This window comes from Glycine soja, chromosome 2 (genome assembly GCF_004193775.1).
Source record: "Glycine soja cultivar W05 chromosome 2, ASM419377v2, whole genome shotgun sequence".
Taxonomy (NCBI): Eukaryota; Viridiplantae; Streptophyta; class Magnoliopsida; order Fabales; family Fabaceae; genus Glycine; species Glycine soja.
The window spans coordinates 10,051,711-10,123,799 of NC_041003.1; the positions used below are offsets into that span (position 1 = coordinate 10,051,711).

Here is a 72,089-nt window from a genome sequence, read left to right on the forward strand (position 1 = left end):
AAAAGAATTTGACTTATATAAACCGTGTAAAAAAAATTTATTTATGATTGAATTTTTAACTTATGATATCTAAAATTTATAGAATAAATCATTTATACACTGCTTTTTAATTGCAACTATTATATATGTAAAATTTATTGATTTTAAGTACTACCTTAAAAATTATTATTCATTGATAATGTATTTTTTTTTAAAGATATACATCAATTAAACTCCATAATTATAGTATAATCCATCAAAATTGACTAGTCAAGACTCACAAATGAAGAGAGAGAGAGATTTTACGGCTGCCTTTACACGACAAACCAATTAAAACCCGCCACGTCAGAAATCCGCGTCGCATGCGATTCCTCCCCTCCTTTTCACGAGAAATTGACCAGCCGGTAAAATGGAATCAAAATCAAACGGGGCAGAGACGTACCCGAAACGTAGCGGGTTCCACCCCTCTCTATCCGTTCTACACGTGCCTTCACCGGCACAACCGGTAAGCGGTCACTTAACGGCGAAAACTTTGTGTCCACCATCCACCCCCTCGGACAATCACCCCAAAACACAAAAAAACAATTCTTTAAACATAAATAATAAAAAAACTCATAACAAACAAACAATAATAATAATAAATTAGTGGGCAATAATTATTATTTAATTGTGCATTAAGATATGATTTAAGGGAGATAAGGGGGTAGTAGAGAGAGTCGTTTGTTTCAGATTTTGCTCCAAAATCAGAACAACCACCAAAGCTTCCATCTGATTTGCAGAGAGTTTTTTCTCAAGGGACCAACCAAGGACACTATAGAGAGAGAAAGTGGTTCTGTTCTTTCTGTGAGTAACGTAACATGCAATAGATACTTTATGAATAGAGAGAGAAAAAAGAGTTGAAGAAAGATTGTTGTTCAATTTGAAAAATTTGCCCATCAAGTACCCTTTTTCTGTTTTCATTTTTTGGTTGGTTTTGCTTCCTATTTCCAACCCTGTAAGTCTCTAAGCACTGTTTCTCTCTGCTTGCTTTTATTTGTTCTCTTCTTCAAGTTTTATTCTTTGTGAATGAGGTCAACAGTTCTTTGCTTTGCTGGGTTTTCTTCTGTTGTGTAAAGATCTTGATTGAATTTTGATTTTTCTAGTTGAATCATAGGGGCGTAAGGAATGGTGGGTTGTGTTCAAAATTTGAAATTTTTGTTGCTTGCATTGGGATGTTGGATTCATTTCTGCATTGGTGTGTTCAATTGAAGTTCGTGTTGTTTATGGCGTTTTGCATCTTTGGGGGGGACCTATCTATCACACGAGAGGCATTTTTCATTTTTCTCTTTAATCAAAGGTTTCGCCTTTGTTATAACATGAGAAAAATGAAAGAAAAAAAAAGAAGTGATTTTGGGGATTTATCTGGGTGATTGGTTTGAATGGATTGCGATATGAAGAAAAAAATTGTGATAGTTGTTGATTGTATGGGCCTTGCTTGTTGTGGTGGGTGTTTAAATTGGTGCAAAGAAGAAAAAAAGGGGCAAAATTTGGGAACTTTTGAATTGAATTTCATCAATTTTGTTTGAACAGGCTCTTGATTTTGCACTGGTGGATTGAAGGTTGTGTCGTTCCTGGATCGTTCTTTCTCTGTTGCGGAGACATGTTGGACGGTCGTTCCTGCGTTGTTCCGAGGTTGTTTTCCGGCACTTGCCAGGCGGAGAACGAATGGTCTTACATGAAGTGCTTGCTGGAGTTGGACATCAAGAATGGCAAACGCCCTATGGGGATTGATGATGTTGAGGAGGATGAGCCCCACCAGCCAAGGAAGTGTACTAAGAAGTTGGATTCTTGCCATAGAGTTGAAATGGCTCGAATTTCATTTCAACGGCAATCTATTGAGGCCAAGGATTCTGTAGTTGTTCCCCCTTTGGATCAAGAGACCATTGAGCCATTGAGTGTTTGTCAAGGAGTTGTTGGAGAAGAAGGAGCTTTGACTGACCGGCTATTGTGTGAGAAAGAACATGAGGGTGATGGTGATTTGATGGATTTTGGTGACCATCAATCTGATAAACAGCAGCAGGCTCAGCCGGGGGATTTGTCAGATTTCGGTGTTCGGCTATTTGATGAAGATCAGTTGCAGCATGATGATAATTTATTGAATTTGAGTGAGCAGCAATCCGAGGGGCGGCAGCAGCAGCACCACCATGGTGGGGATTCTTCGGATTCCAGTTCTCTCTTGCCACGCATGAACCGGGACAGCTCAATCACCTGTCTCAGCCGCTGTTCGAGGTCAGATTATGGTTCTCTCGCCTCGCTGAATAGGAGCTTCCGGAACATAATCCGAAGTGGTGAGCTCTATCAATGGAGGAGACTGAATGGTATCATGGAGCACTGGATTTATTTTTCCTGCGCCCTCCTCGAATGGGAGGCCTATGATCCGATTCGCCAGCGGTGGATGCATCTGCCAAGGATGGCTTCTAATGAATGCTTCATGTGTTCAGATAAGGAATCTTTAGCTGCTGGCACTGAGCTGCTTGTGTTTGGGAGGGAGCTGAGATCCCATGTCACTTACAGATACAGTCTCTTGACAAACTCGTGGACCTCTGGAACAAGGATGAATGCTCCAAGATGCTTGTTTGGCTCAGCAAGCCTTGGTGAGATTGCAATATTAGCTGGTGGGTGTGATTCAGAGGGACACATCCTTGACTCTGCTGAGTTATATAATTCCGAGACTCAAACGTGGGAAACACTCCCAAGAATGAAAAAACCCAGGAAGATGTCCTCTGGGGTATTTATGGATGGAAAGTTTTATGTTATAGGGGGGATTGGGGGGAGTGACTCTAAGCTCCTCACATGTGGAGAGGAGTACAATTTACAGACTAGGACATGGACTGAGATTCCTAACATGTCCCCCGGACGTAGTAGTAGGGGTCCTGAGATGCCTGCAACAGCTGAGGCACCACCTCTGGTTGCTGTTGTAAATGATGAATTGTATGCTGCTGATTATGCTGACATGGAGGTTAAGAAGTATGACAAGGAGAGAAATGTGTGGTTTACCATTGGGAGACTGCCAGAACGAGCAGTGTCAATGAATGGCTGGGGTCTTGCATTCAGGGCATGTGGAGATAAGCTTATTGTCATTGGTGGACCTAGGACTCATGGTGAGGGTTTTATTGAACTCAATTCATGGGTGCCTAGTGAAGGGCCTCCACGGTGGGATCTACTTGCTAGAAAACGTTCTGGCAACTTTGTCTATAATTGTGCTGTGATGGGATGCTGAAGCATTGAATTGTCAAAGTTAACAACACATTTTGATGCTTCAAGTCCAAGGAGTTGCACAACATTGATTCATCCGTTGACACAGGATTCTTGCTAATTGGTACTTTGCCCCCCCTTATTTCTTTCTATAATATTTTTCTTTCAAAGGTTGGGGATGATGGGGACAAGATTCAGATATTACTCAAGATTAGCTGAGAAAAGTTTTATGTGGAGGTGCTCTTCAGTCCTCCCCCCCCCCATGTTTAAAATTTCAACCAGTATTTTGTTACATTTAAATTGGCATCTTCCCCCATTTACATTGACCTGAGATTTTCAAACTTTGGTATCATCTAGCAAAGGAATAGATTAAATAATTGAAGTTCCATATAAACTTAGGTTACTGGTGTTGTTTGTTTAAGTGCTTCTAAGAACACACGACTGGATACTTGATTCTCATGACATAAATTTCCTAGCTTGAAGGAAAGAAATAATTTTCTGAGTTTATTTTTTTCTTTTTTCCTTTTCTCAATTCTGTATCGATTCAATTTTCCATTTGAATTCATGGACTTTGTATCTTGAACTCTCTCTGGTCTGGAAACTGGTATATGACCCTTCCATTTATTTCTTACCGCAGATATAAAATGCTATCATAAATAGAATTGTTTATCTCCATTTTGTTTAATGGTGAGATGCATCATGATGCAAAACTCATGGATGCCAAAACTTAAATAGAGGAAAACTTTCCATTTTTACATTGTGCAACCTTCATGGAAAAATTAGTTTGCTTTTTCTGTCCAAATAATATTAATTGTTTTGTTGTTTTAAAAATCATTGTTGAACTTGTGATTAATAGAGTTGTTTAATGTGTGGTTAAGAACTAAATGCTTGAAAGTTGAAAATTTAGATCAATGATCTTTATTGTTAGCCATTGATGGAATGCTGCACCACATCATTGAGCCATTATTACTATGTTGATTGGAAGCCATCCAACAAACAACTTTTTTGTTGTCTTCGCAATTGCATGAACCTTATGTTGGCCTTTATTTTCAAGTGTCTTATACATGCAGTGCAGATGCTGTTGAAAACTTGAAATTGAGATATGCTTACATCTAATTTGTCTAAAGCCTATTGTAGCTATTCGATCTTTCTAATTTTGTTGGGTTGTTGCATAACCATTATTAGACATCAAAAGTCCTTCAACATCCTAAGTTTATGTTTGGTTAAATTTCTCAATAAGCACTCGCAAGAGAAAAAAAAAACAATAAGGTCAAATAAATTAAGCTTTTTCACAAGTTAAAATAAGTTTTTTAGAAGTTAAATAAGAGAGCATTTATGAAAGTTGAAGAGGGTGAGTTTGTTTTGACTTACAAAAGAAGCTTAAATGTTTATTTTTTATTTTCTTCTCTTATTAAGAAATTTATCCAAATAAAATTTTAGTCTACTACTCGACAATCCACAATTGTTATTAGTAGAAATCAAGAACAATAATTGACTAAAGTATGCCATATAGTGGAATCATGTGAAACAGAAGTGAATTCTGAGGTATGATGCACATATCAAAGAACATGAAGATTGCACCACGTTATTCATGTCAACAAGTATCTCAAGGGCATTTATTTAGATTTTTTTAGAAAAGGAAGCATTTTACTAATAATACAACATTTATTATATTAGGGACATAAAAAGCTTTACTTTTTGTTTAATATATATTTTTTGTATTTTTAACAAGTGTGATACAAGCATTTTGCCTTTTCCCATTTATTAAACCTATGGTGCATAAAAGTTCTACACAAATAGAAGAAAAAGTTGTGTAATTCAAATGAAAATGGAAGATTAACTTGGAACCAGTAAAACTTGATGTAACATGCCTTAGAGACCAATGAAACACTGTTAAATCTCTGGATCACTTTAAGGGGAAGCAGTAAGCTTGTATTAACAGAACTCAAGGTCTCGAATGCCACCCATGTAAATGAAAAAAATAAATAAAAAGAAAGCCATAGAAAAGTGTGAATGTTAAATGTGTTTGGTGATTCAAATCTTATTCTTAGGAAAGTATGAATGTTTAAATTACTGACATATATGGGTGTCGGTGACAAAAATTAAAAAGAATGTTTAAAGCAAGTGTAGAAGAATTTTTTTAGGAAGGAATTTTTATTTTCGAAGTCCAAACAACCATATGAAAAGACTTAACTTGATAAGATTATAGGATATGTAGAGCTGTAAAGAAAAAATGGAATAGCATTTTAAAAAGATTATGAGAAGTCACGGTTGTTACATAACTTCTTTGAAGATAGTACAAGATTGATACATCTTAGGTAAGTGAAGAATTGAGGTAAAAACCCAAAGTGGTATCACTTCCAGGTTTTAACCAAGTCAATAGTAATCACTTCCAGGTTGAAAAGAAGAAAGTAGAAGAGATGCATGTTCAACATTATTAAAAGATAGTTTTCTTTTGTTAGTGTAAATTGTAATTGTTGCATATTTACCTTTATTAGAGTTGTGTTCAATCACCAATGTTCAATGGTATTGCGCCAAGCAATGGTCCAAAACTACCTAGAATCGGAATTTGATTATGCAACAATTATCTGCTATAATATAAAAAGTTACATTTCATCGATCATTTAGTGGCAGAAGTAGCAACAATCATGACTCACTTAAGATAATATAAAGGGATCAACAAGGCACAAATCAAAGGGATCAACAAAGCAAAGTAACACATGAGGAAGATAATGATTAAGACAACCCATGAGGTTGGGTTCGCAAGCAGAGAAATATTTCTTTTATTATTAAACTTTGGAAGCATTAAAGGTCGATATTGCATAGAAGGGGAGGCATTATATTTATTTGCTTGGATTAACAATGAATGTGTACTCTCTTGTATTGGGAGGAACTAGTCAATCCATTATAACAAGAAAACTATGGTCCTTTTAGGTTTCAAAATCCAAATGAATTCATTTGCAGCATTGCACAAGTTGATAGTGTGCAAGAGTTTGCAAAGAGGTTTGAAAGAGTCCAAAATTTGCCTTGTTTTTGAGGGGTTCATTAGTGGGCTAAAAGAAGAATTAAAATTGGTTATTCCAAAAGTCGAAATTTGTAATTTTACATTCTGGAATATTCCGGAAGGAAAAAGAAAGGTGCATTAAACAACTTGGAGGTGCAGGAAACAACAACCATTAAAATATGATCACAGAATTCATAAACCAGAAGTGTGTATAGGGCTTGTATGAGACTAAGCCAGAACTGTGTATAGGGCTTGCATGAGACTAAGGCCTAATCAAACATTGGAATAAAAAATAGAGTAAAGCCTCCTTTTCTCTGACCAACAAAAGAGGAAAATCTATTTGAAACAAAGATTATAAAAAAACCCATTTGGAAACAAATGTTAAAAAAATGAAAAACTATTATATCTTAGGGATAACAATTGACGTGTGGGGATGGGATTGTAGTTGTCAATCATGTTATATATCTTGTGTAAGCCTGCATCTTTCATTTTTTTTTTTTGTGTCGTCAATACTGCATCTTTTGTTAAGTTAGGCTTGTATGAAATCTGAGCCCAAGAAAAAAACGAGCTAATTCAAGGGTTTTTTTTTTTCACTTCCAGAATTATTTCCTGCACTTTTCATGTTACTTGCAGAATGATCAACTCCCCATATTGTTTCCAGAATGACCATTACGAAAGAAATATGGGAAGTGCAAGAAGCAATTATTCTTATTAAATTATGTGTAGGCCTAAAGAAATTTCAAGGGCCGAACAACAGTACGATTGGCCCAGTGTAGTGGTGTCTCTTGAGGCAAAGAGCTTTTGTTATTTCCAAAATAACAATAATATTAATAATTAAAAATGATATTACCAGTATTTTTCTTACACAGTATTAGACTTTCAGAGTGCTGCACAATGTTACCTATCCATCCAGATCTCACGATCACAACTTTTAATTTTCACTATTTAATTTTTCTTTTTATTTTCCTACGTTGTCTTTCTTCAACTGTCCTCTTGCCAAATTGTAAGCGAAATTTTTTCTGATATTTTATGTTGTTTTTTTGAAGGATTTTTGTTTCTCGTTTCATTATATATATATATATATATATATATATATATATATATATATATATATATATATATATATATATATATATATATATATATATTCCTCTCTTTTTCTCTAAAATCTACCTCCTATATATACCTCTAGGGAAATAATTTATTATTAGAGTATAAGAACAACACCACTATTTTTACTCAAAAATATTCTTATGTGAATTTTGTGGGACTTAGTCTAATAAAATATCTCCACTTTGAAACTTAGATTACAAAATTGTGAAATTTTATGTTTTTTTTAAGGATTCCTGTTTCTCGTTTCAATATATATATATATATATATATACTCCTTTCTTTTTCTCTAGAATCTACCTCTCATATATACCTCTAGGGAAATAGTTTATTATTAGAGTATAAGAACAACATCATAATTTTTAAGTGAAAAATATTCTCATGTGAATTTTGTGGGACCTAGACTAACAAAATATCTCCACTTTAAAACTTAAATTGCAAAATTTGTCTCTCTTGTTCAAGATAATTACTCGAAGAATCTCACCTCTGCAAATGGTGTAGACAAGTTCCCTCCACTCATAAAGTTTTACCAACAATGATGGAAATATTACTTCTTCTTTTTTTTCTTCTCTCAAAGAAGATTTCTAGAGATGAGATTATTGAATTATTTGCAAGTTCTCTCTTTATAGAGCAAAGGAATATGACTATGTTCATAAATGTAACTCTTCATGAAAAATAGATATTATTTATCCATCATCCAAATACATTCATCCCATTCGACCCTCTTTTAGTGATAGGGATAGTTTTCAAAGAACTACACCTTCTAATATACAAAGTGGTTAATTGTCACTTATTTATTTATGATACTTCATTAATTAAGGAAGGAATCACAACATATTTTTATGTTAACTCAGAAAATATAGACAATATATACTTTCATTCAAATAATTTATTCCTTAAATCTAAAACTCTTATCATTTTAATTTATCATTGCACAATAAAATAAAGTGCTCATTATTAATAATAGAAAGTCGTACACAATACTTGTCAAATACCAAAAGAAGAAAAAGACCTAACACATGGGAGTATATTTCTATGGATAGAGTTTGCCAAACAACTGCAATATGATCCGCAGAACTTTCTTTTTCATGCCACTATGCTAAGCCATCAATCACTTGAATGAGTAGAGCATCTCTCACAAGGGACAGAAACCGACCTAAAAATCCCAACGCAACATAGAGGATCAATAATACGTGTTATCCACTACTATATATCCTCCCAAACAAAACCTGTGGAACTAAACCCTTTTCCCTTTTTTTGCCTTACCAGGTGTCAAACTAGACTTACCTTAATATCTCTCCAGAATCTTGGGCTGCCCAATTGATCATCACCTCTTTGGGTTCTCCACTTTTCTACCCAATCAAGACTCAAGAGACCCCTTATGCTTGAATTGACCACAACAACAATAAGATCATCATTATTCTGGTACAATCACTATTTTTTTTCTTCATAAAAAGTTTACATGAATTGAATATCAGATATTTTTCCAGATCAGAAAAAATCTTTAGACTCAAAATATTTATAAAAATATTTAAATATTCACAACTAAGTTTTCATATCGGCTTGCATAACTTAAATTCGTATGATTTTGGAAGAGTTTGATCTTTTTTTTGTCTACATCATATATATCATCTTTTATTTTAAATCAGATGAGATTATTATGAACCATAAAGTTGTATATTTTTATATTTAAAATTCAAATTTAAAACCTGTGATTAAGTTGGAACAATCTTAAGACAATTAACTCACACATTTGATATCATATGATTTTGGTCTTTACCATCTAAATCACTTTTGTTAGCTTTATGCTAACTATTTAGTGCACAGAGCCTGTGGCAATGAAGTAGCATAAAGTGCACTGACAGCTAAATCTCTTTAGTGATGGTGGGATATTGGGCTCGTATTCCTTTTGACGCCTTAGCCTTAGTAATGGCCAAGCTGTAAAATCCATCCACCACTACCACTAACTCACCATCGCTCCCACTTTTTGTCCCCATATAAACCATCACAAAAACATTGCACATATATGTACTCAAAGCTATGGTGTGACCCAGATTGCCCAACAACTTTATCCCAATCTTTCTCAAATGGTACAAGATTATCCACATATCACAGCAATGATCATCAATAGGAGCTTCATTTCACCTTGAATTTCAGCCTATACAATGGAAACTACACCTAATTATTTACAAACCAACCTACTCCCATGATTCATTAATTAAGTCTCTCTTATTTTTAAAAACTATTTTCAAGTTAAAAACAAAAAAAAGAATTACAAGAGTAGTTTTTATAATATATATTTTTATTATAAATCAGAGTATACACAACTTATAAAATAAATCTCTCATCTCTCCCACTTTTTATGAATTAGAAATTATGGATATAATCTCTTTTCTCTCTTTTATATATGCATTTCACACATTATTTTAGCAACAAGTCAAATGAACTTTTATTTCAAACCACCCTTCTTTTACTGTATACTCAATCTTGTTAATGGTCTATCTCTGATAATCTATTTTTGTTTATTTTAATATTTATCACTAAATTAAAATTTTAATAGTCTTGTTTAAAATAATTTTTTAATAGTTAAAAATAAATTTATATCATAATTTAAATTATTCTCATTATAAATCTAAAATATAATTATATTTTCAAATATATTTATGTTTATTAATTATATAAAACAAACATTTATCACGGGTAATGCCAAAATAAAATAGTTGTTTTTAAAATAAAATATTTTTTGTTTTTGAAATAAAAGCTATAATATCTCTAAATTGTTGGATTTATCTACTTTTAATTTTCTACTACTTATATTATTTCTTATATTATTTCTTGCATATCATATCGATATATATAATTTGATGAGTAGGACTAAATCATTCACTCTTATTTATATTATTTTTTCAGCGACTGAATGACTAATCTCTGCTTAATATTCATGACGATGATGATGTAAATATATTATATACTTGGAATGTTCAATCTTATATTCTTTCATATTAGGGATGTTTATATGTTAATTTGGATGTAACATAAAATGTGCATGTAACATAAAATGTGCACATAAGTCCATAACTTCTTCATTATCACAGAATATATATATATATATATATATATATATATATATATGTCAAATCCTTAACTTTCAAGTGGATTTCAAGTTCCAATTATATTTAATTGGTTTGGATTTGAATTTTGTTTTTCCAATAAGAACCAAATCAAATCCATTAAGATAAAATTGATTTAGTCCAACTCATCAAATTATGACAAAAATATTTTTTTTTATATTTTTAGTTTAATATGTAATTATTTTTTATTTATATAATTTCTTAGTTTTATATTAATGCAAGATAAAAATATTTCTTGTTCTTTAATGAGTAATGACTGATTATTTATATTATAAATATTTTTTTACAATTGTCACTTAATATATCTCATTAATTATTTTATCTAAAATATGATAAAAAAAAGTTGTTAGAAATATGACTAAATTAACACACTTAGAAATATTAGATAAAACTAGTATTTTAACTTGTATATTGCACAAAATAAATGTTTCTTTTATATGATTAAAATTTATAACAAATAAATAATTTTAAATATATAAACTATACTATAATTAAAATGTAATAAATAAATAATTTTGAATATATAAATTATATTTTGGATTTATGATAAATAATGTATATTATTATAGAACTTTATTTATAATTTCTTTTAAAATACTGAAAATTTGAAATTTAAATTATAAGTAAAGATATTAAAAATAATAGATTAAAAGATATATGAGATTAAGAAACATTCCTAAAAACACTACCGTAAAAAAATAGCTAAAAATTGTAAAATACACTCATTGAAAAAGTGACAGCTAAAAACTCTATGGTTGTAGATAACTATTCTAATTTATACATATAGAAAAATCACAAGAATATAAAAAGTAAATGAAAACAAAAGAAAGACAAAGAAAATATTTAGTATTAAAATTTAGATATATTAATATAACTTTTATATATAAAATTGTTGATGAATTCACTAATTAGAATTTGTTCTTTAGAGTTTCAAGACAATTGAACTCAACACCATACCTTAACTTACAATTACTTAATTTTATAGATTTGTTTATATGATATTTAACTTTTTCACTTGTACTCGATATGAGACTTCATCTCACATTTTTCTAAAAAAATATATTTACTAAATTAATATAAATTAAATTGAATGTTTATATTCATTCATATGATAAAGACCTTTATCTTGTATTAGTTGCTAATTTATTAATGTTTATTAGTAGAAAAATTTGAATTCACTAAATAACTTTTCTTTTTATTTTTTCTTTTTAATCATTAAGTTAATCTTATAACCTCATAAGTTTCGATAGTTGAATGTAAAAATTTTTACTATTTAACTAGTTACCGGAGTTAGTGTGTAAAATGCATTTATAAAGTTGTGTTAATAGCTAGTTTCAGAAGTTTTTACTCTTAGTAATATTCTGGAGTATATATGTAAGCAGAGACCAGAATTTGGTATTTTCTCTGGTTAGTAGGGATGCTAAAATTTGTGCTAATTTCTTAGCTAAGGTGGGTGTCACCCAATCCCAGAATTTGTTGATCTGGGATTCCCCCTCTCCTCAACTGGAAACTCTCATTTTGAGGGATTCTTTATGTAATTTTTCCCATGAAACCAAAAAAAATTGCATTTATAAAGAATAGAAATTATTGAGAAAGTGGGAGAGTAAAAGTCATATTCTAATTTATAACATAAAAATATATTATATTTTTTCTTTAAAGGTTATTTAAAGCAACTTCTCAAAATATTTTTTCCATGTTTTAAATTATTTTAAAAGCTTAAATAAATACACTAAAAATTTTAAAAGTGATTTATCGGAAAAGGCTTGATTAAGAAACAATTAAAATAATTAAATCAACTAATTTCTTATATAAATTTATTTTTGGGTAGAATTTACCTTCACGCAATTTAGAACCGGAATATATAGGTTTGAATACTTGAATTTACCTCAAATGGTGTTAATTTTTGTGATAGTTTCAGTTTTATTTAACAAATTAAATTTTCAAGTATGTGATGGGAAACAATCATTACATTTTTTTCATGAAATAATTATATGTTCTTTTCACTTCATGACATATATTTTTTTAAAACTAGTCAATCATTTAAAATATTTTTTTAATTTTTTTTCAGTCATGTTCAAATTTCTTTGATTAATGTAAAACATAAGATATTTACTAATTATTGATCAAAACAACATTTTATCAATTAAAATAAATTTTAAAATTAAAAACTTACATACTTATGTTTTTAATATATCAAAGTAATTATGTATTAATCAAAATAATTTTTATGCCAATAATTTATATTTGTATATATTTTAAAGTATCCTTACAATTCAATCATTTTTTCTATATAAGAATTTAATTTTTAATTGTGTATTAAAACTTTATTAAAATACTATACATATTTTAATAATTTTTTTAACTCAAGAGAAAATTTGTTGACTCCCAATTAAATATTCTTAATAAGAAAAGTATGCATACACTCTACTACATATTTTACTAATAAATGTATTGCTTCTATTGGTAGGTTTGGCCAGTGCATGAAGATATTGTATGAGATATTATCATGGTGAACGATACACGTGAACAAAATATTTTTTCTTTAAAGTAAACAAATATCAGTTTCATTGTGATAAGAAAATAATGGAATTGATTTGACATGAACGGTAGAGAAAATGCAGAAATGAATAATAACGTTGACATGTACTACACCTAAAAATAATTGGTGGATTGTGGGCATATGGATTTTGGATATGCTTTCTATTTTGTGTTTGTTTTCTCAATGACACTCACTTGGCTTACGTTATCATATTCTCTGACTAAACTTGATTAGAGATTTTTGGGGAACCAGAGTATTTTTTTTTATCGAAAATTAAAATTTAAATATTTGAGGTACTAGAATTTATTTAAAAATTTAATTTTTTTTAATAAATATGCTTTCGTATGCACATATTAGAAAGAACTATAATTATAATATTACGTACATAACAGACAAAATATGATTAGGGATTAATAATGAACCAAGACTTGATTCATTTAACTAATTAGTGCAATGAACAACGATTATGATTTAATTAAAGTTGTACTTTGAGTGGAGGAACCTAATTGATAAACGTGGAAATTTTATACCCATTGCTTTGTTTTGTTGCAACTTCCCCATTATCGCAAAGGAAATGTATATTCTATGATCGATGCGAAGTCAAACCGATCACTTTCAGCTTTTGAAATGGGTTTCAAGTTCCTTTGTATCCTCTGTTTATTTTTTTAGATTATAACTACCTTTTGTAAGAAATAATCTTATTTAAATTAGGAATATTTATAGTATGATTTTTAATCTTCTCAACAATTTTTTTCCTCTATAAAAATTGTCATGAACAGAAGAATATCAACCAGAACCAACTTCTCTTTTATACGTGTTTTGATTATTATATATTTTTTTTTCTCAAATTGTTTCATAGTCAAATCTAGATATTCTCATAAAAGAATAATTCAATTTAGACGTGAGTTAAATAATTTTATTTTTCTTAAAACTATCTTGTTCTATTTCAGAACAATATATGTGGCCAGAATAATGCCGCCTTGTAAATAAAACCTTTCCAAATTATAATTGATATTAATAATACTTTTAACGTAAGTGTTGAAGAATAAACTTACTTATCTTACTAACTAATCTAAATATTTTATTAGCATTATTTAAGTTTTTAATGAAGAATCAAACGAATTGTATAACTAAAGTTTATCCTCCCAGTACTGACCCGGCTCCCTAAAGTCACAATCAAACCTACCCCAGTCTTCATTATATTTGGGAAAGAAAAATGGATATCTAACATAACACCACTCTCATAAAGAGTTAACAAGAGACACTTATTTAAGAAAAAAAGTTTAAGAAATTTTATAAACAAATTTTTATTTTATATTTTTTATAGAATAAGTATTTAATTAAGGTAATTTTCAAATATACCAAACAAAAGATATTAAATAAATAATCTATCAAAAAAGAGGAGAAGTTGTTCCATGTTTAGTGTTATATTTAATGCTTTAAAATTAGACCGATTATTAAATGGATAAAAATATTGTCCTACAGACAGATTATAATTTAATCAAGATTAAACCTTTAATAACTAAATATTTCATATTATATTAAATAAAAATTAATACAAAATTATATGAAGAATAAATTAAACACAATTTTAAATTAATATAAAATGATAATACATGACACTAAGATAAAAAATATAAAGATAGATAATAGTAATAATGCGTATATAAATTCCACATATGTCTTTATTGATTCTAAAAATTATTTTAGAATGAAATATTACAAATCATTTTTTAAAAAAGCATATCAAACATATTTTTGAACACTGATTCTTACTCAATTTTGGTAAGTTCTTAATTAATTTTTACTCTATCAAAAAAAGGGTGAATGGTACGAAGAAAGATTATCTATTAATCAGAAAATGGCAACTCTTCAAATGAATTTCAATATCTCAAATAAAAATATTTTTTTTATTTGAGTCAAACGACGTTATCTTTTAGATAAAAATTATATGTGATACCATAAAAAAGAAAATAAAAAAGTTTCTATAGTAGCAATTATTCATGTGTTATTGAATTGATAAGATTTTTGTGTAAATCTCTTCTTTTTAACCATTGCATTAAGGGTCATTGACTCTTCGATGGACCCTGGGATATATATTTTTACTAGTTTTGATTTTTTAGTTTGATTATAAGATTAATCATTAGATTAGATCGATTGAGACTTGTCACATTTAAAAATTTCTCATTCTTTTATTATGTGAAAATCAAATTCAAATTTTATTTATAAACTTGGGTGTTATCAATTTAGCTGCACAATATTAGATAATATATGTAAATCTCATGTAATAATGTATTAATATATACTTATAATTGAATGATAAAAACTCCATAAGGTTGATGTTGTAACCGCCGAAAATGTTGCTGAATCAGACAACAGAGAATATATCTATCTAACTTTTGCAATCAACAGGTAGAGGTGGCTTATCAGCTCATGCCTCATGGTAGTTACGATTAGCTACTAGAGTTTGATTACAAAATGATATTGATAGCACAACAGTTTACATGTTTCTGATATGCAATTATAGACTCAGTTGCAGCGACCACTGCAAATCTGCAATCCAAATTTCTTTACTTATTTTGTTTGAGGAGAAAAGAAAATAAGGAAGAAGATAAAGGTTTGAAACTTGAATTAAAAATAATTGAAAATAACTAGGTGTATAAAGTGAAAAAATAAAGCTGCATCTACCATTGATTTAGTGTATCTTGCAATCTTAATTAACTTTAAATCAATGGCAGAAATATACTTACTTTTTCAAATTATACATTTGCTCACTTTGGAAAATATTTTTTAATTTGTATGTTATTCTCCTAAATACAGAAATAATATTATTGATTTATCTCTTCTTTCTGTTATCTCTTTTTATTAACTTATCTCTCGTTTGTTATATTAATATTCACTCTACCATTATTCTTTCTTCTTTTGGGGTGTGTGAAAATTTAAAATATGTAAAAATAATAATAATTAATGTTATTTTACATATTTAAAAACAATAGATAATAAGTTTTTTAAAAAATATTAAAAAAAGACAAGAGTACTGTTTTTCTTAACTTTTATTGGATTGTTAATATTCAATTGAAGATAGACATGATTTTCCAATCACCGAACTCAGATTAATTAGTGTTGATTTAATTTAATCAATAGTTTTGAATTTAGGTTCTGAAAAAAACAATTGGCAGAAGTTTTGGTTGGAGTGTGACTCGATGTTGATTGGACAGGCATTCAGAAATTTAGATTTAGTCCCTTTGAAGCTTAGAAACATATGAATTAATTGTATAGCTTTTATACTGTAAAGGAGGAAAATAACCTCTATAAATTATTGTAATAAATAACAAACTTTTAGTTAAAATAATTAAGTCTGGATTTATATAAAAATTCAAGATATATTAAAGTAAATACATATTTAAAAATCTTCTTACATATTCAATTAATCGCTTTTTGGGTTGATCATTTTTAATTTTTTTGAGAAGGCAACACTTATGCAGATTTACTTGTCTCTCATGCTCACCTCGTCAGTGAATTTTGTTGGTGGAATTTCATTCCTTCTTTTGTTTCTGCAGAGTTCAGTAGGAATAAATATGTGTCGTCTAACTATATATTCAAATAGTGTTTATATTATGGGTTTGGTTTGTGCCTCATGCTTTTTGTATTGCCTTCTTTCTGTTTTTGAGTTAATAATGATAGTCGCCCGGTAACTAGGTTGGTGCCAACATAGAGTTGGATGAACTAGGCTATCAGTGTTTAGAGTTTATAAAAATTTAAGTTTTAAATATAATTATATTAAATATTTTGAAGGAATTTTTTATTATTTATAATAATCTTATCTAATTTCATTAAGATTGCTTCCTATAAAAAAAATAATATGATCTCTGAAAAAAAAAGAGAAAAAAGAGATCCCCACACTTTAAGACGCATTAGGGCCACAAAAAATATAATCACTTCAATCTTACAATAACATGAGTATAACCAAGCCAAAAGAGTACAACATCGAGACCTACATTATTATGAAGTAAAGAAGGCTATTTCTTGGAGATTCTATATTTTTAAAGGATGGTTCTAGAATGGCATACAGTCTCCTTTCAATGGCAAAACAAAGCAACCCATTGCAAGAGTCTTCGGTCTCATCATGAAGCTAATTAAGCTGGATTATTTATTGAATAGGACAAGATTAAGATGGCTCTGTATTCATTATAAAAAAATATTATTTTAATAAAAATATATATTCTAGACCTTTAATATATATAGATAAATTATAATAAAATATGTGGTTTTAGTCCTGGAACTTTAACTTTGATTCCTGTGGTCCTTAAACTTCAGGAAAAAAAAATAGTGTTTTGTTTCTCATAGCAGACAATTTTCACTGTGAGGATGAACGAAAATTACTGTTTTTTTTTTTTTTTGTAAAATTCAGAGATTAAATTATCCAAAATTAAAATACAAAGACTAATAATAATATCAATTTTTACTGAAATTACAGGAATTAAGAACTATTTTCCCTAAAAAAATGTGTTACTATTACTCCTATGATAAATTGATGATTCAGTGGAAACCCTATGGGAAAATGGGTTTTCCTTTCAACTCGTGAAGCTAATAGATTTGTGGCTATGAATTGAAATAAAGCTTGCATGAGCATCAACCTTGAGGATATCACTATAAACAGCACTTGAACTGTATTTCATAGATGCAATTATAGCAGAAATTAATGCAGAATCTGGTCATGTTGCCCTCCACTTGTCCTGGCAGTGCAGCAAACTGACCTCACAATAAAAAGTTCCTATATATATGAAAGACAGGTTATAGAAGATTTTTGTAAGGCAATTGGAGAAGCCTTTCAGGTTATTTTCTGTTCAGCTTTAATTGGAGGACAAGGGAACAGCCAGTACAAATGTACAATCTTGGATTACCTTCTCTTTTTCAAAGGGCATTAATTTTTTAGGTGAATTCGGTTTGCTTTTAAGTTCAGAATCGTACATTAATCTCATCAGATATTTAGGTTCCATTCACTAGAGTGTGAAGAAAGTAAATTGAGATAAAATTTTGAATTAAAGGAAAATATAAAAGTGTGGATTTTATTTATAGAATGGAATAATTAAGATTTTAATTATTTCTAATTTTGAGTGTATAATATATATATATATATATATATATATATATATATATATATATATATAATACAGAACAATAATAAACTTAATATTATCTTCTAAGTAATTTAAATCTATTTATAACTTGAATTTAAATTGTAACAATTTGTAATTAACTAATATCAATAGTCTAATATGTTCATGCTAGATGATGGTGATAATACAAGTCAATCTTATTCATCATAAATTTGTAACACGAAAAAATATAAGATCTTTGAAAAAAAGATTCGAACGTTGATCAAAGTTAACTAATACAAACTTAACTTAATTGATAACATAAATGATGATACAATGTTTAACATCTTAAGAGAACCAACAAGTTTAACAACCATAAGACAAGAAAAAAAGGTTTAATCACATAAAAAGACATAAACAAAATAAGGACTTAACTATTTAAAAAAACAAAAAAAAATGACTTACCCACTTAAAAAAATAGAAACAATAAAGGCTTAACTACCTAAAGAGATTGAGGCAAAATGATTTATCCACCTAAAAAGACATAAACAAAGTTTTGACAAAAAGGATTGATCTAACTATTAAACTCCTAACTCTATGATACCATATCAAAAAAATGGAATAATTAAGATTTTATTTATTTCTAATTTTAAGTGTACAAAATATATATATATATATATATATATATATATATATATATATATAAATTATTTATAACTTAAATTTAAATTATAACAATTTGTAACTAATTAGTATGTCATATTAATAGTCTAACAGGTTTCATGTCAACTTATTGTTTGTTTCTTCTCATTTTTATTTTTTTGTCTTCAAACTAACGAGACCTTAATGTAGATTCTGAAGTAGTTACTTCTTCCCATAAATAATCTTTTATACGTAATGATCAAGAGATCAACTCCCGAATATATGATTAAGATGTATGATTATCTATTAATCAACTATATTAAATATTCAATGATAGAAACCTGCATACCAAAATATTTTAGCTATTTTATATTGTTAGTTTCAGCTTTTTAGCAATTTTAAAATATCTTAATATAATCGCTTAGGTGACTTTATACCTTGAGTATTCAAAGAGTTAAAAATTTGCAAATCATAAGATAAAATTGAGATATTTTAAATTATAGAACTAAAAGGAAATATTATTGTAACTATAGAGACTAAAAAGACAATTAAACTTATACATTAAATCATGACTACATCAAATATTTTGAGACCATATCGTATAAATTTTAATTATTTGTTAGATTAATTTTTTTAACCACCAAAAAAACTATCTATTAAGATAAAGTAATTCTTATATCTATTTATGTTTCAAGCTCTTATGTGATTAACTTGTTACCGGTCAACTAAAAAATGTTTAATTATTTTTATTAAAAAATATATATGATCTTAACCAATAAATATGTGATCAACTTGTATTTAACATACTTTAGTCAACATTTGATTTAGTCTGATCAAACAATTCACAATTCTTCATGCAACAGTTAAGAAGCATATATATTTTAATGTTATTATTTCTTTTTTTATTATCGTTGTTTGTTAATGTTAATGTTATATATTGTGATTTGGAAAGTAAAAGTCATAGATGTATTTTCTCTTCATCTCATTTTCACTTCATTTCATTTTTATCTTTCTCTTTTTATGTATCACATTACCAATTACTTTTTTTTTTTTATCACTTTCTCTCTCTCTCTCTATCTTTTTCTTTTCTTTGTATCTCTTCTATTTTAACTCTAATGTACCAAAAATGGAATGAATGAATACCACTGCTTTTATGATTTACCAATTATGGTTTGGCGAGCAAAATTTATGTCATAAATTTCCAATAAATTGATTTTGAATTCTTAAATATCATTAAGATATATGTGTAAATTAATTTAAATACTTCATTCGTCTAATTAAAATTTTCGATTTAGTTTATTTCACATAGATCCATAAAACCTAATAATATAAATAGATGTAAAAGAATAATGATATTGCATAATTAACTTTATCATCATTAACTTATTTTTTATTTTTGTTGCTCATATTATTAATATTATAAGAGATATAAGTTAAAAAATGTACAATTAATATTATATTGAAAAATTAATATGACAATTATTTTGAAATAATTTTTTTTCTTACACAACGATTATTATGAGATGAAGGAAGTAATATATTTGTATTTCAATGTGTGTTTTTTTTATTGTAAAATGTGATAATTGACTTTCTAATTTTAAATAATCTAACACTTAATTTGAGAAGAAGAATTCATTCTGACCGTAAAAATCAACCGTATTGTTTGGATTAGTTTTATAGTGAAAAAATAATCATTAATTTTTATGATAAAAGTAAAATAATAAATAATTATTTCTATTTTTTCATAGTATCACTATGCTTTTGTAAGGTAGAATTGATTATTGTGTTATTCAAACACACTGTAAGATAATGTGTGAGTGAAAAAATGATAAGGTTTTTTGTCACTAATATTAAAAAGAATTGTTTTGGAAATTTTCAAATAAAAAAATTACATTTTACAAAACAATCCAATTAATTAGGGGTGGTAATGGATTGCATCTGTGACTCTTTTTATTATCCAATCTGATTACTTTTAATCGGATGGATTTGGATAAGATTTTGCCTAATTTAAGTTTGCAATCCGATTTGGTGAGTCATCAAATTTATTATTTAAGAAAATAGAAAAGTGATTCTAATAGTATATTATTTAATATACTTAACTCAAAAAAATAATTTAGCTATTAATCTAATATGTAGCATGCATGTTTCATTTCAAATTAAAAATTAAACAATATATTATAGTAATAATTGATCAGTAGTCTTAAAATGATAAAAAAAAATACAATAAAACTGGAGTGGATTATAAAAGCTCAAACTCTAATGAAAACAAATAAAAAAAAAATAAAACATATGAAATAATTGGATGGATAGAGTTGGATTGGATTTTCAAAAGTGAATCCAAGATTCAATATAAATTCATGGGATTTATAACGTTTTAATCCAATCCAAGCCAATGATTTAAATCAATCCAAAATTTTTAATTTCGATCAATTCAGATTCAGTAAATTATTAGATTAATCTAAATCCATGTCTACCCCTCCATCCAATTCACCTATTTTGAATTTCACAGGAAGCACGAAGCAACGACTATCAACCAACATCGATGACAAAACTTCAGTTAAAAAAAAACCATTCATGTCAATTATTGTAGACATAATTCATTTCAGCCTTTTGCATTCCAGTTTTTTATTTATTTATGATTTTTGAGTATTTTTAACAACATACTTTAAAATAACTTCCTATAAAAAAAAAAAAAACTTTAAAATAACTTGCCCGCTACTCCATGATTGTGATTATGACAACTTAAAATAGAAGATTGCCCTTAGAAGTTCATATATCATAGTAACATGTTATTCTCATATCATATCGTAGGGGGGAAAGGAAAAAAGAAAAAAGATGTGGTTCTCTTATATTTGGTAGCACTTTTCAATATGGTTATGCCTACACAAAAAATCAAGTTATTGAAAGCAACTGGCATGATTGGTATTCGAGGCCCATACAATCAACTTGACCAGTGAAAAATGAATTGTGTTGTGCCTAATTGTTCAAGTACAATTATATCTGGGTAAAGAGTAAAGACTAAAGACAGTTATTTAGGTGAGAATATTTAATTTTATAAGAAATAAAAAAAGATAAGTACAAATTATTAAATTATATTCAAGTAATTAAAATTTAAATTTAAATGAACATAAATTTTTTAAATAGTCATATAATTGCTAAATAATTTATCATTTTAATTATTTAATTATGGAAGTTAATAACCTATACACACTTATTTTTTAAAATAAATATATTAACAAGTTTTAACTACAATTTTCTTAAAATATATTCAAGATGTAACTTGCTAATATACTTCTTATTAAAAAAATATGTGAATCTATATTAACAAAAATTATAGAATTTGCTTACGCATAACCACTTGTATTTTTAAAAAAGAACATTATTTTTTTACAGTAAAAAAAACATCTTAGCATATTGTAATTTATGATTTTTTTATAATATATTTAAGATGTACCTTGCTTAGGTATTTTTTTCTAAAAAACAAACTAAATGTATGTTAACGTAAATCCCTTTAATTACTATATAATTTAACTTTATAATTTCTGTATTTTCAAGATAAGAATAAATAAAATCAAATTTATATTTTTTATATTTTCAAGATAAGAAATATTCTCGTTATGTATGTCTCATGTACATATCATGCAGACAGGAGCAAATTCTCACCCACATGTCTTTTTTGGCCTCACTTTAAACTAAGCATTTATGTAGGACCTAATAATTTGTACAATTGTGCCAGCTTAAACACTTGATTAAATTATTGTGACCGTACCTATTGCAACTTGCAGTTGCAGGGCACCCCAAAGGCCCAAATACATTTGGACCCCAATCTTTTCAATACTATAATTTTCACAAATTACTTTTAAACTATTTTTATTTATGTTTATCAAAAAATTTGATATAAGAATTTTAATATCTCACCATTATAAATTTTTACTAAATGAAATGTCATGAATTGAAATAGCTTAACTTTTATAAAATCACTTCAAAACAATTAATCTATTAAATATCATAATAATACATGATTATTAATTAGGATATTATTATATTTTACTTTTTTATTAATAATTTAATTGTTTATATTTTTTGTCAGTAATTTTTTTTATATATGAATGTATTAGAAAATTATATATTTTTTGGGAATATTTTAAAAAATTTAAATTTGTATTTTGATCATATAATTCTTCTAAAAGAAATATGTGTAATTTGTATATTAATTAACCGCTAATATACTTTCGCTTATTTCCTTTGAAAAAATATGCTAACAAGTTATATATTATAAAATATTAAATCAAAAGCCATAATATGTTGATGCATTCCTGAATGAATGAAAATATATTTAGAAATCCCTTATTAATTTAAATAAATCCACATGTTTGACATATTATACTAATAGAACCCAAGTTGTATTTGTATCGGGTAAGGGATCTAAGAATTATGATTCATCTTATTCTCCTAATACATTTTTATTTTAAAATAATTTTAATATGCTCGAATTTTAAGAATAGGCCAATATATTTCAAGGATGGATTTAGATTATACTTTAAATCATCTTAACTCAATTTGGTGTTCTATATTATTAAAAAAAAATATAACCTGTTTAATGATTATATGGATAATATGTTTAATAACATGATATTATATTTATAATAATAGTTGTATCCACATCGAATAAGGGGTTGGAGAATCATGTTCATCTCGTTCCCACTAATTTGTTTCGATTTGAAATTAATTTTAATACGTTCGAATTTTAAGAATTAGACCTAATATATTTTAAGAATGAGTTTCGATTATACTTTAAATAATCTTAACTCAATTTAGTGTCCTATATTAGTTTTAAAATATATAACTAATTAATTTTTTGTCCCTCAAATTTTTTAGTTTCTACTTTTTAGTGTTTCATAATATTTTGACAACTTTTGATTCCTTTCTTAATTTTTCATTAACTTTTTAATTTCCAATAATTAAAATGGATCATTTAAGTATTAATGTAACAAATAGATATTCATCTCAACATGACACATGAAAGTCATGCGGCGCTCTTATGTGATCCCACATGACACCCCAAAAAAGTGACACATCTTTATGGGTGTGTCACATAATAATATTTTTACTATCATTTTTAGTTTTAACAAAATTTTAAATTTTAATTTTTAGTTCCTATAAAATTTTAGTCCCTATAAATTTCTTATTCCTTGATTTTAGTCCCTCAAAATTTAAATTATAATTTCTAGTCCTTAATTATTTTGTATCACCAATATTGTCACACAATATTGTTCAAATCATTATTAGCAAATAATGACAAAGGTGTAAGCGAAATCACTTGACGCAAATATTCGTCCAACTCCCTTGGACTCACCCAAAATACCCTGAACACACTTAACTTATAATTAGCAATACTCATTGATCAACTATGATTAAATTTGAGTCCAAAAATTCTAAAGCATGACAAACTGAATACATTTATTTTAAGCTTATTTTTACTAAGTTAGCTTTCAATTGGGTTGACAAGAATTTAAATTCTAAAGTGGGTGAAGAAGAGAAACTAAAAATGAATAAATTAAGACAACAAGGTAGTTAAGGACTAAAAAATAGAATTTAATTTTTTTTAAGAACTAAAATTTACAAATGAAAATTTTAGTGGAACTAAAAATCAAATTTCAAAAATTTGTAAGAACTAAAAATGACAGTTAAAATATTGTGTTACATGGTACCACATAAAAGTGACACATGACACTTTCTTGGGGTGCCACATGATGATATAATACTAAGAATTTTTTTATTGATTGATAATATAAAATTACTTTACACAATTTGTGTATGACGGTTAAATTCTACATCAATTATAATTTGTGTGACTTTAATTTTATATTCTTTTTTGTTTCTCATGAATATTCTCCTTTAGAAATAATTTTGTTTGAAATGACACTAATGTAAAAAACTCGGGGATGAATCTTACCATTTATGTTAATAAATCAGATTCATTTATGTTAATAAATCAGATTGATATCTGTATCTCATGTATTATTGAGTCATAATCAATTTTTTAAAAAATTATTATATCAAATTTAAAATTAATAAAAAAACTATTATTTAATAGTTTTATATACTTAGACACCACAACTAAAATGGTGTAATTCCGCCGCACCAAAGCAGAGGTGAAAATCTAACTTTAGTGAAGTGAAAAAAGTTTTAATATTGTAAAAAATCATGTTATTTTTATTAAATAAAGTAAGAATTTAATGATGATGTATTGATAGTGTAAAATAATTTTATGTAATCATTTAATCATAGATCACTATTGATATGACTGTTAAAATAATTATTATAAAAATTAATAAATTTATCATATAGAATGAATTGTTTTATATTATTATGTTATTGCATAATCTATTTTCTCATCAACTTGTGTGGTAAATGTTTAAATTTTTTGAAAAATTTCTATCAAAATTAAAAATCGTTGATTCTAATAAAAAATATAAATATTTCTAAGAATACATGATCAATTAAATATTTTAGCCATTATTAGGAATTGTGTGATTCCCATCAACAATCATGCTTTCTAACATATTGACCAACACACATTGCTTTCTTATTAATAAACTCCACTTATAATCTTGTATAGTTTTCAATAAATTTTGAGTAATAATAAAAAGTATATTTCAGTCAAAGGACACACACTTCGAGCATCATATATTATAGTAGGAAACTTGAGCGAATATAGACATAATGCATACAATGCGGCTTAAAATGCTTTCATCACGGACATAATAAAACAGTTTAGTTCCCTTAACACTACGAGATGACAAATTATTAATCCACATACATCAAGAAAAACTTGCACTCAGACAGAGTGGCAGCATCATGGCCTTTTATTATTTCTTATGCCTACTCACGTTCTAGATCCTAACCCTGGCAAACTTACAAATACAACTAGCGTAGCTGTTCTAGCTCATGTTTTATGTAACAGTACACGTGATTTAAAGATACTAAGCTGGAATTAATTACAAACAATTTGATCGTGTGCGATAAAATAGTACCTGCAATATTAGTCATACTTTTGAGTTTTTGGGTACATGAGCCACCATTTTTTTAATTAAGGTGCATGTGTCGTAATAATTATATAAGTATTCTGGTTTGGTTAGGATGCACTTCAAAACTTGCATGACACAAGAAATTGATTAAGCGCTTACCTTGGTTTTCCAAAGATGCACTTTACATCAAGTTTTGACCCTCCACAAGTTTTGGATATTAATTAAATTTTTAAAAATATTACGAATGAAAAACAATTTAATTCCTCATCAACATATTTTTAAACATTGATTCAATTTGTAAAATTAATTTTTATTTGATATTAAAAGGACCAAATTAATATTTACTTTTTAAAATATATTTGAAGAATTAATGAACTAGCATATGTGTTTATTAAAAAAAATAGTAAAGAATTCAGAGGTAATTAATCGGGAGCATCCTACATTTTGTAATCCTAGAGTATTGGGGGACATTTCTAGCTTGATGCGAGTTGTTCATCATGTGAAATTTTTAAAATGAAGGATAAAATACGTTTTTATCTTTTAAAAAATTTTGGAACTTAGTTTTAATTCTTATAAAAAATATATTTAATTTCTATACTTATAAAAGAAACATGTTTTCCTAAAATGCAAAGACTAAAAATATACTAAAATTTTATTAAAAAAATTGAATTAAATTTTGAAATATTTTGATCAATTAAAAATATATTTTGTCCTAAAATAAAATATTGCTAAAGGTACAATGTTTTCTAGAGTACATGAATTCGATGAAAGGGAAAACAATGTAATGAAAAAAGAGAGGTGAAAAAAAAAAGGACATAAATTTTCCTTTTAAAATAACCTAAAGAATTGGCCAGTCAATTGCCTTGAGAAATCATGTCTGGTTTGGGTAGAAGTACTGAAAACTGTTTTTTCCCCAACATGTTGTACGAATAAATAATGAAGACTAGTCCTATACTTACTTGTCTTTCAGTGAACTCATAATTAATTTGTCCCTCCCTCAACTAACTACTCCTGCCATTCGTAACATAACTAATAAAAGTTGCAAAAGTGAGCTTACTAAAGTTTATTTGAGTTAGATAAGATCATTCAGCGTTTTTCTTTCCTTTAAATACTACTTCAGGTTAGATCATTGACTAAGGTTGTGAACTTGTTTTAAAAGATGGAAATAATATATGGAAGAAAGCTTAGCTTTTGAATGGTTAATGTAATAGTATATTTAAAATTTGAATAAAAAACTTTTAAATTTAAAATCATTAATTAAATTAAAATAATTGTACATAAATTGATTTATGCACTTCATAATAAATTATTTTATCATGAATTATTTCATGAGTTAATTTAATCGTATTTATTTTTTGACGAGGTAAAAAAAACACAATTCAACTTAAATCATTAAGAATATGTAAGTTAGGTGGATTGATTCATAACTTTGACTTACTTAATTTTTAAAAAATATAAAAATATTTGGAAAATACAAATAAAAAGGTTAATAATATATTGGTATAGTATGTTTTTGGTTCTTCTAAAAAATTTCAAATTCAATTCCAATCATTCAACAAATTTTATTCTAATTTTGTCTCTCTAATTTAGAAATACCTCACTTCTAGTCCTCAAAAGTGATTATAATTAACAGAATAATGGTTATAAATGATCGCAAAATGCACTTTGAGGACTAAAAGTATAGGATTTTGAAATTAGAGTGAAAAAAGGATAATTTTTTCGATGACTAAAACTGAATTTGGAAACTTTTAGATGAACCAAAAATATATATTTTTATCTCCAATATATTAATTCAATAACTGACAAAATAAAAAAAATAGAAAAATTATCTAAAAATTTTATAAAAAAATATCTTAAAAAATTATAATTAAAAATAAAAAAACAAGTTGACACGTTGATTCACATTAATATATGAGTTAAGTGAGTCGGATCATATAAATTCATATCATATCATATATATATATATATATATATATATATATATATATATATATACTATATTTTATGTTCAAAAAAATAAGCCATTATATTTCTCTTCCAACTATGATGTTTATTTTCACAAAAACATCTATGGAAAAACTTTTCAATATTATAATATGGCTGTTTATAATCTGATACTTTTCTCATTTCTAAAAGTTTCATGTCTAGAGTTATAAAATTTCTTGAAGGCAACCAATACACTGACCTTTTGGTGAAGATGGGTATTCAAGTTTAGTTCAATCTCCATATTTCAATTCACCTCTAAAGAGTTTGGATCCAATATGCTATTAGTGGATGTATCTATAGTGTTTTACTTTTAGACTTTAATCCTTTTTTGTTGCAAAAATTTAGGAGGGGAACTGAGGTTCCAATCTAAAGTAGAAAAAGACTTTGGACTAAAAAAAAACCCACATTAACCTTTTGTTTATTTTTTTATTGTTTTTGTCCAACTACCAAAAAATATAAAATTAGTAAAAGAAATATCTTCATAACATGTGGTGTGTTTGGTATGAAGGAGAGATATAATATGCTAAAAATTATACTTTTATTTCATGGAATTTACATCTTTTACATTTTACTTTAATTTAAAAATTTATCTTTTATTTTTCTATTTAATATTTCTTTTCTCTAAACCAAACACACCCTAAAAATGTTCTTTAATTTGTTGTGATAATGCATTTAATAGTATTGATTCTATAATAAATTTTTACAATTTTTTTCAAATATTATTTTTAATTAAATTCAAATATAGCAAATTATTATAAAATTAAAACTTTCAAATATTATTTTTAAATAAATCAATATATTATTATGAAAACTTATAAATATTATTTTCTAAAGTCATATGAAAAATGCAAATTCAAATTTTCTCTGTATGACCTTTTATTTTCTTTTTTCGGTTAACTAAAATGAAAATATTTTTATTTGTATCTCATTTTCTATCTTTTCATTCCAATTTTGATATATCAATGCATTAATCATGTCAAATTCTCTCCTATCAAGCCATCATTTTTTTACCCATAGGAATTTAATATAATATTTAAAGATTTAAAACACTCACACACCCTGCTCATCAACTGAGCTAAATCCATTAATTATCAAACCATCACTTTAATGTTGTTGTTTTATCACCCATTCACAATCCACGTCGCTTCCTTTGTTACCATCCCAAAACCTCACCTCTAAAATTCTGCCAATGCTGTTATGCCTTGGGTAATTGTGACTACCGACCTTAAAAGACTTTAATATTTAACAATCTACCTTGATGTGAAATATGAATGGCCCGTCACCCTAGCTATGTCAATTCTAGATGCAATTCTTAAGATGAGATTGCTTAAGCCATTGTAATGGAAAAGGTTGTTATACATGTGAAGCTATGGAATATTTTGTTTCAATAGAGGTGCAGTTTTAGGAAGTGAAGAAAAGGATGACAATAACAAAGTAGCAATGCTAGTTGACAAAATATTATCACTTAGCATTTGTTTCACATTTCTAACCCTAGTATAAATGTACTCGTGCACTTTGATATTGTCACTTGTTCTAATGCTAGAAAGGTGAAACATATGGCACATTTTGGTAAAAAATTGAACAAATTTATCTTGTGACATTTTTAGATTGCATAATGTTTTTCTCTTTTAATTTTTGGGATTTTCCACAATTCAAAGATAATCTTGACCGACCTAACATTTATTCTTCTCATGTTATACATAAGGTTATATATCATTTTATTTTCCTTAATGCAATTGTATAAAAAGAGTTACTAATTTTATAGGTAATCATGACATATAACTAGATAGACACTAGACGGAAGAACCATACTTGGATGTCTTCTCACAATTAAGATGTGATACCTCAAACAACTACACCAAGTTGGGAAATTCAACTACAATTATATGCGCTTCCGGTCCCTTAGAGAAATTAGTCTCTGCTTCTGGCCACCACTATTTTATACCAATATCACAACCAACAAAAAAAATCTTATGTGTACACTTTCACCATTGTGGATCATCTTATGCTCAATCTTAACTTTTTTCTTTATTCTTTATCTATATGTCAATCTCATTTAATTGTCTAATTTGTTAATTAATTGTTGCTTAAAAAATAAGACACCACAACAAAGATGTTCTCAAAAATGCATATTTTAAATCATGACATTAATTTTTTTTATTGTTTCTAATATAACTTTTAGAAATATATTATTTAAACACAGTTTTTTAACAAACTTTTCTTATAAATTTTTTATTCTGAAATAAATTAATTCAAATACACTTTTTTTAATTTTTGTTTTATAAAAGAAACATTTAACAAGATTAGTTTTAAAACAACAAAAATGCTTTTTATTTAATAGAAACAGAAATAAAAAGATCGAATAGTGATCTGAATCTTACAATAATGCGATTAACTTTTTTTTAAAGTAGAGATAAAAATGCCTCCAAAGGAAAGATACATGTAGAAAACTATAAAATAGTGATGTAAATCAATCGCTTTTATCTTTTTGTTTTCTTTTTTTTTTTTTGTCTAAATGCTTACCCGTTTCCATTTTCCAACTCTCATAATTTTTCTTCTTTTTTTACTCATTACCCCGGACTTCATTTTCTTATGACAGTGCACTTTCCCTGCTTTCCACCTTCACCCGAAATTTGAAGTTAATTCACGAGTCCCCCACTAGCCACTAGCTAGTTTATAAATTGAAGTTAACCAACAACCACCCCCACCCCCCCAAATAACACTACAATAATGCGATTAACTAGAAATCGTTAATTATTTTTTATTTATTAAAAATTTGTTTACTAAAGATATTCGTACTCAAATCAGATAAAATTATTATAGATAATAAATATTTTTTTAAAATATTTAATGTAACTACATACTCATAATTCAAATAAGATCATTATGATTAATTCTTTATAAATGAATTTTCTGTATCATACATTTTTTGTTTTATTTTTTCAATGGCATGCATATCTTTTGATTTTCAAGTGTGTAGATGAAGAAGAGAAATAGAAAAAAAATGTTTTTTTTAAAAAAAGTAATGATATAATCATTATGTTTGGTTGATGGGATAAAGTGAAAAGAAAAAAAATAATATAATGTAAGATTATTTTTAATTATTTGATATAAGAAAAAATAAAAGGAAAGAGAAGTAAAAGTTTCTTTGTTCTTGTTTAATTGAATATATTGTGAGATTTAGTTTAATTAATTAATATGTATAAATTGTTATAAATCTTTTTATATTTATCTTTAACTCTTACCGATAAAAAAGTTGAATAAAAACTTAGAGGAGAGAAAAATATATATTTAAAAAATAACACACACCATTAAATAATATATATAAAAAAGTTGAATAAAAACTGAGAGGAGAGAAAAATATATATTTAAAAAACAACACACACCATTAAATAATATATATGCACATGTGATTCTATGAAGAATATTTTTGTCCTTTTAATTCAAAGTGTTTAGTCCCAAATTGGAGAGAGCCATTTTAATACCAGAGAACACCAGTTAAAACAGGTAATAAGTTTTTTTAAAATAAATTGTTTTCCAATAGTTTTTTTCCTAAAAAATGTTATCCCCAAATTTTCAAACAGTTTTTCCCTTTTATTTTTATAGATATTCTTTTTTTGTATTATTATATAAAAGCTTCTTTTTTGTTGTATCCAATTTTTACTTTTTTTACAAACTTACACAAACAAAAACTGGTTTTGATTAAAATTGTTCAAATAATCTAATTTTTGCGATAACGGAATTGTGCTTCTTTCCCTTCTTTTCTTTTTTTCTATCTCTCTTTTTTTTTTTCATTTCTACCAAACAAAGTGGAGTAGAAAGTAGATCCATGACGAACATTTCCCTTATTTTTTTAATTTGAACATCTGCAAATTAAGTACTTGTTCAATATTAAAAATGTTTTTCAATTTTATTATTAATTAGAAAATATTATCCTATTTTATATTATTTTTTCTTTTAAAAATAGTACATAAAATGATAAGAATAAAATACATTTTTTATTATTTTTATTTTTTAAAATAAGAGAATTGTGTTTTGTTGTGAATTAACAGGAACTATATGTGAATAGTCACAACAATTATTTTTTGTTGATTGGGGTGGGGCAATGCCTCAAAACCCATGGAAAAACTTAAGAATCACTACTAGAAGAATTACAAATCTCACGTCCCATGAAAGGGCCCAAACCAAAATCAGGAAATTTATCAGCATGCTTACACATTATATATAATTTTTGAATAATTTTATAAACTAAATATATATATATATATATATATATATATATATAACTTTTATTCATTTTTCATAGAATTAAGCTATATTACCATGTAATTTATATGTTTATAACCAATATTTATAAATAAAAAAAAAACTTTTTTTCTTTTTCATTACATCACCCATCTTATTTTGTACTTACTTCGCTTATTTATTTTTCTGACTTAATTAAGTTGCTAGAATTAATTGTCATAAATAATGGTTGAAAGTAGAATTATCTTAAAATTTTCGTTTTCTTAGGTGTATGTACAATGTATATACCTAAAGAAACATAATAAAGATTCTTATATTGTGATAAATAGGTTGTACATGAACTATATATAGTACTATGCTTTTTGTTGTAAAAAGATTATTTCTACCATTACAATGAAAAAAAAATACATTTTGTAAATTTCTAATGGAGTGATAGGAGAAGGAAATACATTCTCACTTCTTTTTTCTTTTTTTTCAAATGCCCGTTGTGTGAAAAACAGATACAACAATAATTTTGTGACCATTCAAGTTAAGACTCTTGAAAATATAATTATTAAAAATAATTTTAAATTGTAATAATATCTGAAAATTAATTTATAATAATATTTATAAAAATATTTTGATTAAAAGTCAACAATGTCGTGGTCGTTTTATGATTAAAATGAAATTGGACCACTAAAAGGAAATTGAAATAAATAAATGGACTCCCCACTCCCACCCAATTGACAACACAGCCGTTCTAGTATTTGTTCCTTTAAACTTTTTATTTTTTTTTAGCATTAGATTAGATAATGACTTCAAATCATTATGCCGTGAATTTTATTCTCCCTCGAACATAAGTTTTTTTAGTGAGAAAAAAATTAATTGAGTTGGATCTGAAAAATTTATTAGGATGTATCAAAACTTAATAAACACTTAATTATTCACCAATGAATACCCCACAAGTTACATCAGTAACGAAAATGAAACTCATGTTGAATGTAAGTTAGTGAAACTTGTATGTTTATCTTTTTTTTTTAAATATTTACAAATTTTGATAATCTTCACTTATTTAATAATTTATAAACTAGTTAATAAAAATTTGCATAATAAGACTATATAAAAATTATTATTAGATTTTTTTTAAAAATGATTAGATTTTAAAACTAGGTTACCCTTTATTTGATTGAGGAAGAATGGGTAAAATAAATAGGTAATAAACTAGAAAGAAAAATATATTTTGTAGTTCAGGAGAAAAAAACAAACTATGAAATTTACAACAAAAGTGTTCTCTCCTTGAAATTATATTTGTTTTGACAGAAATGGAATGAAAAATATTAAAAAACATAAAACAGACTAAACTTTTATTTTACTCCTTTTTCATACAACATAAGAATAATGAGATATTTTTGTGAGACTCGGATCTCTTATTATTTTGTAATTTCTATTTTCTCATCGTTCTTTTTTTTTTTTTACATTGTGGTAAAAATAATTTTACATTCATCATTTTTATTTATTTATTTCTACTTATTCTTTATTCACCCAAATAAATCAGAAAGATATTTCTTAGTTTGCTTTTTTTCCTCCCTATTCCTTTTCAGAAAAATAATTTTTCCTCTCTATTTATTCCTTTTACTATTCAATCAAAATTTGAAACGTAATGGAAAGAAAATAAGAATTAAAAAGAAGTCTTTTATTGAATTAAAAAGGATATTCATCCATCTACTATCTGTAGTTTTATTTAAAAAATCATAAAACTCATTTAATATACTCATACTTTTTTCCTATTGTTTTAAATTAAAGAAACGAAAAGAAACTCATTTTCTCTTACTTTTATTCATTTAAATGATAAAAGACCAACATATATATATATATTATTTTCTCTTAACTTGATTTTCTGATATTTTATTTCTTTATTTTTTCTCCACATAACATAAGTGATTCATTTTATTAAAGGAATTTTTTCTTAATTTTAAAAAATAAATATAAATAATTAAATTAATTTTAAAAAATAAGTCATATGATTAACTTAGTGTAAGACTTTGTTGTATTGATGAGGTGAGAGAACAATCTAAATAAAAATAAAATTTGCGTTTAATTTTTTTTCTCGTGTAAAATAATCATGTATCGTGAAGGATACCAATCTTTGATTTGGTGGATGAAAGAAAATTGTAGTCACTAGTCTAAGAACAAAATTAATTTAAAAGTTAAATCACCTCGAAGAAATATATTAACCACACACTTAATATCAAAAGAATATTATAATACTTGTAGCTTGTAATTTATTTTGTTCCCAATACAAGTTGTCACTATCTTTGGGCCTTTTGATACCTTCCATCTCTCAAGGCCACGCTTTCCCCATTTGCCATTCATTCATCACCGTCGGTGCCCGAGCTCGCACGAATCCCTATCCTCATCCAATCCAACGGCCACAACCCAAAGGCAACACTAACCCATAAAAGAGGCTACACGACACTCCAAATCCATGTCCAAGAATAGCCTTTATTATTTATTTCTCTCTCTCTCTCTCTCTTCCTTTCTTTAAATTAATTAATTTTCAAATCTTCTAGGCATCTTTCTTTCTCCTACTCTAGTCCAACAATAACAAACTGCCTTTACAATGTTCCCCAAATTAAAATATTCCTTGAATCCCCCCTTCTTTCTACTTTTCCCATATTTTGACCATCACTCTCTCTTTTCCCTTCCCCTATATAAATGTTTCCACCCCCCACATCTCTCTCCTCATCCTTAACCATTCCCACTTGCAATCACTTTATCATACCAATACCAATCTAGTTTCATATTTCATTTCATCTTCTTCTTTACTTATTTTTCCCTTCTTCTTTTCAATTAAATGGAGGAAAGTTTGGTGCCAAAGAGGCCTAGAGAAGAAGCCCAAGTGGAAGAAGAAAAAGGCTTGAACTTTGAAGAAGATTATTCCTCATCCTCAAAGAGGCACAAGCCATACAACCACATCCTCTCACTTCTTGATTCAGAGGAAGAGGACTCAACACAAGACCTCTCCCCTCTCATGACAACCCTCCAACAAGAAATCACTTGTGCCTCCAAAAATACCCTAGATGCCCTTTTGGTGTGCCCAACTCAAGAAAATGACCAAAACACCCTCACAATCACTAGTTTAGAGGACAATAATGCAACAACCTCACAAGTTTTGAAGGAAGATGAAGAGAGTGACAAGGAGAGGGTCATGAAACATCTCCTTCAAGCCTCTGATGATGAACTTGGGATTCCAAATAGTGGGGATGGGTTATGGGGTTTTGAAGATAATGAATTTACTAGTGGGGATGGATTTTCTTCTTTGTGTGACAAGTTGTGGGAGCTTGAAGATGAAAGAGCTAACTACTATGCTTTCTTGCAATCTGAACTCTTCCTAGGGGGGTATTAGGATAGTGGAAATTATTATTACCTGGGTGAAATTCTGGATGAGAAAAAAAAAAAGAAAGGTGATAACATAGTATGTAGGCTCAAAGATGGAGGAATATTTTTTAAAATTTTATTTAGTTTGATTTTTTAAGGCCTCTTTTGTAAAGATCACGGGAAGTCTATGTTGTCATTGCTTATTATCTACAGTTAGGCAGTGCCACTTTTGCAGGTCAATCTGTACTTCCGCACTGGAAAAATTAATTAGATACTCACATTAAAAAAAAGGGAATATTAGACTATTTTTTTTCCTTTCTAATTTTTAATTTCTTATCATCTCTTTTTTACCAAGATTCGATGGAGTTTGGAATCCAGGTTGGATTGTTTGCTCCGTGACCGAAACGGACTCTACAGTTTTTTTTTTTACCCAATCTATTACATTTGAAACTTGAAAGGGTTCGACCACAAATAAAGGATAAATAAATAAGTAAATCTAAAAATAATATATAATTAAATTTTTTAGTAATTATTTATTAATAAATTAAATTTTATACTATGATCAATTATTAACATGTAATTTGTTAGTTACGTAAATGAAATTTTTAACAATATTTGGACAAAGAGATTAAAATAGTTTTTTTTTAATTATAGAACTTAAAAAAACCAATTTTAAATTTGAAGATAAAAAATAAATTTATGTTAAATTTTAAGAATACAAATATATTTAAATCTTAAACATATGAAAATTGAATGATTTAATTTCTATTTAAAAAACAAATAGATCTGTGGTGACTCTTTTTCTCTAACTTGTTAGAGAGTATCTATTGAAAAAAAAAGTAATTCTTTAAATAGCTACTTTATTCCTCAAAAGTTTAGTCTTTAAATCTCAACGGAGAAATACTTTACCTTGACCAAGAATAAAATAAAAAAAGAGTAAATTATATTCATATTTTTTTATTTTTATTAAATTACATCTGATATTTATCCTTTTTTATATTATTTTTATCTTTTTTTAATGTTATTGATTAACGTAAATTGAAATATGTGAACATAATTTAATAACAAATTAACAACTAATCTTGTAAATGAATATTTTTTAAGATAATAACAATTTTTTCTTTAATATTTAACTTTATTTTATTATTGTTAACACTTGAATAAAATGCACCTTTTGATTGATACATTATATCAAACACATATTTATCAAAAATAAATATTTCAAAGAAATGAGTTAACAAAAAGCTGGAAATATGTCTAATAAAAATGCAGCAATCAAACCATTCAACACGCACCAAAAAAGTTGAACTGAAATAAAGAAGAAGAAATAATGTTAACAAAAAGCTGAGTTCCGTCTAATTAGAGAAAAAATAAAAAAAGGAAAAATGTTAAAATATTCTCATATTGAAAATAACGCCATATCTTTTATATAGTTAAGAGGAAAAAGATAAAGACATTTTAGACATAAATTTTCATTAAAAGTCATGTAATCAACATGCGCCTATTTTTTTAAAAAATTATTAAACAATGTTTAGGAGGGAGGAGGTTTAGGTGTAATGTGAGCTAAAAAATTAAGGAATTTTTTATAGGGTGCAAAAAAAGAGGAGGTGTTAAGTGCAATTTAGAAAAAATACAGGGGGTGCGAGTGTGAGGAAGAAGATGGAGGTATTTTAAACATAATTTTTCATTAAAAGTCATATAATCGGCATGTGTCTACTTTTTGTTAAATTATTAAATGATTTTTAGGAGGAAAAGTATCTTAATGTAATGTGAACTAAACAATTAAAAAAAATTGTAAGGTGTAAAAAATGAGGGGTGTCAGATGCAATTTAGAAAAAAATACAAGAAATGTGAGTATAATTTACTCTAAAAAAAAGCCTAGACAAGGAACAAATTAATACTTCTAAATTTTATGTATTTACACACTTAATATTTCTAGTGAAAAAAGTTTATGCATTGATATCGTAAAAAATGTATAGTTATCTATTCATAATAATTGTATATAATAAGTTTGTTAACTTTTAAAATAATTATCTAAAAATAATTCAAACAATAATTTATGATAAAATGATAGTATAGAACAATTTTATACTATTAATATTAATATATAGACATTAAATTCATAATTAATTTATGTAAATATATAATATCAAAATATTCAACTATTAGAGAGTAAGTTGGGTTTAGGTTAACTTCATCTAATTCGTTTAAACTTCTGATATCTTTCATTACCTCTATTATTGTTTCATTTATTTCCTTCCTATCATTTTAAGCAATACGCAATGTACATCCTAAGAAATGCGAAAAACAATATATTTTACAAGTTCGGTTGAATAACCATTTTTTCTCCAATGAAGTGAGATGGAAAGTAAAAAAACAGAAAAATACATTTATTTTATTTGGAGCTATATTATATAAATTTAGTATATTTTAAGTCAAGAACAAATACATCGTTATATTTTTATCTTACCTACTTTTTTGCTTTGAGGAAAACAATTTCAGACATGCGTATTTCTCATGTAGTTTCATGGTGGAGCACTACCACTTGGATCACACATTTCACAAAATTTATTTGTTTATATTTTGATATTTAATCTAATTAAATTGTCAACTGTAATAAAATAATATAGTACATGTAAGGTTGTCAAAATTAAATTAACAACGTTTTTTTTTGTAAAATATTTACCTATAAAATAAGGAGTTTTGTGGGTAGATATGGGAAGAAGTAGATAATGTCAATAAGATTGTACATTCCTCCGTTTGAGATTGACTCAAATATTTAAGAATTTGACTAGATATTATATATAAGAGTTTTTTTTTTTGTTTTTTTACAAAAGATATTATAAGAGTTTGTTGGAAAAGCAAGGACGGTTATAAAGTAGTTGTGATATAAAGGAAATTAAAATGACCGACAAATATTATTCTGTAATTTTATTTTGATAGCGAATTGTTTCTCTTTGGTACTAGTTTTTGTGTTCTTTTCCTTTTTATTTATGCATCTATTCTTCTTCTTGATTGTCCTTTTGTTGGGTAGGACGCAAAGAAAGTCATGTGACACATCTCAGCTATAATGAACTCCTTCTCTTATGACTATTATTATTCAATATCTTAAACAATTGATTTTACAAAATAAAGGATGGGCCCATAAAAAAATAAAGGATGGTTTTACAACGACTGAATAGTTGGCTGTTTAAAAAATGACTTAATAATTATTGTTGATCTACTTCTTTCACTGAATGAAGTTTATTTTTATGACTGTGTGGACTAAATGAATTTATATAAAGATGAATTGGAGGCAATTTTAATGAAAATATAATATAAATACTTTTTGAACATTTTTGGAACAAAATAATATTTTTAAAAAAGGTAGGAGAAAAATTATATTAATACCAAAATAGGAAGAAGAAGAAAACAACTCCCGAATTCTTTATTTCACATACAAAAAGTATGAAATATGAAATTCAAATACCAATGTTCTTAGATTAAAAAGAGAGAAGTTGATGGATAACGGATAAATTATGGATTGGTGGTCCTTGTTTAAAATTAAAAACTTGCCCAACGACGTGGAGATAAGTCTTCGGTAAAATTTCAATTCAAAATAGAAAAATTAACAAAACACCAAAGTCTTGTAATGTGACTTTCCTTAAAAACATTGAGAGTGTCATTAACAATTGTTGTGGTAGTTGCACTTGCTTTTGTTGGTGGGTGTTTTAAGTATGGTGAAGTGCTTCACCAAATTAGGAGTGCATCGCATTGATGAGGTAATGAAGAGTGGGGAAAGTACTCAATTTCCTGTCAATGTTTAGTTAAGGACGTGTTTGATTCAAAGGAGAAAAATAAAGTAGAGAAAAATATAAGAAAGATAATTTGAAAATAAAAATAAAAATAAAATGATATGTTAGGTTGTTTGATTTAAAAGAAATAGGTGAGAAATGATATTTTTGTGTTAAAAAAAATTGATTTTTAGTCTAGAAAATCAATTTTTTGTCTTACCTGCAAACGGAAAGAGAGAAATTTTAACCACCACTTTTAACTTTACTCTCTAATACCAAACTCCACCGCGGGCTTCATTTTCATCTTGGGTCTTTTATTTCTTTTTGCACATTCGAGAACACAGCCTTGGCTAATCTAGACACATGAATTTTGTTACCTAAGAAGAGATAATAGTACACTTTCTTACGCATTTTGTTATTAGTTAAAATTTATCATATATTATAAAATTATAAGTAAATCTCATTAAATAAGAAATCAAGCTCATAAAAATTAATATAACTTCTTAATAAGTATTAATCTATAATATTTCTATATACATATATGTGACCCAAATCTTGTATCATCACAGTTTTTTTTATAGACCAATATTAATTTATTAGTGGTTAATTTTTTGTAGTGAAGAAATTCAAACTCACCATTTATCTCTATTTTCTTCTCTCTTCATTATAAGTCAATTTTATAACTCTTCTTATATCGCCAAAATAAAATATACATGCTGAGAAGATGTTCTTTATATAATTAAGTTTATCTTTGATTTCATTCATTATAAAAATAATTATTTATTTTGTTAATTTTTTGAAGAAAAAAAAAAACTAATCATTATTTCTCAGAAATTGTAATCTTTGCTAAACATATAGTTCTAACTTTCATCTCAATTTTGTCAAACTTTGATATGCATGCTCAAAAGATGATGTTTTAGGTCATGATTAATTCCTCCCTTCTCCCATTCCCAAGAATCTGCCTAACCTATTGAGTGGTTCGAGAAGAGTTTTAAGCCCAGTTTGCGCAAGAATTGTCAAGGAAAAATTATCTCAAATTTAGTTATGAAAAGAATTGCCATTCTTTTTAGGATGTAACTATGTAAATTTTGTATTTTTTTTTTCCTTTCTAAATCTTAGATGGCAGGTATTTCTTATAAGAAGCTACTCTCTGTCTGAACATGTTTTTTGCTTTTATTTTTGTATAAAAATTACTTTGTACATGTTAGGAGGGTTTATAGGGTTGTTTGTTCCGAAATTACTTTGTATTAGTCTAGTCTAGACGGTTTTAAAATTCTGCCTTCAAAAAAACAATTTAATGGGAAAGGATATCATGTTGTGAGAATTTGTTAAAGATGTAAAAACGATATAAAAACAGTGATAAAGTATGTTTGATAAAATTAAGTAAAAGTAATTAAAAATTGGAAAGTTAGCTAATAATTGAAAATTAAAAGCTGATAGTTAAAAGTTAAAAAATTAATTTATTAAATTATAAATATTTAATAAAATTAGCTTTTGAAGTAATTAAAAAGTATAAAATGAAATAAAAAACATGATTTATTGAAAAAAGTAACAAGAAAAATAAATAAATATATAGGATAAAAATGAAGAAAAATATAAAAAATTAAAAACTAACATTTTAAAAAATATTACCTTAAATAGTGTTTCAAAAAATATTTTAAAAAATTATTTAAACAATCAAATAAAATTTTCAACCAATAAAAAAGACGTTAACTCTTTCAAATCATAATCTATTTTATAATATTGGTAAAAAAAAACTATTATAATAGAGGAGATTTTTAGTTGCTGCAACGTAGAGTATGAGATCGTATGTCATAAAGACAATTTACTTTAGTCTAATTGCCCTCTATAAGTCAACTATATAAGTAATTTCACCGGCCTACTCGTATTTTAAAATATGTCCACTTCATTTTCTTGAAAGATAGATATATATATTATATTTGTTTTTTTTAAAGACCAGCAACCCTGTTCGAATTTGCAAATAATAATAAATATATGATTTTATTTAAATTTGAATTAAAAATAATAATACTCATAATAAAAATAATTTAAATATGTACAAATTGTAAATACTTAAGAAACAAATTTTACTCCAACAAGTTGGTATAAGGATTATTGTGTAACTGATATTTTAGCAAGTGTATTTAATAGAACAAATATTTATTTTATATAATTAAAATTTATAATTAATAAATATTATCAAATATTAAATTATAAATGAAATTCTCTCATTGAATTTTTTTTTTGCTAAAACACTATCGTTGAAGAATTAATGTTAGCTAAAAACAATATCGTTCAACATAAGTATCATATTCATGTTAGGAGTGTAGTTAAATTTGGAAGGTAAAACATATATATCCAAAATTGGTTTTTGATGTTTGGTTGCAGCTTATTAAATTGTTCGGTTTATATTAAAAGCAAAAGAAAATATATCATATGCTTATCAGGAGTATACTTGAATTTTGAAGATAAAATACTACATGTTTAAAATTAGTTTTTAATATTTAATTAAAGTTTGTTAAACAATTCAGCTGATATTAAAAATAGGAGAGTGTATACCATATGATGTTAGGAGAATAAAATCTATCAATTGATGGGAGAAAAATATTCTAATGAAAGTCAATGTGAAAAAGAGTAAAGAGAGTGAAAGTCCAATTAAAATGAAAACATACAACTTTACATATATATATATATATATAGAAAGAGAAGAGGGATGTGAAGAGAAAAAATATAAAAAGCAATTAATTAATAAATAGATAAAAATTTAATTTTGACAACATGGGTTTTTTTTTTTTGTTTTTTCTTTAGGTATTAGAAAGTCAAAAACTAATTCTTAAAGTAATATGAGATTCATTTAAAAGAATGATATTTTTCAACAAATATTTTCATACAAGGGTCAAGAATAGGATTTTTAAAAAAAAGCATGATTATAATAGTTTTTTTTTACCAATATTATAAAATAGATTTTCAACAAATATTTTCATACAAGGGTCAACAAATATTTTTCAACAAATATTTTCAACAAATACTTTCAAGAACAATATTATTTATTAACCATGTCACATTATGTGTTGATACAAGGGAAGTATTTAAAGCTTGATTTCACCTTATAAAATATTAAAATCAATAATAGGATTTAAAATCAGTTCTTATTATAAATATTGTGCTGATCTAAGTAAAATTGGATTAAGATTTCTTAAGCAAGACTTAACTTTTGAATCTTGTGAATGAAAAAAAATGATTGAATAAAAATACGTTAGTTAATATAGTTAACCAAGATATTCAATAAACTCATTAGTTATTACCACATTTTATCTACTATGATCTAAAACAACAACAAAAAATACAATTTTTTAAAACAAAAGGATGTTGAAATGTAAATTTATGAATATACATCAAAATAAAATTTTATAATTTTCATAAATAGTGACAAAATTTTCTATAATAATTAAGTCACTAAACTATTTTATGTTAATTGAGTGTAAACACAGAATTTTTAGAAGAAGAGAAAAAGTATTCTTAGGAAAATAAATAATAAATACATTATATATAGATAGAGAAATTTTATTATTAAAAATATCAATTTTAAGAATTTTTTATTTTGAATTAAGAAAATTATGTTTACCAAAAGCCATTTTTATATATTATTTATTATTTTCAACATAAAAATTTAATTCAATGTTAAAAATTCAATATTTATTTAAGGAAAAAATATGTTATCTGTATATAAATTTGGTTTTAGCTCTGATACTTTTATTTTAACTCTATAAAAAACAGTGATTTTTGTTTTCTCTTACAATGAAAATCGTTTGTGATAAAAGAAAAAAATTATTATTTTTAAAAATTAAAAAATCAAATTGATTAAAGTTAAAGTATGAAAATACAATTTTTTTATTAAAAGTATAAAGAATAAAAATAAATTTTACACTTGATTGAATAACCATAAATTCGTTTTTTTTTTTATTTTCATCTTCTTTCTTCCCTTTTATTACTTTCTAAAACCAAACAGAAAGTTAAACAAGCATAACTTTAAGAAATAAAATAAAAGCAAATGGTGCATATAAAAATATTAAAACAGCATCGAGCCCGTTAACTTTTTAAGACTGATATGAATCTTTTAAAATTCCAAACAAAAAATTGATAAGTTTTAGATTAAGTTTCTTATTTTTATTATTATTAAAGATCTGAATAAATTAAATGATGATTGATGACACATATTTTTTGTTAAACATTTATTATAGAATTTCAAAATAAATACTTAGTCATTATTAGTATTTAATTAGAGATTAATAAATAACTTGGTTTAAGAATATAAATAATTTCATCTAAATCTTTTCTATAAAACATCTTTTGTTTGGTTGGAAAATAGTATAGGCCTAAATGCCAAAGTGATAGAAACGTTTGGATCCGCAGAATGAGGTGACATTGACCTGGCGACTAAGCTTTGCCTTGCCTTTGTCTGCCATGTTTATGGCTTTATGCTATGCTCAGTATGGTGAATGCTCTCACCTCCCAACATGCATCTTATTAATATCCCTAATATATTAATCATCACACTTTGTTTATTTTATTTTTTTATTTATAAATGCTAACACTTATTTTATACCCACGTGACATCACTTTAACAATTCTCATGTGTCATTCTCATAAAAGAAAATTTATGATATGTTTATTTTTTATGGATCAAATATTATAAGTGTTTTTTAACTTAAGTCAAAAACTAATATTACTAGTGATGTTTAATTTTTTTTTTTGTTTGAGAGAATTTTACAACAATGAAAGAATTAAATATAGATTTTTTATTGAATAGATAATTTCATACATATAAACGTATCACAATTTTATTTCATTGTGTCAATCTTATAATTATATTTATAGATAATTATCTTTATAGATGAATATATAAGAATAGAAAAAAAATTAAGAAAATATGCTTTTAACACATGAATAAGGAAGCAAATAAAAAATTGGTGAGATGCATGTCAAAGGAGAGAAAATAGGTGAATTGAAGTAAAAAAGATAAACTTACCCTTGAATTATAAAATATTGTTAATTTAGCTTTTTTTATTTTAAGTGATAATTTTTTAATTTTTTTAATATTTTGACTTATTTTTTATTATTATTGAGATTATATTTTATGTTTTATTTTTTTATTATATTTAATATGGTGTAAGGATGTTAATGTCATTTTTTAATATTTTTTCTCTCTTTCATTTTTAACTCAATAAAACGGGAGAATATAAGACTTATATTTTTCTTTCCTTATACCTTTGCTCCTACCTAACAACTAAAAAATTATCTCTTTTTCCTATCTTTTCTTTTTTTGACTGAATAATATTGTTCTCATTTCATTATGAATTAAATGTTTAACATAAGAAACCACATGATTAATAGAGTAGAGCTTAGGGAACAATGGAGTCACCCTTGCTAACTCATGAGCAACTCCATTAACTTGCCTCTTAACAAATCATAATACATATGATGGATGCGAAATTAAAATCTTTCTACACTCAACAACAATATTTCTCAGTTCTATCAAGTCTTCACATGCAATATTTATTTTGTCAATTACCATTTTACAACTTAATTCAAACATTACTTGATTAAAATTCATTACCGTTACAAAACGAAGAGCTATTAATAGACCTATGTTCCACCTTCTTAAACATTCATGCATGGTTATCTCCACAATGTCATTGTCGAAACCAATCTCCGTTGGTCGTTACGAACACATAAACCAGTTCTAATGGTATTATGAATCATATGAAAAGTAGAATTCATGTTGCATTTGAGTCATCCATGTTCTAGTTTTCATCAACATTCATTGAAGTGGTTTTGAGTGTCAATTCTACCAACCGATATTTTATCTTTGCACACTTCCAACTTTAGTGAAACTTCTCCCTTCTTCTAACCACAAACTCTCTTGGGACATCATTATTTTTCCAACCTTATCATTCCTCCTCCTCCATATGCTCCATAGCAAGATAAGTTTTTGATTTTTCCTTTCTTCCTATAGCTTTGAAAATAAGGCGAAGAAGAATTCCCTACATTTATCTTTCTTTATTTTCACCTTCTTTACTTCTACTTTGTAAACCACATAGTGTAAGGGATAATTTTTTTTTAGTTTTTTTGTAGATATTCGTAAGTAAAATTTACTAGGGTCAGTATAATAGTAGGGTATAATTCACACAATATTTAAAATTTAAACTTTGTTGTTATCACCAGAGTTCATTTTATTTAGGGTTTGGATCTCTTCATTTTATAATTTTTCAGTATAATCTTATCCCTCAATTCAAAATAAGAGTGAGAAACTTAAATAATAAAATGAAAGGGCAAGTAATTTTTTATGTAAAGATTTTCGATGGAGAAAATTCAAGTAAAAATCTTTTCAGAGTATTTAACATTGTTAAGGGTGTGTGAATGGTATAAATTTCTGATGCCATATTCAATTTATACGGTAAAAAATAAACATTGTTGCATGGTCAACTAAATGATGAGTGCAATCTAAAGCAAGTTTTAAGATAAAATTTTTTACTTTAAATGAGAGAGTTATATGTTAGACTTTTTTGTCAATATATATTACCTTTTTTTCATTATAAAAACTAAAAATAAATAGCAAATATTTTTTGCTGATAAACTTAAAACTAAAACTTTAGTTATTTTATCTTTAGAATAATCTTATATAATTACATATTTAAGACTCGAACTAAAATTAATATCTAATTTATAAGTCAATGCAAATGCAATTGTCCAATCACCTCATACAACACACAAATATCATTTTTCTTAATTCTGCACACATCAATCATTATGGGTACACCAATCATTGAGTCATCTTATAAGACTGAAGCTTTAGATATGTAAAGAATATTATTTGAGTCTATAGTATGATTGCATGTTTGAAATTTCTTATTAAGGTTATGTTTAACAAAATTAGTTGAAAAAAAAAGTTGGAAGCTGATAACTAGAAACTGAAAAACTAGTTTATTAAATTATGAGTACTAGATAAAACTAATGGCTGAAGTAACTAAAAAAAATATGACTAAAAAATAATAAATCATGATTTATTTAAAAATGATAAACATGAAATTTGATAAATATATCTACGATAAAAAGTGAATAAAATATAAAAAATTATAAATTATAAGTTAACATTTTTAAAAAATGTTAACTTTAAATAACTTTTCAAAAAATTATTGAGAAATTACTAAAAAAATTTATTTATTGAAAAAACAAATAAATTTTTTAACTAGTAAAAAAATTAAAAACTAATTAAAATATCTTGACAAACATTATCATAAACGGTCTTCATATAAATTTTAGTTTATTCTAATAAATTTTAAAGTTAAATTTATAAAAATAAACTCTCATACAATAACATTTTTTAAAGAATTTTTTTTCTATATCTAACTAAAGGTATTTAAATCTTCTTATGTAACACTCAACTAATTAATCTCCTGCCAAATCAATCAATTTTGAGAAAAAGTAATACGACTTGATGTCTAAACCAAAAATTAAACCCAGACCTTGATTACCCAAATCTCAAACCAATTGTTTCAAACCATTAAAGAAATACTTAATTCACTAAAATGCATCCTAGGTCCAATTCCATAAACATTTAGATTAGTTGCTTAATTTTTTGGCCAACCCATTGAGGCATGTGGCGACTGAAAATTGACGACAAACAAAAAGTCCATAAAAATGAAAGTCAAGAAACATAGTGACACGACCCTTGAAAATAAAAGGCCCGTGCCGTGCCCGCCATGTAGTTGTTTATTCGTTCCTTTTTATTAATCCTTCATCCATTAATTTCATCTTTGTTTGAATTGAAACTTTTATCAAGTTCAAATCATGCTTGCCTCTTCTTTTACTTTTTCTTCGTTATCTCTTTCAGATGCTGATTGAAACTTTTATATTAATGTCAACTAGCAATTGTTGATTGATGTATTTCATACTTTAATTATGTGTTTTATTTTTGGCGAAAGTCTAATTATGAGTTAAAACTAGGAAATGCAATATATATGAAATAGCAAGGTAAAGTATAACATGCTAACTTTTTTGAGAGAAAAGAAAACATGTTAATAATCTAACGCAATCCATCCATGAATGACATTAACCTAAATGTCACTATGAGAAAAGCTAATACCAATTCCAAATAAAAACTTAGACGCAATTAAGAACAACTAGTGGTTGGTTAGTTAAGGTAATATTTGATCCAATTTGCTTTGAGTTGCTGTTGCTGCATAAAGAAGAAGGTGAACCAACTATATTTTTAATTTTTTTTTTGAAAAAGTTGGTTTTACAAACTTTTAACTCCTATTTCTTTATTTATTTCTCTATTTATTTCAAATTTCTAAATTTGAAAATATACCACTTTCAAAATTTAACTTAAAAACTATAAAACCATATATTGAATTTTAAATAAATATATTTTCTTAGTCTAAACATTTATTTTTAAACCAGTTTTAAGTTCCACAAAAATAAATTATTTGCAGTTGGAATTCAATTCAAAAGCCTGTACTGAAATTCATAATGTATTATAAATAAAGTGTTTTCAAATATTTTTAAGATTGAGGGGGGCACAACTCCATTAAGCCTTCTAATATTTAGTTAAATTACTTAATATTTCTACAAACTCTATTGCTTTTTTTTTTTCAATTACATCACTTATCTTCTCATATATTGTTTTCTTATATCTTTCTAGTGTGTAAAAATTGTTCAATAAAAATTAAAAACAAATATAATTTCTCTTTCCCATCAAGTGTGCATTTGGATTGGAATATTTGTAGAGACTATACTAAGTTTCCATGTAATTTTTTTTATAACCATGCTCTCTCACATTTGATAATATTGCTGCAAATTAAATTACAGTTTTCGATTCTTTTTATCACTGATTTTTTTTTTAGAGATAACGATTAAAGCAAACATATTATTTTCTCTTTTTATTCCCAATATATTATTATTTTAAATACAAAACTAGTTATTACAACTAATTTCATAACTTTTTTTTTTAATTTTACTACAAGAGAACCAATTCTTTTAAGCAATTCAAATAAAATAGATTATCTAGAAATCATTTTTTTTTTGTACATCGGAAAAATGAAAAAGACAAGAAAAAGAACTAACGGGCAAACATTAAATCATTGCCTAAACAAGCAATGACTGAATTAGGGATGGGATGCCCACACTGCCAAAAGATCAGCAACTTTAAACTAACTTATTGATTAATTTTATTAAAGGCACCCATAAGACATTGTGTATAATTTTATTTACCGCTAATTAAGTTTTTAGTTTCTTAACTTTTTTATATTATAATATTTGATCTTTTTTTTTAACTTTTAGTCTTTTATTAATTTTTTATTAGCATTTTCAGTTCCGTTAAACTTTTTTTTCCTTTTTAGTTCCTCATTCATTTTTATTACAATAAAATTAGTCTTAAATATAAAATAAATAAGAGACTAAAAATTATTAAAATAATGATTAGTTTTGAACAATAAAAATAAACACAAGACTAAAAATAACTAAAAAAAAAGAAGGTATTATTTTGCCTCAAGAGAAAGGAAAAGAGGGGTATGGAAAGGAAGGGGCCAAGGGGGATTCCTTTATTTGGTTTGCAAGGTCAATGAAGGAAACATACATAAGGTATTATTTTGTCTATGTAATCATCACTGAGAATCATAATTAGAATGATAGTTTAGAGAAATTTAGTCAATTTAGTTAAAAAATCATAAATTACTTTTTCTATTCTCCAAATCTGCTAAATATTAGAAGGGAAACAAAAATAGGAGAGCATTACGTATAAAAAAAAATAGGAGGGCATAGATTTTAATTCCTCTATACCAAAAAAAATAATTTAATTCCTTATTTTCCTCTCCTTTCCTCCAAAATTTTTTAATTAAAGAAGATTTTTTTTTTTCAAAAAAGAAAACAGCTCTCTTCTTCTTTTACTTCCTTTACTTTCACCTTAACTATAGATAATATATAGCCTAACTTCAAATCATGTTAATACGGTATGAGAAAAAAGTAGGATGATTTATTGTACTGTGAAAAGAAGTAATTTAAAGGGTGCGAAAAACATGGGTCACATATAAGCAGTAATGGCCCATATTTGTCCGGTTGATAAGTTGTGAAATAAATCTCAATTTTTTTCAGAAATTGCTATTTGCAAGTCCCTTTTAACTTAATAGAGTCCTTTTCTTTTTTCAAATTACCCTTGTAACAACATTCTCCCTCATTCCCCCCCCCCCCCTCCCATATACCTCTATACCAGCTTCTCTTTCCGCCTCACAGTCGCACATGCCCTCCAACTTTGAATGGACTTGAGGTGATGGGTATGTGGAGGAAGAGAAAGAGATAATGCTAGGAACATATTCATTCTTATTAACTGAAATCTATTGAAAATAATAAAATTTTATGGATTTCGAATTTTATTTAATGACTCTTTCTCATAATTTTGTAGTTTTTAATGAATTTTAACTAATAGGAAGGAGTGTGTTAGTAAAAATGTGTTAGAGAGTGTGTTGTTAACACTCATAGGAAGAAAAATGCTAATGTGGTGAAGAGGACCATGAAAAGAAAGGGGCAACGAATAAAGTAATAATAGAAGGCAAACTTGAAGGTCATTTCTTAATGAAATTCTAGAATTTTAGGCATAGATTTTATTTTTGTGATTTGAATTTCACTATCACTAAGTTGTAAGTTGGGAATTACCTATGCGAGTAGTTAGACATGCATGCAATGAACCAAGTTGAGTTGGATTTTACGCCCCCATTAAAAAGTGGATTTATGTGACAAAGGTTTCTAAATCATGAATTGTATTTAACACACACATCCATGCCAGAACGAAATTGAGAGAATGGGGTGCTTTTATTCTTTTTTGGGAAGAAGGGATAAAGAGTAGAAAGAGACGAGAATAATTTAGGGGAAAAAAATTAAAAAGCTGATGTCTAACCGTATAAGAAAAAAATGGTGGTGCAAATAATGACTTTTTTTCTTCTTCTTTCAGTTATCCGGGTTAAAGTGGCCGTGTTTGAGTCGACGGTGATATTGGGTGGAGGTGGGGCTTGCTTTGGAGATGTAGGGGTATTTATGTCCGTTTATATCTTTTAGGGGATGCAGGAAGCAAAAAATGAGGGGCAGGAAGTAAGAGCCTCATTGGTGAAATAAAGTCAAAGCCCAAGGCCCGAAATCTACTCTGTTTTCGCTGAGAGAGAGAGAGAGAATGAGAAACCACCCTGCATTTCAATTTCTTCTCGGTAGCTCATCGAAAATGCAAGCGTTTCGACGAAGAATCTCAACAGCGACAATCTCCACGGCGAAGCAATTCAACGCTCTTCCATCCATTATTGCCGGTGAATTTCCGGCAACGAGACGGCGGTGGTCGAGCCGCAAGTCCCGGAGCGGCGAGGACGAGTGGAACGAGGCGTGGGAGACGGCGTGGCTTCCGGATGACCTGACGCCGAAGACGCAAGCGCCGTGGGAGAGCGACGTCAACTTCCCTTCCTCCTCCTCCTCCTCCTCCGCCGCCGCCGCCAATGACGGAGACGGCGACGAGGAGACGAAGGCGTTCGTGGCGGAGATGAACGAGAATTGGAACGAGCGGCGGAAAGGATCGAAGGAGAAGGAGAAGAAGGAAGAGAACGGCGCGCTTTACAGCGTGGAGAATATGAAGAAGGATTATCGGTTGAAGAAGCAGAGAATGCACGCTGGCTTGTGGATGAAGGAGATTGAGAAGCTTGAGGAAGCGAAATTGGGCGATTCTGATGTTGCTGGTGATGATGACATTCAGAGATTGCTTGATAGTTGCTCCGAGTATAATTCTCTTTCTTAAATTGGACTTTGAGTTTTTGATTATTAATTTATAATTACTGATTTAAGTTCCATATATCATGATGCATTGAGATTATGCTAGTAACTTTTAAGGCACCTTTTATAATCTAAAACCCTAAAACATAACTCATAAACCTTAAACATGTTTTTCTTTTATAATTTAAAACCAGAGTTTCTCGTGTTGAGTGTACAATTTGAGACTATTTTTAGACCTTGAAATGAAATTTCTTGTGTGATGTGCGAAGAACCGGATAGGTCCGGTGTTGTGTTTGTTCTTTAGGTGAAGACTGGTGAATTTGTGATTTGATTAATCATTAATGAAGAGTGTTAACTGCATACCCTAAAAAACACTAACATTGGTTAAAATTTATTTTAAAATATTACAAAATTATTATAAGTAGGGTTCGTTAAATAGTGAGATCTACACAATTTTGTGATTTCCAACAAATTTCAGCCAGTAGTAAAGTGTGGTAGAGAATGTTTTGCTAGTTGTGGTCTTGGGCAATGCATAGACACAGTCAAGCTCCCCTGTGTTGAAATTCAACTTATAAGAAATGGAGTAGCGGGGATTGAACTTCTGACCAGTTGGTTGTAGAAATATCTAACATATGCCATGTCAATGACTCAATTACCAACTCTCTTTGTAGCTTAAGCTTCTTGGTGAAAGATCAGGATTGGTTTTATACCTCTAATATGTTCCTTTTTTTTTTCACCAACAATATTGCATTGCTTTTGAGAGATGAGGAAAAAAGGCAGCGAAAGATAATCTATGAAGAAACTAAGAAAGTACTGTTGTTTATTTGGGGGGAATAATAGATATGTTTTCTTTCTCTTCCGAATTCTCTTATGTAGATAGGTCTAGGTATTAGTTGGTGACTATTTATTTTATTTTTCTTTACAAATTTTGATGATATGCTCTTATTTTATTTTACACACACAAGATGTAGGGCCATGCTTTGTTGTATACACTATGGATTTTTCAGGTCTCTTATTTGTGTTATATGTGCTCATTAATGTCTCACAGCATCATAGTTGTAGCACACATTCATCTTTATTTTTATCAAATTTCACACATTGGATCAATTTATGAATTTTGTACTTAAATCCCCTAACGACTGCAGCATTTTTGACCCTGGCAATAATGATCTCAACAATGTGCAAGTTCAAACTTCTGAGTTCAAAAACATGCCTGATGGATGGGAAACAATATCAAAAAATCAAGAAGGAAATGTGTGGGAGATGTCACAGAGAGAAGAAGATATACTTCTCCAGGAATTTGAACGACGTATTGCCTATAGCAAATTTCAGGTGTGTATAAAATAATAGTTTGACATGTTGCTTTTCTAATCCCAATATTAAAGCAATGCTGTTGTTTTTTTGGAATCATGGTATGTTGTCATCAGATATCTTGGTGTTTCTTCCTAAATTTTGTTTCTTTTATCATTCATAACTTTCTAAAACTTGTATGCAGATTGCTAGTTTTATCAAGACTCATATATTTAGCCGGAGGAGGCCAATTGATGGGTGGAAATATATGATTGAGTTGGTGGGACCAAATGCTAAGAGAGGGAAGGGTAGTGTTTCTAGAGTACCAAGTCTATCTGATCCCTCTACCCAACCATTCAAGGAGGAGAAAAATTCAGTTGATAAGACATATGTTCCCCGTGAGAGAAGGTAGCTTGGTCATGTGGTGTTGTGTAATCACTTTAATTGTGCTGAGTTGCTGCTACTTAGCCTTTACTGACAACAGATGCTCTCCATGGAATCTCGGTTAAGGTTCAAAACCCTGCATGAAGGATAAAAGCAAGTGACAATGTGACCCAGGATGAATGTGATACTAATTATTGGTCTAAAAGCAAAAGGAATTTTCTTATTTGCGATATTAAGAGTTACTCCTAAATCTGGAGTAATTGAACGAAGATATTAAACAGGGGATCCCAAATTTTAACAGGTGTTTAATGTCTGTAGCTATATTTTTGTTTACTTGTCCTAATCACATGAAGGATGCAAGAGAGGTTTCATCAAGGATATCAAAATATGAAAATGGCTGATGGCTATATTATATTTCATTGAACTTGTAGAACTAGATAATAATTGACGCCCTCTGCATGCTAAAACATTGTAAACAGTTAATCCCATCGGACTGATCTGTCTACACATAGTATCATATACTTAGTGCCATGCGATAGCTTGCTTTTTGTGTGCATGACTCTGAGTGCATTTCAATGAGAGGGGAAATAGATGAGTAGAAACCTGCATTTTAACAGAAAGCTTCTGACTGAGAATCGAAATTGGAAACAATATTTATCGTTGTGGTTCAGACCAAAGCTTATTTTATTGCGTGGTTTTATCTTCATGTGTTAACGTGTGCCCTACTTCTACTTTTCTGTCAAAGAAAAAAAGCTTGTTTATGTCATCATGCTTTGGCAATCTATCCATGAGCTAAGCTTCCTTTTTTGACACAGAAGATTGCAGGCTATATGATATTTCAATTGAAAATTTGAAAAGACAATACGCAATGTTTGACAATATTTTTAAGCATAATGGCCGTTTGAACATATAATTTCATGTTAATTTATCTGAATTTCTCACAAGTAGTTCAATTTTAGTGGCAAATTTTTAGACAAATTTTAAAAGAAATGCCCATGGTATGCTTTGCTACTTTTAATTTTTATTATTAAGTAAAATTTTATGATAGTCTTGGCAATAAAAGGACGAAGCCATCGTTAAGTCAAATTCTTCTTTATCCTCTGGGTTGCTAGATAACTCAAGACAATTTACATGAGCCATTTCGAGTTAGTTTATCCTGTCAGATTTTAACAGAAATTATGTTACTTCCACTTATACACAGCTGTAAACTTCAACTAAATTTTAGAATAAATAATTAGTTTATTCTACCTCTTTTCATCAATCAAAACGTAGGCTTAATTCAGTACACTCATATGGTAAGCCTGGTGAATGAAATATCTGATTCAACTTTGTATCTTCGAGCAAAACCTTTCTTGTAAATCCCTATGAAATTACATCTTTGCATGTGGCAAGATTTACTCCTTTATACCAGCTAGCCCTAATAGCAAGAAAACAACGTAATCTTAGATTATATGTTTATTGGAATGAAATGTTGTCTTCATTCCTTGGACTATGAAAAATTCGTGTTCATTTTGAAGAAAAATGTTGGATGCATACCATGTTTTCTGTTGAGCTGGTGATTGATTGGTTAACCTATATATAAACTAAACACAAAATTTGTTTATACTCTTGTAGAAATTCCACAAATGAAAAAGCTGATAAGTGCTAGCTAGAAATAGAACCAGATCATTGAACCTGTATAATATAGTTGCTTTACTGAATGTAGCAGGAGCATCACACTCTAGACAGTAAAATAACATTTTGTTTAATTGATTTTAGAGTTGAGTTGGATAACTATAACACTAATTCCAATCACCAATTCCAATGTCGCCACACTTCATCTAATTCAGCTACGATCTCCTATGTATGAGTTTAGCATTTTTTATTTATCTTGTGTGCGTGTATGAGAATCAAGACCTTGCATTCATGCGATGTGACATTGCACAACTTTTGTAAATTGATCCATATAGCCTACCTCACCTAGTAAGATATATATAATATAATGCTTTGTTGTTGTTGTAAGCTCAGTGAAAAAAAAATCAATGTGGCTATATCTATTTACTTGAAGTAGGAATGAAAAATTCAGATTTTCTTTGGCTAGAAGATAGTGATTGCTTCTGACTTTGGTCGTCACTAAGATGAAAACAAGCTAAAATTGGCATGATTTCTCTCATTCCCCATCACTTTCTCCCTCTTTTATCTTTCCTGCTTATGTCTTTATAGTTGGGCTAACTGGATGAAATGTCTGAACCTGAACTAAACTTATCTAAAGTCACCAAGTTCATAAGTCATACACTTAAATAACTATTTAAGGAATTGTCATAGTGATAGTAGCTAGTATACTACAGAGAAAAGTTTAAGGGTTAACTCAGTTAATCTATATAATCATCATCAAAGATCATGTAATTTCCATTCCTCCTTGCTCTAGCTTCTCTGTCAGCCTGCATATAATAAATCTATAAGTACTTTTCATGATTAAAATAAGCACAGTAGCCTATATTTTCATGTTTAAATTGCATTAAAAAAGGGTTACTTCCTATAAATTCTTCAATGAAATTCTTGGTTTTGTATTTCATGTATATAAATGGATTGGACTGAGTTTTCTCTCAAGCAATTCACAACCAAATTAGTTATAAATGGCATTTTAGAGTAGTTTTCAAATTCGGGCACTTCTGCGAGTTAAAATAAGAAAAAAGGAATAGTGAGATAAATCCCCCAATTTTCCATAATATAAGGCTCAGAACAGTGATATCAATCATGTCTACGGTCTTCCTCTTAGGAACTATAATATGCCAATAAGCTTAGTACTATCTCTAATTCATAATTAAATGTATTTTAAATCATCCAAGGTTATGGAAAAGTCAAATTCAGTGAGATTAAGCATGAAACTATATCTACATTGCCACCAGAAAATTTGGAAAATGTGTACCTTGGTTATGAGTCTTTCAAATACTTCTGTTCCATGCTCTTCCATGTATCTTTCAGCAGCAGTTAGGACATCATCCTGCTTACTAAATATGTTCTTTCTTGGAACATACCACATTTGAGAAGCTCTTGGGATTTGAGGCATTTGAGGCATTTGTGGATTCATGTAGAATGGTCTAACATAATGCCTATAAACATGTGCTGCCCCATTAAAGTTTGGAAGAACCAGCCAGCAACTTAGTATCAACTTGGCATAGGGCCATATGGCAAGCCTGAAATTAGTGACACAAATTACATTGGAAAGTTGCAGTGGAACTAGAAACTTATTAAAAATTTTATTGTCAAGAAGAGAAGTTGTGAGAACTTTTTGAAGGACAAAAGCAGATCAATTGTGCATGTTTGAAAACTCATTGTATATGAAGGAATCACATTTGTGACGTGGAAGTTATAACTATTAGTTTCTAAAAATCAAATCCGAAACATGAAAAATTTCATCCTAAATGTGAAACCAAACACATTAAAAATAGTGGTTAAAAATGAAAGTTTCTCCAATATGGTAAATAAAAGTCTGAATGACCTTCACTATTTGCAAGTTATTTGAATTCGGCTAATTAACTTTGATTATTTAAATGAGTCAAATTTAAGTTTGTTGTTAATTGTTTATGCATATTTGCATTACTAAAAAAGATAATTTTATTTATACATATACTTGTAAGTTTATTTATAATTATCTTATGTCTACAATTTAGTTAACTATAATGATTAAGAGTTGCATATTTAATTAAAAGGCCTTTCAATCTTCCTTAAAAAATTTTAAGTTGGTTTTATTAATAAAAAGTAATGATATATAAATCACTTTTATTTTAAATATTTTATCAATATCTCTCATTTCTCTCTATCTCTCTTTTTATCACATCATAAATCCTATCATATTTACATTTTTTTTTCTTTTTTACTCTCTCTAGTTGCTAGATAACACATTGGGTATCTATAACATTTTCCATTAATAAAATAGTGAGGTTAACATGTTCACCAAATACCCTAATTTTGGTCATACTCAAAGATTTATAAATTTATAAATAATTATAATAGGTTACAAGCTAACAAAAAAGACTTCTACAACAAACTCAACATTAAAACTTAACGTTTATTTTTCTCAGATTCCAAAATTAAAATTTAAGGGCATATTTGATTCCTTTTTCATTTTTAAAAAAGTTATTTTTGAAATAATTTCGCACTATCGGCAATCAATTTCTCATTCAAAAAATCTATCAAGTTATGAAAAATTGAAAATTGTTTCTATAACAAGTATTTTAAAAGCTAAAAAAAGAGAAACAATTGAAAGATGCATGTTTTCTCATGTTTTTCGTTTATTGTCATCTTGTTTAACCTCTCCCTTAGTTTCACACTCTACTCTCTATCAGTTATTTGAGCAACTAAAAAGTAAAAACAGAAAATACAAATAAAACATACCCTTAATCTTAGATGTTTGATTTTACTCTACCCTTTCATACTCTTATTAGCATTCAAACAAACAATGTACCAAAAAGAAATTGCATACTAAATAAAGCCTTGTATATAACTAGCATTACTTGACCACCAATATATAACATTACTTGACCACCAATATATAGCATCCAAAAATGTCCATATTCACTTGTTAACTTAACACTTCTTTACCAAAAAAACAAAACTTGTTAACTTACACTTCAAGAACTTTGGCAAATGTGAGCTCAAAGAGTGTGATCAAAGAGTAGAGAACCCAATAAGTGAGCCATTGCTGATCATCAGTCCTAGACCTAGTCTCTATGGCCTTGATTGAAGCATATCTGTCACTCACATACCAAAACCTCAGATACACATTGCTACACTTTTTAGCACAAAAGTAGTAAACATTTTACATTCAAAAAACTAAAGGCAATACTTACAAAGGGTAAACAAGGGTGACCAAAGGCCTGAATAAAAAGTAGAAACACAACTCAGATCATAATGATTCAATGTAATGTAACATACACAAAAAGTTAACAAAAAATAAAAATCTGAATCTACTTCATATAATGGTATTCAAACTTAAAGAGATATAACAGAAAAGAAGCATACAGAGCAAGAACATCGAAGTTCTTGGCGACCACTTGGAGAAAATTGTTGCCAGAAGCACCCATGTGTTGCAATGCTGTTCTGTTTTCTTCTCCTTTTTTCTGAAGTGGAACTCAGAAAAAAGAGGGTTATTAAAGAGAAAACAGAGAGAGGCTTCAAAAGTGGGACACTACAAACTAGAAAGTAACAAAGACAATGAAAGTATGTTAAAAAAAGGAGTCCTAAACAAAAAGCTTATATTATTTTATGAATAAATAATAATATATGATTTTTTGGAAGAGAAATAAATAATATATGTAATAACAACATTTTTATAAATAATTTTATATTATAATTCGATTTAAGTTTATTTTGAAAATTGTGTTAGTGATGATTTTTGATTGATTGTGTTATTTTTTACTGAAAAATATTTAATAATTGATTTTATTGGAAAGTCGTATTGATTATGATACTTTTATCAATCATATTTTTTTTTCTTTTTATTTAAACATGAGAAATTATCTAAAAAATCCAAGTCCAGTTTTATTCTGATCAAACACAGGTTAATGATTGGTTGTTCAAGATACCAAATTTTTATCAATTAAACTCATATTTTGTTACACACTTTCTTTCTTTCTTCCATCTTTTTTATTGGGAAATTTTATAAAAAAATATAAATATAATTTCTGTGAAAAAAAGAAAAGATTTTACTAGAAAATTAAAATGTATTTAGCACGACAGCAGAGGCACCTTATGTTATGGAGAGGGTTATGACTGGCAGCTGCTGTCAATAAACTTCCCTTGAATTACGCCCCACATACGGATTACGAGATTTATGATATGGATAACAGTTCTACAATGATTTTACGAAATGCTAATTTTATATATATAGAAAACTCTGGGTAAGGTAAATAACAGGAGCTTATCAGGATGAGAATAAAGCTTAAAATTTAAAAAACGTTTATAAAGATATTTATATTCTTCTGAGATATGAGTGAATTTATTTTTTATTAATTAGATAAATTTTTAGTAAATATTAGTAATATATATATAATATGAATATTAAGTGATAATTTTTATATCTAAGAAATTGATCCGGTTATTTTAAAGAGTTTAATGATTATGTATTGACGGTGCAAAATAATTTTATATTATCATTGATATGATAATTACTATAAAATTTAATGATTTTATCAAAGATGGTGGATTGTGATTAGAGATGACAGCAAAAAACTTATTACACCATCATTGTATAATTTTTTTTTTCTCTTTTAAATTAAAAAATTTAATTTATGATAGTAGTAAAAGACACATCTTATTAACATTTGAAGATTACATGTAGGCATTGTTTGGTTAGGAAGATAGAAGATGAAAGTTGTGAAGAGAAAAAAAGATAAATTTTCTATATAGTTCGATTAGAAAGAGAAAAAAAAGTTTTTCTTTTAGAGAAGGGCGGAAATTATTAGGACTCAAAAAATAATATACACGTCATTATTTACGAACCTCCCTCTTAATTTCATGAATTAAAATATATTTTAGTTAATCATAAAAAATACTTTTACTGCAATAACAAAAAATATATTAAAAAAATAGGCTGCTAAAATTCATGACACATGATCCTTAAAAGCCATAATGCAATATTTGGTAGCCCAAAAAAGACAAATCAAGGTCGTGTAATCTTGGGCTACCCATTGTGTTTTGGGCTTATTAAACTATTTTAGTTAGATATTGGTCTTGGGCCTGTTGGTGCCTGTGTTGAATAAAGGTCATACCAGTGAAGGAATTATAGTCTTTGGAAGAGTAGAGAGTGGAGTATTTTGGAATTTTGCAATTCCACCCATTCAGATTAGTTGGTGAAATCAAAGTGATGCAATTAATCTAGAATTTATTAAAGTTGTATAACACATAACCATGCCCAGAAAGAGGACAATAGTCAATATAGTGCAATACACTTTTATGGTAGAATAAGAGCAAAAATCAACAATCTTTCGTTGGATCGCACCTGTGACTTACCATATTAATATTAATATACTAACCTTGAAATTTTTTCCTCAAGGGAATGGCCCTGCATAAAGCAAAGCTACTAAGGATGCTTCTTTAATACAATATTGTTTTCATTTTTCAAGATAAACCACTTAATTTAATAATTTTACGTTCCTTCTAGTTATGCATGACAACCAAATCAATTTCCCACTAGCTACCATGGGTTAAATACACAGCCAGCTTTGTTTGCCTATATATAAAAAAAAAAGTACACGGCCAGCTTTTATGTTCATGTGTTTTTTTATCAACTTTTATGTTCATGTGTTTTTTTTTATCAATAAATATTAGTTATTAGAATATGAGTTTTATTAATAGAAATTATCGAACCTGCAATTATAGAGATTAATATATAATTTTCTTGTAAAAAAACTAAAATCTAAAATAAAGATAATTACAAAATCAAGTAAATAGTTTAATTATTAATTCTTTTTAACGGGAGGAGCATTTAAAGGATCCTACTTTTTTTTAAAATCTTTGACCATAGCATAATAATGTCCCTTAAATCAAAGTGATGCTTAAGTAATGTTTTTCCCAAAATGGCGATTCCGAAATTCAAAAGAGCGAAATAAAATTATCCTAAACCAGAGTCGGCTGCCAATGCTACCAACCATTCTTAGGTTAGAAGATCATTGTTGGACCAAACATGATAATTGTAGATATGACCAAACATCAATTTATATACATGTTTTTTTTATGGTAGCATTGTGCATATATCAGTAAAACAGTAAAAAAAATGTGCTAATTTATGTAAATGGAGACTCAATTATGGGTGGTTGGTGATATATCAGATACGTACAACCATGATGAATGTTGAAATTATGCTTTAGGCCCCACGTTCTGATGAATCTAACCGTTTATTTGGGTGATCCTTAATGACTTTCTGTTTGTATATAAGTTTGTTTTTCGATTCACACAGTAAGTGCATTGAAAAAAAGGATGGGTGTCTACTGCTGAATAAAGAAAAAACTGCAGTAGTTTCTGTTGGACCTATATATATATACGAAATCAGAATTCAAATGTACACACTTTGTTCCTTACGCGCGACAAAAAAATGCCCTTGATCCCTAATGATTCAATGGTAAAAGTTTTGAAACAAAGCTTCAACTTTGTTAGGAGAAAAATAGGGTACGATTCATAAGAAAAATAAAAATAGGATACGCCAGCTTATAAAGCCACAGTATGGGATTATAATTGGAGTTCATTAGAGTGTCCGTTCATAGACTATGAGTCATGCACAACAAACTTAATTAACAATGGATTGAATTGGAGTTCATTAGCTTAAAATTAATTGTACTTTTTTTTATCAATAAAATTAATCGTACTTTCAAAAAAACTTTACTTGAATTTCTTACATAATGAAGTTTGATACTTGAAGTGCCAATTCTCAAAAAATTAATTTGCCCACTACTACAAGTAAACCATTAAATATTTACATTTTGGTAGATTTTATAGATAGAAGACGACTCTTTATGACTATTATATATTTGTTTCTTGACTTGTTAATATACTCGACAGTTAATACAGGTCAGTGACAGTAATACATGACCCAATAGGTTCATGTGAAACGGTGACAAATTAAATCTAACAAGGTTTTTTTTTAGAGGAACAAGTTATATGGTTGAAGTATAGGATAAAATATAAAGTAACCGCATCAAGTACTAAATATAAGTGATTTGAATATAGACTAATAAGGATTGTGTCTAATGAATGTAAATACTTTTCTTAAAATAAAAGGAATACAATAAGTGCATGTTTTGTTAATGATTGACATTTTGGAAAGAGTAATATCAATATATTATGAGTGTTTAATGTTGTATATGCAAAAAGATAGATGCAAATACTCTCACCAGTACTCAGAGTTAAAGGAAGCCACGAACGAAAGACGTAATTAAGGGAAGATTTCACAAACGAAAGAGGGAAAAGAAGGTAATTAACAATCCGTAATAGAAAAATTAATTAATACTAAACAGGGATGTTATGCACATTTAGTAAGTAATTCTAATTCTAATGTGATAATGGAAGGGTGTCTGTTTAGGAGTTGATAACTTGCGCTTAGTGAACTTTGGGTCAAGGCTGAACTGCTAAAGCCTTTTTTTTTTTCTTCTTCGATAACTGATTTGCGGAATTCTTGAACAGACAACTTGAAATTATTGACATCAATTGCAATGAGAAATAGAATATTTGACAAGTCTAGTGGTAATTAAGCATTTTGAAAAGTAAAAATAAAAATAAAATTAAATAGTTACTTAATTAGCAAGACTTGTGCAAAGAATACAATACCTTTTACTGCTTACATCGAGATGCATCTCTAAGTAATTAAAAATAAAAAATAAAAAAAATAATAAGAGTCAAATCTCATTTTGATATCTAAAATACATTTTCCCCCGCTTATCTACCAATTTAATCTCATGTAAATAAATGATATTAAATCCGTAAATCTTAATTATGTTTCAATTTTGTCCTCTCTTGATTCATTTAAAATATCCTTACTTAGAGATGCATCTTATGAACTATAGAATTTTTTTTATCATTTGAAATAGAATTTTTTACTATGTTACATTATTTTGTTTGAAATAAAAATAAATTTTAATATTATGTGTAAAACTAATAAATAATTTTTAGAAGTCGTCATTGTTTATTAAATAATTATATTTTAGAAGTTATATATTTAAATAATTGTAGAAAAGGAAAAAAAATTTCCAGTCCTATATAATAGATTTCTGAATTCGTCTGTGATAGTAAAAAACGTGTTAATGGATTGATACTAATTAAAATCATAAAGCAAAGCCTTTGAATCAATCGATCGGTTTCCTTTGACATAAACCCAAATTTTTGGTGCGGCTCATGAGATGAAAGTGATCGACAACTGGTAAAAATGAAACAAGTAGAACGTTAATGGAGAATGTGGGGGAAAAAAGTGGAAGCTTCAGTTTACAATGATGTTATTTTTTTATTTATCCCGATTAAAAATGTGGTGGATTTTTTTAAAATGAGATGTTACATTATGATTGGGGGACAGGGTTTGGGACATGAAGTGGGTACAAATGTTTTTTTCTTCCTTCTAAATCATATGTATCATTCAATTAAACCATAGCTATCTTACCTTTAAATATTTAATACAACCGTATTCAGATTTAAATTCAAAATTTTAGTTAAGTTAGAGTAATTTTACCTTAATTGATCGACATATTTGGTGATAGTAATACAAGTGTTTTATATATAATTGACATTATTTGATATTTTAGTCATTTTAGGTTTAATTTTCTGTAAAAAAGAAGCTATATTTTGGGTTTTACCTTTTTGTGTTATGAAATTTTCTCATATTCGAAATAACATTTTCCGAATGAACATTATGAAAAACCTTTAATCTATCGTTTTATCATCTAATGTCTATTAGTTCTTCGAAATTTCATCTCGTTCTCTAGCTTACTAATATTCCAAAGTTGGAACCTGAGGTATATAATTAATAACGTCCGATGCTATTTGATAAATAAATAAATGAACAAGGTAAGAACTACAACACTTCTAATAGTTAAATTAATGGTTTGGGTACTGTTATGCGCATGAATCTTTTACCTTTTTATTTTTTTTCGCAACTTTTTCTTTTTGTGGTCTCATCGTTTTCTTAACAAGGAACCCACTCTGTCCTACCTAGTTTTTTTTACCTACCCTAAGTATTGCGCCATGCACGACTTCCTAATGCATAGACGACGTTCATATAAACCATAACTAGAATACGAACCATGCGCACAGGACTAGTTTAATTATCAGAATATAATTTTATATTATTAAGATGATACTTTTGAAATCTAATTTTTTTTTGTGTTTTGTCGTGTGTAATTTTGTTAAGAGGGATGAATAAGACTAAGCAGCATTACACTTTATACATCTTCACAATTAATTATCATTAGCTTGTAAATATTTAAAAGTAACATCATTCAAATGAGTAAGTGAGTTGTATAATTTTTCTATTTTTTTTACGTTAGTGACTTATATAGTTGAATAATTACAATGGTCCAATAATATATGTAATAATTTTAAAAAAGATTGGAGTTATAATGCAGTTTGTTTAAAAAATACGCAACAAATTAAAAAAAAAAAAGAAGAAATCAATTAGAAGTGTTTTATTCCATTTTTAATTTATGCATAGAGTTTGGGAAAAGGAGAGGTTATCCTATTTCACCATCTGGATAGGACATAAATTTCAACAAGGATTAATTACAATACTAATAGCTAACTTAGCCATAATTTTTTTCAAGAATCAATTCAGCGCATGCAAGACTTTTGCATTGACACTATATTGGATCCAACTGATTGAGATAAATAATTGGCTGGAAAAAAGTATATAGCTAGAGTTTGTTAGACATTTTCAGTAGACACAAATATCTAAACAACAGTGAGCAATTATGAATGTATCAATAACATTTTATCATTTTCTACGACCTTTAACTAGTATCACTAACGTCTCTAAAAAAATAGTATCACCAACGATTACTTTTTAGCATTTATTATTTAGAAGATAGAATGAAATTTTAAATAGATGTTCAAAACTAGTATCATTTAATAATATGAAAAAAGCTAGTATCAATTATGTTGAGATCGAAGCAAAAAAAAAAAAAAAACTTTAAAAACAACTCATTTATATTAAAATGGACTAAATGAAACTTTTGAAAAGAAGAGTGTGTACATTTTAAAATAAGCAAGAATGAGAATGTAATTTAAGCATCTCTCAAAGGAAATGAATGCAATCTACTCAAGTATTTAATGAGATTCAACGATTCTACTTTTAATTTTCTACCTCTTATTTGATTAAGCATAAGCATTTCATTTCATTAATGAATTTAAATATATTTTTCTTTTCTTTATCTCTCTAATTAAATGCTGACAAAGATAAAACAAACAAGTTATAAAGAAGAAGTAATTACTCTCAATTAATCAAGTTTTTCTTTTCAATTATCAACATTTAATCAAAGGGAAGCAAAAGAACATTTGAACCTTTTTCATTAACATTAAGTACATATTGATGGCACAAATGTCACCCCAACAAGTGTACTATTGTGGTTTTAATTAAGGCAATTAAATTAGGCTATCCAATGATAGAAGTATCTGAGTGGTCCATGAATCAAACACGTACGAACATTTTGTGCCAAAGATGCCAGAAAGAAAAGAAAAACTATATTTAGACACAAAAATTCCTATATGATTTCTACACTTTACTTGATGGGGAAAATAAAAATGTAGAGAGATGTGTTTTGGAATGAGAATTTTTCACATTTTATTATCTAAAAAGGAAGTGAAGTAAAGAAGAAGAAAAAAAGGAAGTGAAGTAAATTATATATATATGAAGGCTTAAAGTTTTATATTACTTCTCGTATATAACAAAATAGCTAGTAACGTGGGGCTGAAAATGAAAGTCACAAAACAAATTTATTATATGTAATTTAAATTCAGATTTCATTATTACTTTTGGGAAACTTAATTATTTCTTTTAAAAAAATCTCTCAAAAATAAAAAAAAAAAAGATTACTCTACAAAAATTAGTCAAATTATATACCCACTTTCAGAAACCTAATTTTGGTACGGGTAGTTTTTAAATTTTTTGAAAACAACAGTACTGAATAATAGAGAGGCAAAGGGCGAAAATGGGGTAATATGTGATGAGTTCATAGCCCCTAGAAGATTATTACTGTTAATTCGTGCAACGTACTATACATACAATAAACTCAGGCTATGATAGTGTATATATATATATATAATGGAAAGAGAAAGAACGAAGGTCTTGTGGAGGCAGTGATTGTATGTGAATTTTAGGCAATGGCCAACCCTTTGGGTCTCACTGGTCACCACCTGAGTTTAAGAGCTTAGCTACTTCAAAGTGGGCTCTTTCTTCATCCAAAGCATCTATTATTTATGTATCTAGATATTGGTCCCTAGCTAGAGCTATGTACTATAGTACACATACATAATTCACAACTGCAGCAATAAGGGATGCATCATATGCATGTGACAGTGTTTGCAGTACTCACCAGAAGGGCAGCATCTTCAACTCAATGCAGTAAAAAAAAATAAAAGATCAAATTCGTACCTTATTAATTTCCTCCCCGGCCAAAGCAATAATAATGGACAGTTATAATGAGTTTGTTAAACCTACCTAGCTTCCTCTTAACAATACTACTAATTTATTAATTAATGTGTCTATGTTTCATATATGTCTTTCTATAAAATTATAAAATTATATATTAAATGATGACAAGTGATAGTGCAGCACCAAGCAACAAATTAATCATATCCCAGATCATAAGACAGCGATCTGATTTTTAATAAGAAACTAACTATCTAAATTAAACACCTTCATAGCACGTATATGAAATATAGTGGAATACCATTGTTAAAATATACGTGTATTAATTTCTTCTCGAATTAAACCCTAACATGATCAACCTCAGCAAAATCACACCAAAGGTCCAACCAAAACCGCAAACTGAACTCAATATACCAAAGCAATCAAACTTGCGCTTCTTGCATATTTTTGCAAATGGACATAACATATATAATTACGTATTTAATATATATTATGCAAATCACTAATTAGTAGTAGAGCTAATAGTAGTAATAATAGCACTAGGAATAATATAGTAATTAAAAGAAAAATTAAGAAGCTAGCATCAGATCATACACTTGTGATTATTTTGACCCTCAGGAATGTTGACTGGTGGAATCACGTCCATCGTCTCCGCTGTGATGTTGCCCGGCACTGCCCGGAGGCTCCGAGACGCCGTTCGCCGGAATCTGCCTGTAGGCATTAAGGGCTGCAAGCATGCCTAAGTTACTTTCACTTAGAAGTTGAGCACCGCCGTTGCCACCACCGCCGCCACCGCCACCAACGATACCGGAACCTAGTTGACCTCCGGGCATAAGGTTCATCGGAGAAGCGAAATTCATGAAATGAATGCCACCTGGAGCAGACATAGCTCCTCTATACACACCACTATTCCCAACAGAGGGAATTGCCCAAATGGGATTATTATCGCTGCTACCATTGTTGCCACCGCCGCCGCTGCCACCACCACTCATGGCTTGGTTGCCGTGACCCGCCACCATCCAAAACGCCGCCGTATTGGAAGCGTGGCTCGCCGGAAGCGACCCTGTGCTTGATTGTATCAAATAGCTTCCCATTTGTGATAGTTCTTGCTCTGGCCTTCTCTTTCTCCCTAAGCTTCCATCGGAATCAGAAGCCACCGATTCAAGACCGCCGCCCCCGCCGGATTCTTCCCGAAGCTCTTGTTTCGCTTGTTGAATTACATTAACGTTACCCATAGGGTTGAAATTCAAAATTGCGGAGATTGAAGAAGTGTTCTCCAGCATGCTCCTTCGAGAATCCTCCATCACCATGCTCATGCTCCGGTCCCACTCTGCGCGGCTTCTCAGCTGAGCCGCCGCCGCCGCGGCGGCGGACGTGGAGAACGTGCTAGGGTTGAAGTAGTTTCCGCGGAAGTAGTGCGACGGGGCCGACATGGTGGAGCCAGAGCTGCGGAGGGAGATGTTGAGGGAGGTGAAGTTGGCGGGAATGGTGCCTGTCCCAGTGGCGGCGATGACGGCGGGCTCCGCCTGCTGGAGGAGCCACTCGATGGTCTCGCCGTCAGACTTATGTCCCAGCTCACGCGTGAGCTGGAACACTCTGGCAGCGCAGGCCGCCGGCATGCGGATCCGGCGGCCTCGCCCATCGACCTTCGTGTGGCGGTCCTTGGTGGAACTCCGTTTCGGCGGAGGCTTCTTGGACTGCTCCGCCAAGTGGAGGTCGTTGTTATCTGAAGTAGTAGTAGTAGTAATAGCAGTAGTAGTAGCAGTTACCACGCTGGTGGTGGAACAAGGTTGTTCCGTGACGTCATCAATGTCCTTTTTCTCTAACAGCTGCAGAGGGAAATTGAGTCTGCTTCGAATCCCATTTTGATGATCAGCTTCCAATTCCATGATCTTGTTATCTCATATAACCAAGCTTCTCTATAAGCACTTTTTTCTAAGGAAAAAGAAAAGAAAAAGAAATGAATTGGTGGGGTTTATTAAAAAAAAAAAAACCTTACTCTTTTCCTCCTATCTGGTAGCTAGCAGCTATAGTGGAAGTAGTAAGTAGTAGTACTGCCACTAGATTTCTTTTTCTATATATTTTTTTGCTATGTATGTTGTTGTGTTTGTGTGTAGTAGCTAAGGAGGTGTGATGAGGTGACCCTCAATTTCTATCGCTTAGTGGGCTAGTGGGTCTCTCTTTTCTCTGTTTGTGTGTTTTGTGGAGCATGGAATTCCTTTCAGATGGGAGATTATTGCAGCTGGGTTGTTTTCTCTGTGTTGAGAGAGAGAGAGAGAGAATGAGTGAATAGAGGATAAGGGAGAGGAGAGGGCAAGCTTTAAGCAACAAAAATAATGAGTGGGAATAATAAGGGCTCAGTAAAATTTGAAAAAGCATAGGTTTTCTCTTCCTTTCTGTTTTTTTTATGAATGGAATCATTTTTTTTTAGTCTTCTCTTGTGTTATCACTCTTCTTATTTTCTACAGTCTTGACATGAATGAATGTCCCCATTTTGAATTTTTTTACTTTTGGAAATTGGATGGTTGCAACTTGCTGTACAATAAATGTTACAAATTGAAAGGAATAGCAGTCGTGTATACGGAGTAACAACATTTCCTAATTCGTGTGTCGTTTTTTTTAAGGAAACGTGTAAATCGCTATTTCTCATATTATTATTATTATTATAAAAAAGGAATGCATTAATTAGCTTAAGAAATGGTTTTAAAAGAAATGTTAAAAATCTTAAAATTTACAAGAAAGTCATAATTGATACTATTAAGTGTCGGATTGTCCGGTTATGAACCATTTTTTTTTATAAATTAATACAGTACCATTTTTTTTTAATAAAATAGATATATTTGTTTTTTTTTTTTTGTGTGAACATAGTTTATATTTGTTTTAATTTGTTCTAATACGTCACAGGTTGAAATACTCCTCAATTATATTTTATTAAAAAATTTCCTATAATTTTTTTTCATGATAATTAAAACCGATCAATTTAATAATTAAACTCTATAATATTTTCGTGATTATATATAATATTATATTTAATGGTTTAAAAATTTATATTTTAATCATAAATATTTATTTATATTTTAAAATAATATGTCATACACTAAAAAATGATATGATAAATTAAATATCAATTAATTTTAAAATTGTATGTAATTTAGTATACTTAATTAACTACGTGGTAATTTTAAATCTTATGGTTAGATTAATATAAAATTACTTTTTTTTTATAAAAAAATGTTATTTTTATTAAGTTCGCAATAGTTGATTGATCCTAGCTATCTGAAGCACATGAAGAATCAAATAAACACGAAGGATATTGAATCACTAGGAAATACATGAACTTTGCGAAGGTTGTTTCTTTTGGGAATAAAGGATTTTTATTTTATTTTTCTCTTTGCCATTAAATTTAATTAGAAGTGGGAAAGAAAAGGAAATGAACCAGAAAAAAAAGATTTTAAGTAAAATACAGGGTGTCATTTGATTGTGGTTGGACAGTGGACAGTCTCTTGATTCAGACTCCACGTGCGGTGCTCTTTATCATTCAATCCATAAAGACTGTGGTGGCCGGAAATGGGACCCAAACTCCTAAGTCAAAAATACTAAAAACTAAGGCAAATAAAAAAGATAATCAAGTGGATCCCATGTCATTCAACTCATCATTGCCCTTTTCTTTTTCCTTCTTTGCCCCTCATTCAAGGGCCTAGGGCTTCCCCTTAATCCCATTTTCCTTGCCCACTCCCTTCCTCTGTTCATCATCTAGGGTTAACTTAATTAACACTAGCATTTTATTAGGTATATTTATTCCTTCCATTGCTTTTTCTTTTCTATCATTCTACCACTTTTCCATGTTTTTTTTCCATTTATGATTAAAGGAAATATCATGGTTTAACTTACTAAAAAGAAATGTAAATTACCTCATCTTGTTGTTCTTAGTACTTATCATCATGATTGTACTTAATAGTGTTTTTTTCTTCTTACAAAAAACCATGTTATATCCTGAATCATTAATTTGACATATGCCCTATATTATATATACCTTATATTATACGAGTCAATCGAGTATAATACATAGGCGGATATATGTAGCCCATGGATGTTTTCATCGGAAAATAATTTAAGAAAATTCAAGAAACTAAATTGATAAAAAAATTGTTATTTTTATAAAATAAACTAAGTCAAATATGCATGTAATTTTAGCTTTCACCCTATTTTCTAGTTATATTAACAGGATTACAAGAGTATATATATACTGATCTCAATGAAAGGAATTTTCAAGTTAGTGCTGGCGTGCTGCAAGACTACTTCTCATAACAGATTACACCATTCTTTTGATATTATTCTTAAGAAATGTTTGAAACGTATTCTTTAACATATGTAATATATTTACAAGTTTTAAAATTTTATGGCACTTGCTGTTAGAAACGTAAGGATATTGTTAATGCATTAGCCATAATTGGATTGACTGATCAAGAACATTATTAGGGAATCTAGGATTCAACTTCCGCTATCTTCGCCATGGTTTATTAGTGAAAGCTTCAAGTTTTCTTTGTTAAACTTACAGTTTCATTTCTTTTTCTCTGTACCAAATTGAAAAATAAATTAAAGAAAATTTTGATAGTTAATTAATTAATCAACAATCAATCATCTTATTTCTAACAATCGTCAAGCTAATTCTTCACGAGGCGGGTATATACACATATATGTGGTCCTTCAGAATTTTGATTTATAAACCTCAAAACACTATAAGATCTGCCTTTTACATAAAGTCATAAAGGTTCTCGTCACAAAGAATTGTTATGTCGTTGCTCGTCAACTACATTTTGGTTAGTAATAAAAAAATATAGCCCACTTTCTAAATAAAATTGGCTATAAAATCATTTCTCCACTACTTCCTAGCTAGCTAGAAAATCTGCAACTTGACTTAGAAAATTATAATAATTTAATAATTATATTATACAAAACTTAACATCCATGAGAGAGAAAATTGAAGCAAGGCACGTGTCACCCCATGTGGCCAAAAGGGCCAAGTTAACTTTAAAGGGAACAAACAATGGAAATAATATGACCCCGCAATGCAATGGCATAGTACAATTACATTTCAACAACCAACATACCTAACAAAATGATGAAACAATATCGAACACCGCAATTATATACGCTGTACTAAGTGGTTTAGAAAAAGATTAATTAATTAAGATGTAACATTGTTTGCACATGTCACTAAGAGAAGTTTTTGCATTCGATAACGATAATTCCTCCAACTGATTTGTTTCTCAAATTTCCTATTATGTTTGTTTGATTTGTACCACAATTAACTTGCTCGGTTCTAAATGACACTTAGTCATGTCATTCCTCTACAATTGGAGATGCACTTTTTTACCCACCATGGCCATGCCAACGATTCTTGATGCCTTTGAGTCATTCAGATGTAACCAAAGGTACACTTTGATTTCTAAAAAAAGAATCAATAGTATTTGTGGGCTGTCTCATGCACTGTCACTATAGCTAACGACACAACCACGTTCTGCTCAGAAACCTAATGGGGCTTATCATTATTTTGCCTGCGTAACAGCAATCTTGCAAGCATGTTCATACAGGTGAAGCACAAATTACAGTAGAGTAATCACATGTGTAAATGATGTAACATTTAGGTCATAATTAGATAACAAAAGGATTTTGACATATTTTTTGGAAGAGGTTACATGTATTTTTCCAGGAGGTAGAGTACAACAATAAGACTACTTATATAAAAAAAATTCTTATAGGTATTTAACTCAATTGAGTATTCAAAATATAATGATTAAGTTAAAACACTTTCACTTCTCTAATTGATCTCTGTGCTCGATGATATATATTTGACATTATATCCACTAACTCTCCATAAAATTGGTTAAAAACTTCTCTTAGGCATGTGCCAAGCACATCCTATTATAAATTTGGGTCTTAAAAACTAGACCATACTAATGTAGCATGAGAACATTAGGTGTGCCTAGAATATACCCCATGTAACTCTTTTTTTTATGCAAACCCCCTTTTTACATAGCAATAGAAAGACCAAATTATATCCTAGTTCCATTTTTTTTTCCCTGGTGACTTACTAGTAGCTTAGTTATATGAGAGTCAAGAGTGATTGTACAGCAAAATAGAGTCCTCATCATGAGGCAAAGGACTAGTACTAGTTGATGATCACAAATCAAACAGTTTTTATTTATTTATTTCCGAAGTTGATGAATCACGTGCTTTGGTACCTATTTATGCCGGTGATGAGGATGGCTTACCATCCATATCAGCTCAATCATGCACAACAATTTTGTCGGAATATTGGTGGTTATCGGGCTATAAATAAATCTTTTTCGTCCCATTTTTGGTCAAGCCGGT

General features: G+C 28.2%; 5 protein-coding genes and 1 long non-coding RNA gene across 9 annotated transcripts in view; 4 read left to right on the forward strand and 2 right to left on the reverse strand.

Moving 5' to 3' along the window:
• The window catches only part of LOC114386325 (F-box/kelch-repeat protein At1g26930-like), a 4,625-nt gene extending 743 nt beyond the window's left edge, over positions 1-3,882 (forward strand). The window contains exons 1-2 of one of the 3 annotated variants that reach the window (XM_028346300.1): positions 665-973; positions 1,549-3,882. In XM_028346300.1, coding sequence (XP_028202101.1) covers positions 1,619-3,238 — 1,620 coding nt within the window. In that variant the 5' untranslated portion in view covers positions 665-973; positions 1,549-1,618 and the 3' untranslated portion in view covers positions 3,239-3,882. Of the gene's footprint in view, positions 1-664; positions 974-1,548 lie in introns of those variants that run through there. The other 2 variants (XM_028346308.1, XM_028346316.1) reach the window with 2 other exon arrangements.
• Positions 3,883-8,336: 4,454 nt separating this feature from the next.
• LOC114370827 lies at positions 8,337-13,207 on the forward strand. Its single transcript, XR_003657930.1, has 2 exons — positions 8,337-8,752; positions 12,926-13,207. It is a non-coding gene; the product is annotated as an uncharacterized LOC114370827 (long non-coding RNA).
• A 21,492-nt stretch (positions 13,208-34,699) lies between these two features.
• Positions 34,700-35,679, forward strand: LOC114386337. The gene has a single exon (XM_028346329.1). It carries the CDS (start codon positions 34,834-34,836, stop codon positions 35,383-35,385), a length of 552 nt encoding a protein of 183 aa, XP_028202130.1. The 5' UTR covers positions 34,700-34,833; the 3' UTR covers positions 35,386-35,679.
• A 14,660-nt stretch (positions 35,680-50,339) lies between these two features.
• On the forward strand, positions 50,340-53,140 carry LOC114386346. 2 transcript variants are annotated; one of them, XM_028346349.1, is made up of 3 exons: positions 50,340-50,941; positions 52,081-52,267; positions 52,420-52,644. In XM_028346349.1, exons 1-3 carry the CDS (start codon positions 50,352-50,354, stop codon positions 52,495-52,497), a joined length of 855 nt encoding a protein of 284 aa, XP_028202150.1. In that variant the 5' UTR covers positions 50,340-50,351; the 3' UTR covers positions 52,498-52,644. The 2 variants fall into 2 exon arrangements, with proteins under 2 accessions (XP_028202150.1, XP_028202142.1); XM_028346341.1 differs by having other exon boundaries at positions 50,344-50,941; positions 52,431-53,140.
• A 1,505-nt stretch (positions 53,141-54,645) lies between these two features.
• LOC114370831 (HVA22-like protein c) lies at positions 54,646-57,766 on the reverse strand. Its single transcript, XM_028328225.1, has 5 exons — positions 57,614-57,766; positions 57,442-57,468; positions 57,220-57,342; positions 55,518-55,785; positions 54,646-55,029 (listed from the first exon to the last, which is right to left on the reverse strand). The coding sequence occupies exons 1-5, from the start codon at positions 57,673-57,675 to the stop codon at positions 54,961-54,963; spliced, it is 549 nt and encodes a 182-aa protein (XP_028184026.1). The 5' UTR covers positions 57,676-57,766; the 3' UTR covers positions 54,646-54,960.
• Positions 57,767-66,095: 8,329 nt separating this feature from the next.
• LOC114386358 (transcription factor TCP15-like) lies at positions 66,096-68,055 on the reverse strand. Its single transcript, XM_028346360.1, has one exon. It carries the CDS (start codon positions 67,601-67,603, stop codon positions 66,329-66,331), a length of 1,275 nt encoding a protein of 424 aa, XP_028202161.1. The 5' UTR covers positions 67,604-68,055; the 3' UTR covers positions 66,096-66,328.
• Positions 68,056-72,089: the final 4,034 nt, after the last annotated feature.

Coding starts and splice junctions, on each gene's coding strand:
- LOC114386346 (XM_028346341.1), top strand. CDS start 50,352: ATGAGAAACCACCCTGCATTTCAATTTCTTCTCGGTAGCTCATCGAAA. Junction 50,942..52,080: donor TTGCTTGATAGTTGCTCCGA/GTATAATTCTCT, acceptor TAACGACTGCAG/CATTTTTGACCCTGGCAATA. Junction 52,268..52,430: donor TTGCCTATAGCAAATTTCAG/GTGTGTATAAAA, acceptor ACTTGTATGCAG/ATTGCTAGTTTTATCAAGAC.
- LOC114370831 (XM_028328225.1), bottom strand. CDS start 57,675: ATGGGTGCTTCTGGCAACAATTTTCTCCAAGTGGTCGCCAAGAACTTC. Junction 55,786..57,219: donor TTTGCCAAAGTTCTTGAAGT/GTAAGTTAACAA, acceptor CACTAATTTCAG/GCTTGCCATATGGCCCTATG. Junction 55,030..55,517: donor TTGAAAGACTCATAACCAAG/GTACACATTTTC, acceptor TATTATATGCAG/GCTGACAGAGAAGCTAGAGC.
- LOC114386337 (XM_028346329.1), top strand. CDS start 34,834: ATGGAGGAAAGTTTGGTGCCAAAGAGGCCTAGAGAAGAAGCCCAAGTG.
- LOC114386358 (XM_028346360.1), bottom strand. CDS start 67,603: ATGGAATTGGAAGCTGATCATCAAAATGGGATTCGAAGCAGACTCAAT.